The 71,516-nt window shown below is 40.7% G+C and overlaps 4 protein-coding genes across 7 annotated transcripts in view; 3 read left to right on the plus strand and 1 right to left on the minus strand.

The window, feature by feature from the left end:
• Positions 1-1,114: 1,114 nt before the first annotated feature.
• LOC121654065 lies at positions 1,115-47,426 on the plus strand. Its single transcript, XM_042007926.1, has 10 exons — positions 1,115-1,142; positions 5,386-5,676; positions 6,162-6,227; positions 26,607-26,629; positions 28,344-28,409; positions 31,671-31,706; positions 32,341-32,364; positions 32,451-32,876; positions 35,288-35,500; positions 46,395-47,426. The coding sequence occupies exons 2-10, from the start codon at positions 5,388-5,390 to the stop codon at positions 46,659-46,661; spliced, it is 1,410 nt and encodes a 469-aa protein (XP_041863860.1). The 5' UTR covers positions 1,115-1,142; positions 5,386-5,387; the 3' UTR covers positions 46,662-47,426.
• Positions 10,268-11,901, minus strand: LOC121654067 (putative nuclease HARBI1). The gene is made up of 4 exons (XM_042007929.1): positions 11,480-11,901; positions 11,005-11,399; positions 10,827-10,934; positions 10,268-10,688 (listed from the first exon to the last, which is right to left on the minus strand). The coding sequence occupies exons 1-4, from the start codon at positions 11,767-11,769 to the stop codon at positions 10,564-10,566; spliced, it is 918 nt and encodes a 305-aa protein (XP_041863863.1). The 5' UTR covers positions 11,770-11,901; the 3' UTR covers positions 10,268-10,563.
• Positions 12,094-23,831, plus strand: LOC121654064. Of its 3 annotated transcripts, none has more exons than XM_042007924.1 (5): positions 12,094-12,174; positions 17,064-18,100; positions 18,189-18,344; positions 19,504-19,596; positions 21,902-23,831. In XM_042007924.1, the coding sequence occupies exons 2-5, from the start codon at positions 17,075-17,077 to the stop codon at positions 22,223-22,225; spliced, it is 1,599 nt and encodes a 532-aa protein (XP_041863858.1). In that variant the 5' UTR covers positions 12,094-12,174; positions 17,064-17,074; the 3' UTR covers positions 22,226-23,831. The 3 variants fall into 3 exon arrangements, with proteins under 3 accessions (XP_041863858.1, XP_041863857.1, XP_041863859.1); XM_042007923.1 differs by lacking the exon at positions 12,094-12,174 and adding an exon at positions 12,796-13,127; XM_042007925.1 differs by lacking the exon at positions 12,094-12,174 and adding an exon at positions 13,811-14,178.
• Positions 47,427-58,323: 10,897 nt separating the features above from the next.
• Positions 58,324-71,516, plus strand: part of LOC121654066 — a 26,880-nt gene continuing 13,687 nt past the window's right edge. The window contains exons 1-2 of one of the 2 annotated variants that reach the window (XM_042007928.1): positions 58,324-58,458; positions 70,330-70,636. In XM_042007928.1, the coding sequence (XP_041863862.1) occupies positions 70,330-70,636 (307 nt within the window). In that variant the 5' untranslated portion in view covers positions 58,324-58,458. Of the gene's footprint in view, positions 58,459-70,037; positions 70,223-70,329; positions 70,637-71,516 lie in introns of those variants that run through there. The other variant, XM_042007927.1, reaches the window with a different exon arrangement.

Raw genomic sequence — 71,516 nt, forward strand, 5'->3', positions numbered from 1 at the left:
AAATTATTTAACCAGATGAGTGTGGTAAAAAGCAAACTTAGAAATGGGATGTCCTTGCAGACCCTTAACTCTGTCCTGTATGTCCGATATGGTCTCAGGTTGTCTGGTGAGAATTGCTATGAGCAACATCAGCTGCTTACTCAGTCAAGACCGCTGAACCTGGCATAGAAAGCCTCGACCAAAATGCAGATGACCTACTCTTTCTGTGAGCCAGCACAGCATGTGTGTGTGCAGGGGGTCTGAAAACAAAACAAAAACAATAAAAACAAAAAAACAAAAAACAAAGCGGAAAAAAAAAACAACAACCAAAGAGCCTGAATTACAGCCGACATGTTACCTTCCTTTTCTCACATTGCTACTGACAGTCATTCCTGTTGTTTCTGTTTGGTCTATTTAGATTTAGATTGTTAATCTTGTCAAGTTAAAACTATCTGTCCCAAAAAATAGTTAAAAATGTTATATTTCTGAAAAAAATGTTCATGTTTTACTGTGACTAGTTGTAGGCCTCTAAGTGGAGCAAAAGGTTTGAAACTAAACTAAAAGTAAGAAAACTAAAGACAAAAAAATTAATAAACTAAGTTACTCTGCTGAAGTGTCTCTTTTGTGTTACTTTGCTGGTCACAAGCCCGGATAAAGGAGGAGGGTGGACATAGAGCTAGCAGTTCCACGCAACATAACAGTCCTTTGGTTAAATTTGATACTCTAACATTTAACAATAAAGGACTAAACTGATTTATGTAACCAAAGGACAAAGGTTTTTAAAAGTGATGGCCTATTTCAATGGCAAAAATATAAAACAAACCAAGAATCAACAGAAAAGAAATCATTTGTAGGTCTAAACATATTTAGGCTGTTTTTGACTCACCTTTTGTCTCTCCTTTCTCCTACGCCCATTACGTTACAGGTAAATTTTATTCAATTTGCTTACGTTGCATGCAAATTAGGCGATGACGTCATTTAACGACTTCTAGCGATTTTCAAGACAGCCAATGGCGACCTTCCTTACTGAGGAGTGAGCAGAAGCGCTCGAGGGTCTCGTTTGGAAAAGCGGCGCGAACAGTCAGAAGAAGAGAAAGTGAAGCGAAATCCGCTTTAAAGTCGCTCCGAGCAAAGTACCATCGACCTGAAAACATCTAACAACAGAAGGTAAGTACCTGGACGCTCGTGCTGCTGTTACTTTAAGTAAACTAAAGCCTTACAGAAGCGTTTTACTTTGACTTAGAAAAGCTGTTTTTACTCGGTGGTCAGAAGATGCCGGAAGTCTCCGCAGAGCAGCTGGAACAGACTTCAGTTTTAGACCACCAACAAATGACAGGCTTTCCGTAAAACGGAATTTCTCATAAAAACACATTTTGTCCTGTCTGCAAAGAAAAGTAGAATTGTAACGCAAACAGAGAAATAACACGTACTTTCCCGTTTTTATACAAGGTGCCAAATCTTTTGGATCGCTTCATGTCTTTAAGGAAATTTAATAATTTCTTTTGGGGAAAATAAAATATATTTTCCAATAACACATGAACCAAGGACCCAGCCACTTCAAACCAAAGCTGAATTGAAGCAGATGACCATCTCAACACGACATAAATCTTCCTCTAACTTTTCCCAAGTCTTGTAATATTTTATATAAATATTTCATATCAAATTAATCAGCTGAACTGTTTAAAAATAATGTATAAGCTTTACATTTACTCAGGCACACACAGGACATTTCCAGCTTTCTTTTGCCATTTTATCCATCAACACACACTCTGTGTGAAACCATCGTGCAGTCATCACATTTTATCTGTAAATATAAAACTTATAATTTATTTACATTATTGTGTTAGAAGACTGTTCTTCATGCCTGTAGTGTTCATGTTGTAAGAACTTTTTACATGTCACCATTTTCTGATGGTGCTTAATAGCAACTCACCCAGTCTGTAAGCTGGGGGCCCAAAGTCGGTCCTCCAGGGACTCGGTCCTCCAGGGCCGCTGTCCTGCAGATTTTCAATGTTTCCTGCTTCAACACACCTGACTCAAATTAAATAGATCCAACAGCCTATTAAGTTTTTCACAATGACTCATCAGTTTGAGTCAGGTGGTTTTGGAGCAGAGACACACAAAAACCTGCAGGATTGTGGCCCTTAAGGACTGGAGCTGGACACCCCTGCTGTAATGGAAAGCCCAGATCCAGGAGGCCTTAGAGCTGGGCACATTACCCATGATGATCCATGATGTCTGCGGTTTTTTTTTAGACCTGCAGCTGATCCAGAACTCTGCTGCTCGAGTCCTCACTAAGACCAAGAAAGTGGACCACATCAGTCCAGCTCTGAGGTCTTTACACTGGCTGCCGGTCTGTCAGAGGATAGACTTTAAAGTTCTGCTGCTGGTCTAGAAAGCTCTGAATGGTTTAGGACCAACATACATCAGAGACCTCTTGACCCAGTATGAACCTACCAGAACCCTCAGGTCATCTGGATCCAGTTTCTTATCAGTTCCAGAGTCAGAACCAGACATGGAGAAGCTGCATTCAGCTTCTATGCTCCACATGTCTGGAACAAACTCCCAGAAAGCCTCAGATCAGCCAGCAGAGAAAAGTCTTACCTGAGCTGGTGAGACTACGTTTGAACTGTTTTGTGTGACGACTTCTTGTGCTCATCACAGGTTATGAAGACAATCCGTGTTCTTCAGTAGCAACTCTCACCTCTGACTAACAGTTTCTTCTAATCGAAACGCCTGTGGCTTGTTGTGAAAACAGTTCTACAAGCTAAATATGTATAAATTTCATAAATAAAGAGGTGTGTTTTTAACATGGGAGTTGCATTGTTGTCACAGTTGCTTTAATTTTTGTTTTCTGTTGAGTGTTGACATGCTGTCAGATTTCATTTTGAGTAAAGGAAAAATGAAGTTGAATTATCTGTCATTGCATTGTATCTGATTTCTTCTTTAATTACACATTTATTTTCAGAAACAAAAATGACTCACTGCGTTCTAGTAGCAGCTTTATTCGAGTCCTCAAGCTGATTTTGGTGCTGGATCCATAAGAAATACTGTGCTGGTCTTACTGTGACAGAATAAAAGAGATCACTGTTAGCCAGAAATATTTGTTTTACTGCCTGTGAAGTTGTTTGTATGAAGAACAAATGATAGAAAATCAATAAAGAAATAAAGAACAGATTGTTGTCAAAGTTGACCTGAAAGATTCAAATTTAAAGACCACTAACAGTTCATTTAACTACCAAACGTAAAAAGTTTAAATTAGCTTCTGACGTTGATGCACTTCATGGTGTTTTAGAGACAGTTCAGGTGTATAACACAATAATTCAAGATAATTTTTTAGTGTTGGATTTACCAATAAAAAAACAGTAATGTCAGTTATGGTTTCAGCACTAAATGGACTTTTGTTCATTTTCAGACAATTTTCTTATTTATGTGCAAACAGTGACGAGGTTCTGTCAACACCAGCTGTTTAATGGTTCGTCGGGTAAATGTTTTCACTGACGACGTATGAAACTGGAAACAGACCTTCTAATCTGTAAAACAAAAATGGCATGAGGTGGATAAGGCAGCTGTTAAAGACTGTGTATTTCAGCATCTAAGAATTTCTTCACATAAAACCACAGAAAAAGCAGCGGGTACGGTAAAACATAGAATCATGCTTAAGTACATTACTATTCTTCTATTCTATTCTATTCTATTCTATTCTACAGTCATTTAGCAGATGCTTTTATCCAAAGCGACTTACATTTGAGAGGAAGAACAGCACAAGCAAGAATTCAAACAAGATGGACGTCATCATGAAGTGGTAGTCAGACTGCTGGAGTCCAGGTGGACCAGGTGCTGCATGTAGTGCTGGAGGCGGTGCATATAAATTTTTTATATGTATAATTTTTTGTAAGTCATTTTGTTTAAACACAAGATCACAAATTCACCATCTTGGACATAAGTGCACACAGCTTCTTCAGTACTTGGTTGAGCCAAAGAGCTGGACAAATCTTTCTAACTCATTCTGAGTAGAAGAGTTAAGCTAAGTGTGGAAATGCTCCTTAAACAACTGAGTCTTTAGCTTGCTTTTAAAAGTGGATAAGGACTCTGCGGATCGGACGGAGTTTGGTAGATGGTTCCACCACCGGGGAACAACAGAGGAGAAGAGTCTAGATACTGATGTGACGCCACCTTGTGGTGGGAGCACTAGGCGTCTTTCGCTGGCAGATCGTAACTGTGGAGAGGGAGTGTAGCTCTGGATTAAGGAGTGGAGGTAGACCGGAGCCGTTTGGGTTATTGTTTTGTGAGCCAGAAGCAGAGCTTTGAATTTGATGAGCTGAAACTGGAAGCCAGTGGAGAGCAATAGCAGCGGAGTGACATGAGCTCTTTTGGGCTGGTTGAAGACCAGACGTGCTGCTGCGTTCTGGATCATCTGCAGAGGTTTAACTGAGCATGCAGGCAGGCCAGCCAGTAAGGAGTTGCAGTAGTTAATGAGTGAAATGACCAGAGCCTGGACCAGGAGCTGGGCCGTGTGTTCAGGGAGGGTCTGATCCTCCTGATGTTGTAGAGAACAAAAATTACAAGTCTCTTATGTACCTCTCCTGTCAGCCATTGATGAGGTCGAAGAGATCGTAGTTCTGAGTGGTGGAAGTTGAAGTTGCGACCCTTCATTTGTGAGGGCGGCAACAATTCTTCACTAAAATCAGACATTAAAACGGTTAAAAAACTGTTCAGTTCATTAGAGAGCACCAGGTCAGACCTTGTATTCAGGGAGACATGACATCTCTTTGGTTGCATCCCCATCATGGAGCTCACCCCCTCCCACACGGGGCGAGAGCACTGAGCATGCTCTCCACCTTCTCCTTGTACCTTTGCTCAGGAAGCTTTCTGGCTGACTTTTTTTCTGTTTAAGATTTAAACCCCAGACACGCTGACAGCTGATTATTGTTGCTTTGGTTTGTTTAATCATGAATCCACCAGACAGCAAGAAGTAACGGAATAAATCTGGTTTACAGGGTTTGGTTCGTGCCTGAAGTCGTGTAAATAAGAAGCCCATCAGATGGCGGCGGTAGTCGGGTCCGCTCTAAGTTCAGATGGAAACTTGATATAAACGCTCTGTTTAAAACCTCCGCCACACAACTTATTTAATAAATTATATACACACATCATCAGAGCAGTTTTATTTTGACCCTTTGACACCTGCAGTTTATTATAAGCCCCGCCTACTCAGAAATGTTCATGCTGCAGACACTGAAACAAGACTGATTAAACGCTGATATTTCAGTCAGAATTTAAGCAGAAATGAACATTTCTGAGCCCACACCAACACTGAATGAACAGCTTCTGTCTGCAGATGGTTTTATGTACACAGTAAATAACTGTGGTGGTGACCCTCGTCCTGTTTCTGTCTTTATCTCTCAGAGATGCCGAAGGTTTCATTGAAGAAGTGGAAATCAGCTCTGACCTCCATCATCGAGGAACTGGATGAGTCCCAGTACAAAAAGATGCTGTTATTTCTGAAAAAAGTCCCTAAAGGTCAGAAGACCGGCAAAGTGTTAGAAGACATGGTGGAAAAAATCATTGAGTGCTACGGAGAAAGGAAATCCATCACTGTGATCAAACGTGTGATGGACAAGATTCCCAGGAAGGACGCTGCAGTGCAGGGCCGGCTGAAACCCTTTCTGGTCCTGGAAAAAGAGGAGAAAAAAAGAGGTGAATTAATCTGGTAATCTGGTTTCATGTTGTTGCTTTACTGGATTTTTAACGAATGTGTAGTAGTGATATAACCTGGAAGCAGAGTCTGCTGCTAGTGGAGAGGTTTCACTCTGTCTGCAACCCTGTTCTGTTCTGAGACTCTAATCTACTCTCTATTCTACTCTCATCTCGGCTGAATTATTGTCTCTAGGACTGGGATCAGTTCTAGTCTGGCTCTGGTTTATCAAAACCAGCATGTTTTAATTAAGAAAGAACTAGTAAATAGAACATATTTAATATTAGTTAAATATGAAACAATGGAGGAAACCCCGCCCCCCACTGGGACCCGGTCTGAGGTTGTAGGTGTTGCTCTGCAGGTTCAGGACACACTGGTCACTATACGTCCTGTAAAACCAGCTGATGAGGTAAAATAGGACTTTTAGTGGAAGAGGAGTGTTTTCTTTGGGTCATTGTAGTTTAACTTTATTAAATTGTGTTTGCAGGGTCGAGGAAGAAGAGCAGAGCGAGTTGGTCACCTTTAAGTAACCTGGAACTGAATGCTGCAGCAGGTCAGTTAAAGGAAACGAATGTCCACTCTTCTGTTATGATCCGTCTTGCAGCATAATCTGAGCCTCTGAGAAAACTTTCCCATCAAAGGTCCTTATCGTCAGGCTCTGGTGGGAGGAAGCTGAGGTCCAGACGAGGTAACTGTCCATGTACAGGTGCTCGTAATAAAATTACTATATCATGAAAAAGTTGTTTTATTTCAGTAATTCCATTCAAAAAGTGAAACTTGTATAATGTAGACATTCATTCCTCACAGACTGAAATATTTAAATGTTTAGTTCTTTTAATTTTGATGATTATAACTGACAACTAATGAAAACCCCAAATTCAATATTCCAGAAAATTAGAATATTACTTAAGACTGATGGAAAACAAGGATTTCTAGAAACATGGCCAACTGAAAAGTAGGAGCATGGAAAGTATGAACATGGAAAGTATGAACATAAAAAGTATGAACATGGAAAATATGAACATGGAAAGTATGAACATAAAAGTATGAACATAAAAGTATGAACATAAAAAGTATGAACATAAAAAGTATGAACATAAAAAGTATGAACATAAAAGTATGAACATGGAAAGTATGAACATAAAAGTATGAACATGGAAAGTATGAACATAAAAGTATGAACATGGAAAGTATGAACATAAAAAGTATGAACATGGAAAGTATGAACATAAAAAGTATGAACATGGAAAGTATGAACATAAAAGTATGAACATGGAAAGTATGAACATAAAAGTATGAACATGGAAAGTATGAACATAAAAAGTATGAACATGGAACATATGAACATGTAAAGTATGAACATAAAAAGTATGAACATGGAAAGTATGAACACAAAAAGTATGAACATGGAACATATGAACATGTAAAGTATGAACATAAAAAGTAGGAACATGGAACATATGAACATGAAAAGTATGAACATAAAAAGTATGAACATGGAAAGTATGAACATAAAAAGTATGAACATGGAACATATGAACATGTAAAGTATGAACATAAAAAGTATGAACATGGAACATATGAACATGTAAAGTATGAACATAAAAAGTATGAACATGGAACATATGAACATGTAAAGTATGAACATAAAAAGTATGAACATGTAAAGTATGAACATAAAAAGTATGAACATAAAAAGTATGAACATAAAAAGTATGAACATAAAAAGTATGAACATGGAACATATGAACATGTATGAACATAAAAAGTATGAACATGGAACATATGAACATGTAAAGTATGAACATAAAAAGTATGAACATGGAAAGTATGAACATAAAAAGTATGAACATGGAACATATGAACATGTAAAGTATGAACATAAAAAGTATGAACATGGAACATATGAACATGGAACATATGAACATGTAAAGTATGAACATAAAAAGTATGAACATAAAAAGTATGAACATAAAAAGTATGAACATGGAACATATGAACATGTAAAGTATGAACATAAAAAGTATGAACATGGAACATATGAACATGTAAAGTATGAACATAAAAAGTATGAACATGGAACATATGAACATGTAAAGTATGAACATAAAAAGTATGAACATGGAACATATGAACATGTAAAGTATGAACATAAAAAGTATGAACATGTAAAGTATGAACATAAAAAGTATGAACATAAAAAGTATGAACATAAAAAGTATGAACATGGAACATATGAACATGTATGAACATAAAAAGTATGAACATGGAACATATGAACATGTAAAGTATGAACATAAAAAGTATGAACATGGAACATATGAACATGTAAAGTATGAACATAAAAAGTATGAACATGGAACATATGAACATGTAAAGTATGAACATAAAAAGTATGAACATGTAAAGTATGAACATAAAAAGTATGAACATGTAAAGTATGAACATAAAAAGTATGAACATAAAAAGTATGAACATAAAAAGTATGAACATAAAAAGTATGAACATGGAAAGTATGAACATAAAAAGTATGAACATGGAACATATGAACATGTAAAGTATGAACATAAAAAGTATGAACATGGAACATATGAACATGTAAAGTATGAACATAAAAAGTATGAACATGGAACATATGAACATGTATGAACATAAAAAGTATGAACATAAAAAGTATGAACATAAAAAGTATGAACATGGAAAGTATGAACATAAAAAGTATGAACATAAAAAGTATGAACATAAAAAGTATGAACATAAAAAGTATGAACATGGAACATATGAACATGTAAAGTATGAACATAAAAAGTATGAACATGGAAAGTATGAACATAAAAAGTATGAACATGGAACATATGAACATGTAAAGTATGAACATAAAAAGTATGAACATGGAAAGTATGAACATAAAAAGTATGAACATGGAACATATGAACATGAAAAGTATGAACATAAAAAGTATGAACATGGAAAGTATGAACATGTAAAGTATGAACATAAAAAGTATGAACATGGAAAGTATGAACATAAAAAGTATGAACATGGAACATATGAACATGTAAAGTATGAACATAAAAAGTATGAACATGGAAAGTATGAACATAAAAAGTATGAACATGGAACATATGAACATGAAAAGTATGAACATAAAAAGTATGAACATGGAACATATGAACATGTAAAGTATGAACATAAAAAGTATGAACATGGAAAGTATGAACATAAAAAGTATGAACATGGAACATATGAACATGAAAAGTATGAACATAAAAAGTATGAACATGGAAAGTATGAACATGTAAAGTATGAACATAAAAAGTATGAACATGGAAAGTATGAACATGGAAAGTATGAACATAAAAAGTAGGAACATGGAAAGTATGAACATAAAAAGTATGAACATGGAACATATGAACATGTACAGCACTCAGTACTTAGTCGGGCTCCTTTTGGCTGAATTCCTGCAGCACGCGGCCTGGAGTCCATCAGTCTGTGGCTCTGCTCAGATGATATAAGAGCCCAGTTTGCTCTGATAGTGGCCTTCAGCTCTTCTGCACTGAAGCACCGACTCCAGCTGCAGTCCACTCTTTGTGAATCTACCCCACATTTTTGAATGGTTTTTGTTCCACAATCCTCTCCAGGGTGCGGTTATCCCTATTGCTTGTACACTTTTTTTCTACCACATCTTTTCCTTCTCTTCGCCTCTATTAATGTGCTGATGGAAAACGATGTTCTTCAAATCTGAATCAAGACTCGGATGTCACGCGACTGTTCTATATCGAGCTCAAATGGAACAATGTTTACCACATTTTCACAAAGTAAAAATTCTGTAATTTATTAAATAATTATTGTTTGCTGGGTTGGCAGAAGCTCTCCTAACGGCCGGTTATTTGCAGTCTTGCCTCATGTATGTGAGTGTGTTGTCTGGAAATGGAAGGAAGCAGATCAGCTGTCTGGGGTCACTCCAGCTTGTTGGCACGTTTTTCTTTTATAAACTTTTGTGCAAACGTAGCTCCAGTCGCTCGGCGTGACTCACCCCTCCCTCTCCTGTCGATCCTTGAATCATTACGTGACTGTCGGTGATCAGCTGATCGGCTTTTCTGTCCCAGCGTCTCTCTTGTAGTTTGTTTATCGTTCAGCTCATGTTGAGGAGGAGGAAACTAGCAAGATGTTTATGCAAAACTTTAGCCCATTTCAGTTACATAGCCTTTTATTTACTGATTGAGGTTTGCTGGTGACAGCCGTAAAATCTGCTGTCCATAACACAGCCACATGGACCAGGTTCAGATATCTAACGAGTGTCAAGATTAAACAAGAGGATGTCTTCTCTAAATTATTGGTGCTGTGCAGATGTTGGACAGGCAGGTTTATATATTAGGAGCCATGAATGTGGTGAGTGGAAATTATGAACAGGTTCTGAAATTCAAATCAGAGCAGGACCTTTCTCTAACCAGGTGGTGGACAGGTGATGGGACTTACTGTATATACAGGGACAGGGACAGAAAAGTTTTGATGAGAGGGCCAGGCAGGGGCACTAACCAGGAAAAGGATGGCACAAATGAGAATTTTTTAAGGCCTAAATTTTACCAAATAATGATCTGGGTGCTCATTTATAAAACTCTGCGTAGGATTCCTACTAAAAGTGGACGTCCGCCAAGAATCCAGAGTTTGCGTAAGCAACAAAATATTCTGATTTATAAAACCGTGCGTGCGCACAGGTGCAAGCAATTTTCCCTTTATAAATCACACTCTGCCTGAAAGCTTGCGCAAGTGAATTCTGCTGCTAGCCCGCCCCCTACACGCCCACATTCTACTATAAATGGTCAATGCAAAGCACCTCATGGACATTTCTGCATATAAATGAACCAGCTGATCTCTGCTATTTAAACCTAAATCATGGCAACCGAAAAGACGAGGAAGCGTAATTTTACGGAGACGGAGGTGGAGGTACTTGTTGGTGAGGTGGAGGCTCGCAAAAACATATTATTTGGCGGCCTCGGTAGTGGCATCAGCAACAAACGGAAAACAGAAGAGTGGCAACACGTTGTTGCAGCTGTCAATAGTGTGGGGGTGACGGAGAGGTCCGTGCCAGACATTAAAAAAAAGTGGTCGGATCTCAAGGTGGAAGCAAAGAGGCCGATGGCTCGCTCCACAACAGAGCGCGCACGAACGTGGACGGAATTGAAGCGCGCCTCCTCTGCGCTTTGCGGGTTCGCAAAAGGCGTGAGGAGCCAGCGTCTCAGGGGATAGCCACTGTCACCTGCAGGTTATGGAGATTAATTCAGAACAGAGACTTTGTTGAGATTTCCACAGTGTATGTTGATACTTACCGAGAAGCCACCCATCCCGCGAAGCACCTGCCTGCAGTCTATTCCCTACACTGCTGTGTGCCAGGATGAATGAATCATGGGTTGACCCAGGCCACCGTGCCACTAAATTTGTCAGAAGCAAGTTTGAGTCGGAAATGACTTGCACGTTAACTGAATGCACATTTTTTCGGTTAACGTAGACAAACTCATTCTGACTTGGAGCCCTTATAGCAACGTGAGTGCAGTCAATCGCGCCGATTACATTTGGGAAACAAGTTGATGCTGCAAATTGCCTTTTAATGTTGGCCTGTTCCCCTACAGTGTATGGAAACTTTATGTATCGACTGCTCATTTTTATAATGCCATCCAAAACGGCAGGCATTACATTACTCAGCGATGGCTGAGATATTCCAGACCTAAAATGGAATGTAACAACTTATTGAAACCCACTGAGTGTTGGGCTGGAACATGTCAGCTTAGATTAAATTAAAATTACCTGTCGGCTAATTCCCGCTGGAAAGAGCCGGTTGCCAGAATCCCGAGAGTTGTCAGCACCTGCATATGCGCGGGTATGGCATGGTTCCGGCGGGTTGATCGCTCCAACACTGGGCCCAACTCAGCACATAGATTTAAGAGCACTGCTCTAGGAAATCTAAATCGGCATATCAGCCAGTCATCATCGTTGGCCAGGAAATCTTGATGGTCTCTAAAAACTCTCTCCATCCTGATCCTGCCGTTTGCGTAATCTTCAAGGAGTGCCAGCGCATCCATTGTGAAGTTCTGCATTACGCACGGTCGTAATTCACCTATTTATGTTTACTCAGTAATTACACTCATTACTACACACCTTGTCACAATTAGGCTTCTGTGAACAAATGAGTGCATTTGCTTTACGATCAAAACAAGTAAGACCATACTGCACTCAAAAAATAGAAACAACCAGTTTGTCCAATTTTCTCAACTCTAACATGTAGTTTCTACTTAAATAAAATGTGATTGTAGATTTACACAATAACTTTGTGTAAATTTAACGTAAAACCTTAAAACTCACTATTTACTTGATTAATTCATGTTGAGCTAACATGAAGGATTCAAGTTCAGATACAGACACGGAAATTCCCGGACACTGTCGCGAGGGAAAAAGAGAACAGCAAGCAGCAGGCAAAACGAGGAGCATGTGGAAAGTTTAAGGTAAGCTGGAATCTAATGTCATCTGAAAAAATTTACACCATGCTTGAATGCATCTTGTATACATACATACATACATACATTTAATTATTATTTGATTGATTAATGTATTACTTGATCAAAGCCAAACAGTTGCTAGCTAGGTCACTGTATAGGTAGCACGATGCAAGGGGAGGACGGTTAGCCTAATTAGTTCAAAATGTTACTGGATGTCAGCCTTTTACAGTCTATGATGTCAGTTCATGTTTGTGATGTCATCTTCAGAAATTGTATTTTTATTAAATTTGCTAAGCCCAGTGGATGTTTTTCTTTGCTTCCTTGGGAACGTTTTAAAAGATAAATTCTTTTTTTTTGTTGTTTTTTTTTTTTTTTTTTTTTTAACCTAGGGCTATTTTCTAACATGAAATACGATCATTTAATCACCTAGACAGTTTTGGTGTAACTGTATCTCCTCGGGAGATATTTAGATCCACTCGCCACCAGCCTACATCAAATGGAATGGGAGTGGGTGGGGCAGGCTCTAAATACAGCCATTTCTGTAAACAAAAAAAAAACAAAACAAAAAAAAAACAACTCCTTCATTTCACCAATGTGTTCTTGTGAAATGCTGTTGTGATCCCTCTGTGAGCTCCATGTAGCTTGGAGTTGCGTTTTTGTGGTGATCCGTTCCTATTTACAGCCATTACAGGCACTGTGAAGCGGCCTGGAAGTGACGTCATCAAAGCCGCCACTTAAAGTTAATGGCTGTAAATAACGACTGAGCCGCATGGAGCTCACAGAGGGATCAGAGAAGCGATTCATAAAAACACATTGGTGAAATGAAGTTTTGTGGCAGAAATTGCCTTATTTATTGGCTGCGCGAACCTGCCCCGTTTACTCCCATTATGTATGTATGCTGATCGCAGGTGCATCTTAATTTCTCCCGAAGGAGTTCAAGTTAAACCAAAACTGTCTGGGTGAGTGAATGATGTATTTCATGCTAAAAAAATAGTTCCAGGTTGAAAAAAAAAATTACTTAACCTTAAATTGATTTGTCATTGCACTGTGTGTGGAGGGGTGAAGCTCACGTTTGTGCGCGCGCGCCGGTGTGTGGGGGTAGAGCTGCGCCGTTTACGGTACAGAAAAAGGAGGACATATGTTATTTAGAGACAAATTACATGTCGTCTTCAAATTAAAATATTTAGCCACTAACCGTTTACTTCTTTGGAGACACACATGTATGACATGTCTGCACACACCGCCACCAGAGTGCACATCAGAAAACAACTTAGAGCCAGAGAAGAAAGTCCGCGTTTTCAGAGGTGTGAGGATAGAAAAGTTTTCTTTGCTGGAGCAACAGCTGGGTCTGAAAAGTGTAAACAAGCAGAAACTTCCATTATAGTTATTTCTGAAGTGCAGTGTGTCTCAAACTGATGCATGATGTTTGCATGATGATGTTGGGAGGTTTTCTTAATGACGATACATTATCTGAGATATACACTATTTAAAGCTAATCTGTTAAGTCAAATGTTCTCTGCAGTTTTTGGCATTTTTTCTTTGTTTTTTTTTCTTTCCACACTTTTCTTCAGCATCTCAGTAACCTATGCTAAATCAGTCCATAGTGAGGTTTAAAAAATACCTAGTGACTTCACTGACCTATCAGATAATGCTTATATTATTTTAGCAATATTGTGCATTGATAATTAATATTGTATGTGTAAATTCACTGCAATGCTGCAATTGGGAGGCAACAGAAATAGACTAAATTGCATGGTAGTCAACACATTGTACTATAAGGTGTAACTAAGCTCAAGGAGTAGGGTATATACATCTCCACTTTAATTTACTGGTCATTGTTTTCTTTGCATTACAGGATCTTTGTGGCGGCAAGTTTATCCCTTGTTTTCCTGTCCAACCCCGCTGATTTTGCCCGATTCTGCCCTACCGCTGATTTCTGTTGAGAGAATTCCCTTCTTGCAAAGTAGAGGATTTCATCAGTTTTTGTGTGCAAAACTCCAGGCTCTAAAGGTCTTTTTTTTGTTATGAATGTAGATTTGTTTTTCTTTTTCTTGCTTAAAATGTTTAAATTAAGTTGTGCTTAGGTCCAACAAACTTAAATCAGCACAATTCTTTTAAAACTACAAATTTTGAAAAATGTGGAGGTGTAAGGAATGTGGTATGTCCATGTCTGGTAGACCTGAACTTCTAAAACATTTTAGAATACAGCACTATCTGAGACAACGCTATCCATGCCCTCATACCACTTGCCCATGTACTTTTAAGACATGGAATGCTTTGCGTATTCATTTGAGTAGAGTACATCCAAAACCAAGCTCTACAGACATTCAGGAGTTGTCCACATTCAGATGTCATTTGTGTGCATGTAGCAGCCTTCCTACAGAGAGAGAGTACTTTGTACACATTGGAACTCATTTGAAGAACAATGAAACTGTTGGATGCATGTTTAAAGATTGCACTTTTCAAACCAACATTTATGGAACATTCCACTCACATAAGAATAGGAAGCACAACCCACACACACTGAAACATTTTAAGCTAGGTATAGTTGAAAATACCCAAGTTCTACAAGAAGACTCTGACAGTATTGGAGAGGTTGCAGAAAATCAAGACAACCCTGAAGTTCGGGTACCTATATCTTCAGGCTGCAATGCAGACATAACTAAGAACTTGCTTGATGTGTTTGAGCAAAATTTTGCGGCAGCGTTGCTCAAGTTGGAGCATTTTTCCCATGTTCCAGGATCAAAACTTGATGAATTTCTGGAAGAACTTAACTACTTGTTAAGATCAGCCACATTTCCATTCTCCGTTAAGATTCTTGAGGGTTTATTTAAAAAACATAGTATAACAGTGGATGAATCTTTTATAGCAGAAGTAGCATCTGCTGTCTATGAATCTAATCCTTTGCTCAAAGCTATCGAGGTGAGTGGTGCTTTAAGCACTTCTTTTCTTCGCAATCGATTTTACAGAAACAAGTTCAATGTAATACAACCTATTGAGTACACACTTGATGCCAAAGCAAGGAAAAGTTTTCAGTATGTTCCCATACTGAAATCGCTACAGCAGCTCTTCGAAAGAAAAGATGTTGTGGACAAAGTAGTAGAAAATCACAGTGTACAACAAAGTAAAGTGTCTTTTGCGCATCATGTTTACAGATCTTCTCAAGATGGTTCACACTTTAAAAATAATAAATTTTTGGCAGGAGGTGAGTTGAGAATTTTGTTAAAACTATACATAGATGAATTTGAAATTTGTAATCCACTGGGAACGTCTCGCAGGAAGCACAAACTTTGTGGCATTTACTGGACTTTAAATAATTTACCTGCAAGCTGTCACTCCTCACTATACTCAATTTATCTGGCAATCCTGTGCAAAAGTGATGATTTAAAGAAGTACCGTTATGAACAGATTTTGCATCCTCTTCTTCACGATTTAAAAACTTTAGAGCAAGATGGACTTTACATTCCATTGCTTGGCAAAGATTTGAAAGGAACAGTCCAGTTTGTTGTGGCCGATAACCTGGGAGCTCACAGTCTAGCAGGTTTCAATGAGAGCTTCTCCAGTGGTTATATCTGCAGATTTTGCACTGCAACAAAAGCAGACATTCAGACAAGAGATGTGAGGTCAGGTGCGTTCAGTCTCAGGAGAGAAGAGCTCCATGCCTTTCATGTGAAAACAGCTTCAGAGAGTGGTGCAAGTTGTTTTGGGGTGAAAAATCATTGCATTATCACTAAAACACTCACCCACTTTAGCATTCACACAGGCTATCCTCCGGATGTGATGCATGATGTTTTCGAAGGCGTTGTACCAGTAGAGCTTGCTCATTGTTTGGGTGTCCTTGTGAACAAGAAATATTTTAACCTTGAAACACTCAACGAAGCCATCTTGCATTTCCCTTACAAGTGGGGAGACAAAAAAAACAAGCCACATGCAATCCCACTGACATTTTCAGTTAGAAAAACAATCGGTGGGAATGCCCACGAAAACTGGTCCCTTTTAAGACTACTCCCATTTATTATTGGGCCTTTGGTTTCTGAAGGTGAACCAGCTTGGGAAGTTCTGTTGGACTTAAAAGACATTATGGAGCTTGTGGTTGCTCCAGTACATACAGATGAGTCTATAGCCTATCTTGAGGGGAAAATTTCAGGTCACAGGCAAAAGTTCCAAGAACTTTTCCCTGATGTGCACTTAATTCCAAAACATCACTTTGTGGAGCACTACCCTCAACTTATAAGGATGTTTGGTCCTCTTGTGGAGCTATGGACAATGCGCTTTGAGGCAAAGCACAGTTTTTTCAAGCAAGTTGTGCGACATGTCAACTGCTTCAAAAATGTGCCCCTCACTCTGGCCACTAAGCATCAACTCATGATGGGATATCACATGAAAATGAGTTTTCAGAAATCAGCTGCTGAGGTCACAAATGTCTCTACCCTTCCAGTGGATGTTTTAAAACAAGAAATAGCTCAGGCCATTAACCAGAACTTTCCTGGAACAACAGAAATTCATCTGGTTAACAGTGTGACAAGCAATGGTGTGAATTTCAGAAAAGGGATGATACTTGTTCATAGCTCTACAAGTGGACTGCCCGACTTTGGAGAAATTCTTCAGGTCTACATTGTGAATGACAAACCATATTTTATTCTGAAGAGACTTTATGGGTGGTATAGAGAACATTTTAGAGCTTTTGAGCTCACAAGTTCAGCCTCTGAAACTCTCATGATTAGGCTTGATGAACTGGCTGATGACTACCCTTTGGCAGATTATTTTGTTGGACCCACACGAATGGTGACACTGAAACGATTTATCAACTTGTAAGATGTGTTGAAACACAAATGTTTTTTTTTTTTTTTTTAATATTGAAACCTATTCTTGTTGTCCTTATTTTACATATTTAGATTGTTGAAAGATGTCGACACCAGCAAAGCTGCGAGTAATCTTGGGAGAAAACAACTCACACAAATTGATTTTCCCAGATGGCATTCCAGGATCTGTCAGTGAACTTACAGAGAATATAAAAAAACAATGTGGAATACAAGGAAGTTTCAGACTTCAATATATGGATGTTGACTTTGGCAATGAGTTCACCAACTTGGAATCAATGTCAGATGTCATGGATAAAGGTACTCTTAGAGTAATCTTGGATGCAGAAACGCCTCGCCTATCTGATGGATCTCCACCACCTTCGTACTCGGCGGCTGCAGCTTCCCAGTCAACGGATGACCGCTCTTCATTTGCATCTGGTAACTCATTTGACACAGATATCCTGTCTTCTTCTGAATCAACCTCTTCTCGGTCATCCAGTTGGCCCCTTGTTTTCAGCATTCCTAAGTTTTCTTATGAAAGTGAACTGCAGCTTGAAAAAGCCAACACAGCTTTCAGAGAAACTGGATCCTTGTTGAATCCTGATGTAAAACTTAAGTCAGCAATCATGGATGGTTTGATGGAAACTATTGTCAAGCACAAAGTGTACCTCTCTGATGCAGAGTTCAGTGAGGTAGCAGCAGCTCTTATAACGGCACATCCTTGCTTGAAAGAGCCAGGTTCCATAAGTGGATTTGGTGGTTGGAAGACAAGTTTAAAATATAAACTTGGGAACTACAGATCAAAGCTCAGGAGACTTGGATGTCCAGAAGTGACTGTGAATTCTCTGAAACAGAAACCTGATGATCGTTGCAGTCCTGCCTATGGTGTTAAGAAACCTAAAAAGGCTGAAGTGAATTACTGCCCACCATATCCAGCCGGTGAAACAGCTGAAACTTTGGAGCAGATAAGAGTAAAACTCCTGTCTGAAGTAATGATCCGAAATAATGAAGACAAAGTAGCTGCCATGATGGACAAAACGTTTGCACTAAGACGTCTTGAGGTAGTCCAAGATGCACCCATGGTAGCGGATTTCAAAGCAAGGTGGCCAGGTCTCTTTAATGTGAGGGAGGTAAGTAAATATAATGACAATGCTTTCTTTTTTCTTTCTTAAAATGCACGATGATCATTATTTTTTTTTTTTTCTGTTTAATTTTTAGGTGAAAGCAGAATTCAAGAGGATAACCACAGTTGAGCTGCAGTCCAAGTTCTTCTTGCAACTTGATGCACATTCTGAAAACTTGATGAAAGTGTTTGCCAGAAAAGGAGGAGTCCTCGGGAAAAAGATAAAGGCAGTGATGCTTCCAATGACTCGGGTAAGATAAGAGGTCAGGAAATTATGTTCAAATATTTAAGTCAAGAAGCTTATCAAAAGTTATGATAATGTGACTAAGTATCAGAGGTATCTAAGCAAAGAGAAAAAAAGGCCTCAACTGTAAGTTATTGAAAGCGCTCCACATTGTTATCTCACCATGTTGTTAAAGGAATACTTTACCCTCAGAATGATGTCTTCATTCCACATCTTCGGCTGCACGATAAATATCAAGAAAGTGTCCAGAGTGTTAATCAGCATGAGGGTGAAGTATTCCTTTAACTCCATTGCACATGGGGCATTTAAAAAACTGGTATCCAATATATTGTCTGATATATATTGGATGTACGCTGATCGCTAGTGGATCTTAATATCTCCCGAAGGAGTTCAAGTTACACAAAAACTGTCTGGGTGAGTAAATGATAGTATTTAATGCTAGAAAATAAGTCCAGGTTGCAAAATACCAAACTTTCCCTTGAAGCTGCTCCGAGTGTTTTTAATTTCACCGCCAATAACCTCACCTCTACTGACCAACCAACACACTAACAGTGGGTCTGCGGCATCAATCCGCCTTAAAGAACGGAGGAGTGACAGGTAAAGTTAAGTGGGAACATGGTTTGATGACTTAGTACCTTCCCACTTAACTTTACCTGTCACTCCTCCGTTTTCTTGGCACGTTTTTGTGCTCGTTCTTTATGGCGGATTGATGCCGCAAACCCACTGTTAGTGTGTTGGTTAAGGAGTCAATCTAGTAAATAAAGTTAACTTGGTTGTCTGCTTTATTTCCACTTTAAAGATGTGAAATTAATATAAAAGTAGAGAATACTTGGTAGAATTCAAATGATTGTTCCAGTATTTTTTCAGAACTGCTCATTTAGCTACCCCTGCATCTCTTTTGTTTTGGTTTCTGGATTCCAGTGGATGACATACAGGGTGCACCCATGACAGGTTGTAAGTCTCTTCATAGGCCAACAGAGACCACAGACTTGAACTGCCTAATGGATATAAAGTTGAGAGCATTTTATTAAAATGTAATTATTTTTAAAGCTGCCTTCTTAAAGTTGCATCTAGTTTTTTTTTTTCTTTTTTTTTTTAGAAATTTTGCATACCAGTTGGTATTGATCTTAATGGGTGTGAACGTCCTTTCTAAATGTCATTTTTAGGCTGACAGCATTGATGTCAAAAGAGAATGCATCCTCAGAGGCTTGACAGTGTACTTAAATGAGGATCCACAAAAATTTGTGAAGGACTACACGGTATGTTGAACAGCCATCACACATCTCTCACACGCATTCATCTTTCATCCCAACTTTGTGGTTTTATTTTGTCAGGCACAGTGAAAATTTACCTAGGGCAATATAAAACGACCTTACTTTAGAAAATTGCACAATATTCCACATTTTATAATGATCCCTAAATATGTGATTCTCATGTTGTTCTTTTGTTGTACCGGATGACTAAAAAAATTTGTCGCACTTGGCACACTTTTGGTTGCTCTCTAGAGGCCTGCTACTCATCTCCTTACTGTACAGCATCTGTGTTGACCTTCCTGTCCAATTTGCTGTCCAAGTCCTCAACTTCCTTTCTCAGGGTCCTGATGCGCAGTGTACAGGTTTCCTCCTCTGAAGTCATTAACCATCTCCCTTTTCTCAGAATTGTATCAGAAGGATATTGTTCCTGTTGCTCCAGTCCACAAAGTTGCTGACCAGCTTTCTGTATTCCTCCCCATGTCTGTCTGATTTATCTGACCACATAAGATTAAAAGTTTTAGCTCTGGTACCAGGTGTAAGGTTTTCCAGAATACCGGCACCCTCTCCTGCTTCAGTGTCTAATTCTAACTTATCCCATCAGAACAAGAAGCCTTGTGCAGGTGGATGGTGGTATCTTGACAGAATTTAGTATAATCAGTGATGCAGGCAATGATCTGATTAATGTCCTCTCTATGACCCTCATTTATCAAACGATCGTAAGAATAAGCGCACATTTGTTAGTTAAAATGATCATACGGTTGGACCCACGTGTGATTTATTAAACGTTTTGTATCAGACCAGTCTCTTCGTACGATTAGACGCTGTTTGATAAATGCCACGGCTGATTTTCATTGTCATTTAAATGTTACGCCCATGGATAAATATTCATGGTTCAGAGACCTCACCCAATGAGGTGAAACCATGGAGAAGAGAAGTACTGCGAAGAAAATAAATTTTTCAGAGGTAGAAACCCTCATCTGTGAGGTTACATATAATAAAGATGTGTTGTTTGGCCACCTGAAAAGCGGAGTAAAAGTTGTTCACAAATCTGCAGTGTGGAAAAAGATCACGGAGGCAGTTAACAGCCACGAGTTGTGGAACGGACTCCAGCTGAGGTATTAATAAAATTCAAGTAGCATAATATATATATCCACAACTCCGCGGCTGTTAACTGCCTTCGTGATCACGTATGTATACGTGTCTTCATCTCGACAGTAAATTCTTTACCTACACTGCCAGGTAAAGAAGAAGTGATCAGACTTAAAACTCACCACCAAAAAACATGTTGCTGAGGCTCAGCAGCAGACTGGAGGAGGCAGCCAGATCCCAGCCCGACTCTGACCGTTACAGAGGAGATGATAGTGATAGAGAGATGATAATCAGGTCCGACTCCCTCTCCGGATTTGCAGGCAGTGGAGACACAGATCCGGCGGATCCGGAGGGTTGTAATTAGTAACTGTCACAAAGCTGACATGTTACATGGGTTCACATTTTTATTCAGATTTAATGTTTCAGAGTCAGGCACCAGCAACATGGCATCATAGTCCTAGAGTGGCCCGCTGAGCCAGACCACCAGAACCAGGACACAGGAGCCGAGGGTGCACGTCCGTCCCTCGTTCTGCACCTCAAAGACCAGCGGCTGTTATCACTGCCTTTTTGGAATTATTATTATTATTATAATTATTATTATTTCGAGAGCTGTTTACATGCTTGAATGACAGTTTGAATTTTTTTTTTTCCAATAAACACTTTTAAGGTTCTGCTGAGCTGCACCGCAAACCCACACTGACTCAGATTTGCGTACACAAACTCAGAGCTGTCGTGAGATTTGATCGTATCCTACGCTCATGTCAATATTGAAAAATGCCGAGTCTTGCGTGGAAATGATTGTACGTACAGATTTTGGTCGTACAATCGTTTAATAAATCAGGGCCCATGTGTTTGACAAAGAGCACCACGTGTTGTGGTGTAAAAACTGTCCTGCAAGGCTTCACAGGCTTTCTGACTCCACCTCCTTACAGACCTTGCGTAGACAGGGAATCTTTGAACTTGCTGGCTCAGGCATGTTAAAAAACTCTTCGATTATTGAGGACTATAGAAAGCACTCACATATTAGTCAATTTCAAAATATTCCGTGTTATGAAGGAGGCTTCCATAATTTTTGCCATTTTAGAATTTGTAATTTACAAGTCATATCTTTTAGATCACATTTTCCATGTCATTTTTAGAGTAAGGTCTGTACAAGAATGATGCATGATGAAATCCTACTGAGAAAATCTGTGTTTATACCTTCCTTATTGTTCTCCCACAGACTGATGATCAGTGTATCGAAAGAGACCTGGCAGAAACGGTCTTTGGGATCTATGTGATTCGACACAATGGTGCAGACCCTGATGACGATCCTGAGGACATTGGAATCGTTTTGGAGGGGGTAGAGGTACTGAGTGGTTTGAGAAGTGTCCCATTCGCAATGGCAATGTTTCTCGGACTTGTGTATTCTCTGAACATTAGTTACCCTCCAGAATTAAAATATACATTTGAAGCTGTGCAGAAAATCATAATGGAGATGGAAGGAAACAAGCTGTCAGCCAAAGTGCAAACTCTCAAAACACTGCTGGCACGTTCATCATTCTAAAAACGACATTTTAGTGGCTGCCCATACTATTTCTTACTTACAAAGATTGTTAGTTTCATTTGCACTTTAAAGCAGTTTGTAAGATGTATTTGATGTCTTAACTTTATAACAATTTTGAAAGCAAAAAGCTTTTAGTGGGCTGAGGAGATTTAAGAGAAATATGGGAACAACAATGTGACATACTGAAGATTGGATATCCAAGGACACCTTTTCTTTATATTTCAGGAGTTAAAATATATGTTTGAAGCTGTTCAGGATCTGCAAGGAAACGGGTGGTCAGCCAAACTTTCAAAACACAGCTGGTGTGGACATTACTTAAAAAAAGGGAGAGCACACAATTCACAGGCTGCCCAACTTACTGTTATTTGTCTATGAATGTTAAAGATTCATGTTGCACTTTTAAAAGTCTGGATTTTGGAAAATTGTTGTCTTGCCAGTTTGTAAAATATTTCAAATCATCTTTTTCAACTTTTTTACACTTTTATGTCAGTCAAAAGCTTTTAGCGTGCCAAGTATATTTGAAAAAAAGAAATATGTGAAGACTGGATATAAACACACTGTCTTTATTTCCAGAATTAAAATAGATATCTGAAGCTGTTCAGAAAATCATTTTGTATCTGCAAGGAAACGAGTGGTCAAAACACAGCTGGTGTGGACATTACTTAAAAAAAAAAAAAAAGGGGGAGAGCACACAATTCACAGGCTGACCTACTTACTGATCTGTATTTATGAATGCTAAAGTTTCATGTTGCACTTAAAAGCGGTAGCTAAGTCTGGATTTGGGAGAATTCTAGCCTCATCAGTTTATTAAAGATTTCATATTACATTTTTCAACTTTTTCACTGTTTCATCACGTCAGTCAAAAGCTTTTAGTGTGCCAAGCAGATTTAAAAGAAATATGTGAACAGCAATGTAAAAAACTGAAGACTGCATATATCTTGTTGCATCTTTTTCCTCGTTCTGTGAACTGTAAGGAGCGATGACATATTGAGTAAAGTTGCACTTTAGTATTTTTTTTTTTTTTTACTCATAAAAACACATGGTTTTCATTTTTTTTTTTTTTTTTTGTATTTAGTTGTATCCACTTAGATCTATGTAAATGTGCTGTAAGAATGTTGACCTCCTTGGCAGGAGAACCATTAAGGGTATTGTTTTTTGTTTCATTATAACCTTAGTTAACCTCATTTTGTCTTTCATAAAGTAAGCACTACAAATTCATGTTTTTAGAAACTGTGTGCTGTTGTTTTATGTTTTATTAATGTAATTACTGAGTTTTGGTAAACCATTGTCAACATGTAAGACTAAACGGTCTTTACACAAATAAGAGTTTGATTGAAAGCAAATAAGCTGTGTTTTTATTCCAACTTTTGGCACCACACATAAGAAGTAAATAGTACATGGACAGTGCTTTTATCCAAAGCACTTTAATACGCGTCAGATTCAGCCATTCACACCAGGGCTGAACGATATGGACAAAATATTCATTCCAGATGTCTCCATATCGATACAATATAAATATGGGTTGGTGGAAAGCAAGCATTTTTCAGAAAATATAAACGTAACACAGAAGAACATTGAAAGTGCATTTTATTTGTGACTTCCAGAGCTGTACATCCAGGAAGAGCGCAGGATAAATCTACATTGTTTATATTTTTGCTTTTTCAATTTGAATATCTTGAATGTGTATATCCCAATATGACAATGATCCCGATGGGCTATCGAGAGGCCACCTCAGGTTCAGTGTCTAGCCCAAGGACACTTAGGCATGTAGTCTGGGGGAAGCTGGATTCGAATCCACCGACTCTCTGCTCTTCCACCTGAGCTACAGCCATCCGGAAGTTATTTTCCTTTTGTTTTGTTGAATGAACTTGAAGAAATCATGGAAATCATTTCCACCTAATTAATTAATTTATTTTCAACATTTAAGCATTTTAGTTTTTTAAACCAGATATCCTTGATTTGGGTCAGCCAAATATATCAGGGTTAATCAAACTTATTTACTATTTTTTAGTCTGATTCTATTGATTTAAGTTGTTGAAACTTGTTTCTGATGAGTTTAGATTGTATAACATCTGAAGTTAATTTTACCCATGCAAATTAAGTTGACTTAACCTAAAGTATTTGTTTAAATCAAAACTAATACTTAAAAGTTGAACATACACATTTAAAATGGGTTAAACTAGAAAGAAAGATTAAGTAGAACAAACGCAAAATAATCAAGTTGACCCAAATTAAGTATATCGGATTGAATAAACTAATTGTTTAATTTTGAAAAAGAGTAATTTAATTGTGTGGAAATGATTTCCATGATTTTTTTAAGTTCATTCAACAAATTATTTTTTTGAGTGTGCACTGACAACATTAAATTCCTATGGGGTGCCTATAAGTCGGCTACAGGTATGATTTCAGGAACGCATCTATATTTCAGGCTTCTGTGTTTATGATTCTATGGCACTAGTGTCGGATATGATGGCATGATGGCATGCATGAATGAAGGTGAAGTTCATCACCTCACCAGCAGCACCGCCAGTTTCCCGTCTCCAAAATGTTCGTAAGCAAGTTTCAGAGTTTACGTACCGGTACGCACATTTTCCCGCCACGTTAGTTTTTATAAATCAGAAACTTTCCGTAGAAAGTCACTTACGCCGCTTTTTGTGCGTAAGCAAGCTTTATAAATGAGCACCCTGCTTATTAAAACTTCAGGGGTCATCAAATGTGAAATGTGGAAACAGTCTATATTTGTCAGTGCTGAACTAATTAATAATAATAACTAAACCACATCCCCCACATGTTTGATAAGCTTGTTACACCTCTGTGTACAGGAGCAGCTCCTACCAATACTGACTGGTTAAAAGAACACATCCTTACATACAAATATCACTATGAACCAGCACAAGAAGTTACAGACTAAACCACCAAAGACACGTGAAAACATTTCAGTTTATGGAGATCAGTATTTTGAAATCACTTTTCATGGCCACCAGATGTCACCGTGGTAACGAGTTCCAAGCGTTCCACAAGATCGATTTTTTTCTGGAATAATTGTTCCAAACGATTTGATCTCCCAAACGTTCCATTTCTGCCATCACTTGTGATGTTACGTCGGACACAAAAGCCCCAAAGCCTGCATCGAGTAAAGGGGGCGTGTCCAAATGAAGCCTGAAGCGAAGTCCGTTTTATTTTCCTGAACATCACGTGACCAAAGACAAACGAGGCCCCGTCTCTCCTGATCCACGCGAGTGTCTCGTGTGATTCGGGCTGATGGAAAAGCTGCGGAAACTGCAAGAAATGCTCTGCGTAAATCCAGGTAACAGTCAGGTGAAACAACACATGCAGCACCGACGAAAGCAAAAGACATCAGCTGTTTGGGAATATTTGATACATTCCAATAAGATAAGATTTAACTTTAAACTGCTGAAATAAAAGATGGATGGATGATGGATGGATAGATACATAGGTAGACAGACAGATAACTTTATTCATATATTTGATTATATTTATAGATTTACAATACAGTTGCATCATTGTGTTTACGTTTCCACCGATATGTAGTTTACATATGGACAGGTAAGCTGCTGGACATCAAATGACCAACAGGTGTCAGTTCTACAAATGAGCTGTTAAATGGAGTAATGAGACTTTTGGAGATGCAGTTGGCCAGAAAGACATTCATGTGGCTTCATTAAACCATCACTACTTATTAGCAATGACCTTTGTGTCTTCCCTCCTTGTTCAAGGTGTCCATGCTCGTCTTTTGGACAACTGTCAGGCCAGCAGTCTTTGCCATGAATGTGTAGCCAACAGAACTAGACTAAGACCATTTAAAGGCCTTTGTAGGTGTTTGGAGTTAATTATCTGATTAGAGTGTGGCACGAGGTGTCTTCAATATTCAACCTTTCCACAGTATTAAAATTTCCTGAGATACTCAGTTTGGGCTTTTCATTAGTTGTCAGTAATAATCAAAATGAAAAGAAATGAACATTTAAATATGTCAGTCTGTGAGGAATGAATGTCTACATTATACAAGTTTCACTTTTTAAATGGAATTACTGAAATAAATCAACTTTTTCATGATATTCTAATTTTAAGACGAGCACCTGTAGAAGCAGCGGGGCAGCAGGCTGCTTTCCTCGGAGACAGTGTTGTGCTAATATTTAGTGTTGTGTAACATCTTAAACTGTGTTTTCACATTTCTGCACCTCAAACCGGAGCTCTGCTTAAATCAGCTTTAACTCTTTCATTTTCACTGAATGAAAAGCTAGTCAGATTCAAGTTAAACTTTGATATTTATTTTTTATATAAAATGTATTTTCCAGGTGAACTGTGGTGAACTAAACTAGATCAGCGGTTAAACTAATGAACTATCTTGTTTCCTTTTCAGAGAGGAGCTGCCCACCTGAGCAGGTGAGGGTTGTGAAGGCTCGTCGTGTTTCTTGTCAGTGTTTTTCACCTGGAATTTATTTACTGCTAAAGGTTAGGATGATGACTGATGTTAGTGTGGAGATGATGGGTAAAGAGTTAACAGGGGAAGTATCCAGGAAGCCAGAATCCAGCACTAGATCCAGGTCTTTCATCCATAAACAGCCAGAGCAGACAAACAGTTTGATCCAGATCCAGATAGGAGTACTCACAGACTGACAGCAAATCCAGGGTCAGAGCTGGGTCATCAGTCCTAGGTTCAGAACGTTCAGATACCAGAAAACTAACTATACCAGTAGGGTCAGAGGCAAAGATCAGGGTTGGGTCCAGAACGGATGAGCAGGCCTGTCGCCATAAGCAACAAGTCAATTAATTGCTCGGTAAGAAAAATGAGCGTGATAAGTTTGCCAGCTGCGATCTTTTTTTCTTTTTTTTTTTTTTTAATTTAACTTTACCATAGGCTGTGTATGACAGCAGGTTTCATATGGAGCATCTCGGCTGAACGCTCTGGTTTCTTGCGGAGTGACCTCTCTCAGCATGTTGCGGCACCGTGGTGAAGCACTAACCTGTACGAGCCGGTACGCCACATTTGTTTTACAGGGCTGCCAACGCTCACGCATCGGCCGTGAGACTCACATTTGAGTGGCTTCTCACGCTAAACCTTCGATTTCTCAGGCTGAAATACACATCAAGAGCGATGCCGGCTAATCGAGAGGTTCGGGAGGATTCCCAGTGGGCCGGTGTCCCGGCGTGTGTGGAAAAGCACAGCGTCACGTCGCAGTGGTTCATCACTGCTCGTAGATCAGTCCGACACGCAGTGATGAGGGAGATATTTCAGCAACGATGCAGTTTCTTTTTTTTTCCTAGTTTTTTTTTAATAAAATGGTACTAACTGGCAGTTTTACCGGGTTTCCCTGTCTGAGCCCCATGTTTAATATTTTTAATATATTTTTTAAGAGCAATTTTGTTTCCAGAACAGAGACTGGAACAGAACAGAGATTTTCTATCATACTTATTGTTTTTGGTTGTGTTTGGTTTTCATTCATTGTCAATATGACTGAGGGTCTGTTCTATTTATTGTTTTGTTTTGTTATTTAAAAGTTCTTCCAGTTCCAGTGTAAAATGTTCTTTAGAAATGAAAGTTTATTGACCTTTGAAAGGGTGTACTTGCGTTATTATGGCATTGTCATTATATTAGATGAAAATGGTCTTAAAATGACAACATTGTCGTTTTGCGCAATATTCTTAAAATTTATCGCACAGTAAAATTTGTTATCATGACAGGCCTACGGATCGGATCAACATTCAAGGTCAGGAAGGTGGGAAAGTTGTAAGCTGTGATCGGGTTTGTAGACAGTTAGGCGACAGACTGGGGTTGCCACACCTGCTTAAGAAGAAAGAGGACAGGTGAAACTGGTTTGGTTAATTAGTATCTCTACACAACAGCACCTAGGTCCACCTGGACTCCCAGCAGTCCGACTACCACTTGTTTTGTTCTCGCCCTCAGATGTAAGTCGCTTTGGAGAAAAGTGTCTGCCAAATGACTATAGAATAGAATAGAATAGAATAGAATAGAAGAAGTGACAGGAAATATGATCAAATAAGGCAAAGGCCAGGGTCCCAGGCTGGAAGCTGTGACAGCAGGTGATGACACTGCTTGTGTCTCAATACTTCATTGATACTTTCATCTCTTCATCAGGACTCAGCTGAAGCATCAGAAGCTAGAAACAACTCAGAGCCTATTTCCAGTTCATCCGTTAGCCAGGTAAGTATCATCTTCATTAATATTAATCATATATTGATAAGTTCTTCATGAGAAAGTAGTCAAGTCAGAAGGAAAAAAACAGCTCAGGGAGACGTCAGCTGCACACAGGCTGTTACTCTCAGGCAGGCTTGTTGATCTTTGTCGCTGAAGCTCCTTTCATTCCCATATTTTCAGAGGTTGTGTGCTCAAATGGAGTGATGCTGTACTTTTTTACCTTTTTATTTATAGATGCATTGTAGGAGCCATTATTTCTCTTTATTGTTTGGTCCGGGTTTATTGTGGTGGTGGTGTTTGTTTATGTTTGGGATGGCACAGGTGACCTATATTCCCCTCCACCATTGGTGGTGGTGTTGAGGGGAAGTGCATATAGGCACAGAGGTGACAGTGCGCAGGGTGCTTGGGTAACGGGAGGTTGCACGGTTTTAAAAGCTTCTAAACACTTTATTGTCTTGACGTTTCTTACCGTTTTTCCACCGTCTTTCGCTGTACCTCCATCCGTTTCATAACCACAGGGTCGTCTATCCATCCTGTTGCTGTATACCGCCATCCTGGACTTCAAGTTGTTTTTCATTCATTCAATGAATGGGAACACACCCAAACACACCCTTTCAGTTTGGACATTGGTTTAATGAAGCGTGTTATCACCAGGATCCCCTGCATCCAGAGCAACTAAAAAGGATAGGACCAGATAGTCGCTACATGCATTAAACAAGACAAATGAATGAAAGGGGAGAAAAATGAAAGACCCTACTATTGTAAAATATAAACCTGCTTTTCAGTAAACATTTTAGAAACTTCAAACAGCCAAATTTTCAAGGAACTAGTTTCTCTGTTTTAAGAACAAAACTTTGACCCCTGTTTTCCTTGAGTTAGGTGGTGTGAACTAGGTTTATACGCGGTCATGGAGTCTTTACCACACCCCAGGTTTGACCATAGTTTGGCTTTACGTTAAGTCTTGCATACAAGTTAACCACCATCTTTTAAAGGTTTGACACATAAAGCGCAGGCCACACATATTGGACTACTAAGGCCAGCTTTAGACCGGGAGCATGGCATGTCTGTTGCATGTTTCTTTGCAAAAAAAAACATGCACACACACAATTCTGGTAAGTAGGTTGTACCATGCTCACAGGACATGCAAATAAACCAGGGAGGCTGAGGTGGAGTGGGATCCTCTTGTAGCCGAACACCCTCCACTCCCCCTTCTTGAAGAGCGAGATTACCGCCCCAGTCTTCCAGTCTAACACTATCCCCGATGTCCATACAAAGTCACAGAGGCATTTCAACCAGTACAGTCCCCACAGCATCCAGAGCCTTAAGGGACTCTGGACAGATGTTATCTACTGTCATCTACTCGTCCACCGAAGAGCTGTCTAACCATTTTGGTAGCCTCAGCCCTAGAAATAGGACAGCCAACCCCTGAGTCTACAGACTGTGCTTCCTTACTGGAAGGTGTTTTGTTGGGATTGAGGAGGTCTCTTGAAGTATTCCCTCCACCAACCCACGTCTTGAGTTGAGGTAGGTTCTGTACACTGTTGATGGTGCGCAGCTTCCTCCTCTGGAGCCATGGGATGGTGGACCACGCCATCGAACCCACCCAGAAGTCTTTTTCCATGGCCTCACCGAAGTCCTCCCACATCAGTTTTTATCTCAATGACTGGAGAAGCTGCTCTCCGATTGGCTTGTCGGTACCTATCAGCTGCCTCCAGCATTCCTCCAACCAAAAATGACTCCTCCTTCAGCTTGACGGCATCCCTCACTGTAGGTGTCACATCCCCTGGTGGTAATCCACTGGAGGTGTAGGGGATTACCACCATGACAGGCACTAAGCGCCTTACGGCCACAAACCTAATTCAAGGTGTTCCTCCCAATCACGCCCCTCAAGTCCTCACTGACATTAACCATTTGAGCCTTGGAGCCCTCTTCAGCACCACCTTCTAGGAGACCTAAAAGGGTGGGTACTCTAAACTGTCATTTAGCACATAGGAACAAACTGTCAGGACCCGTCCTCTGTGCGTCTCATCGGGAGAAACTCCAGAGTGGAGCAGAATACAACCCTTCTTGAGGAAACTGGTTCCAGAGTCCTAGCTGTGTGTTGGTGTGTCCGACTATCTATCTGGAACCTCCCAACTTTGTGTACCAGCTCAGGCTTTTCCCTGCCAGAGAGATGATGTTCAGCATCCTTATAACCAGCCTCTGTGACTGAGAATCAATCTGCCAAAGTTTCTGCCTTTGGCCACCTCCCAGTTTCCAGTGCATCCGACCTCAAATTTCCTTCCCACAGGTGGTGAGCCCACATGGAGGTGCCAACCTTTTCAGGCTTGGCTTGCCCACAGTTAATCACCAAGCATTCACCTGCAAGCTTCCCTCCCATACCTTACTCCAGTATTGTGCACCTGTTTATCTCTTCCAGGCAAGGTGTCTGTCCATCAATGCCTTTGAGTCAGTCTTAGTCTGACCCCTCACCTGAGACCACTTTGCCGCGGGAGACCCCGCCAGGGGTTAATGCCCCAGACAATACAGTCCTCAGGTTCATGGAGGCGTTCAAACACCTCCACCATGTTAAGGTGGGGATTAACAGAGGGGTTATCTATTAATATGGGTGCCAAAAATGAACACCATGACATTTTGGACATTCTATGCTCCTGGTGTGAAGCTGTTTTTTACGCACCCCCCAAAACAAATCTGAAAAATCTGATATTTTGGAGTGCCCCGGAAACGAGAGCGCCACCTATTTTTCAGCTGCACTACTGCACCTCATTAATCTTTATGAAATTTATTACAGATATTCTACATGCTCAGGCGAATAGGAAAGCCTCTTGAAACAATACCCTAAACCCAACAGTACGTCGGCCATTTTGTGTCAAAGTTGCACTTTTGCCGTTTTACTGACCTTGCATTTGAATGAACTCCTCATAGAGATTTCATTGTACTGCCACCAAAATTGATCAGGATGTTCAGAAGGCATGTGTCTTTAAAAGTTATCAATAGTTTTCTAATAGGAGAAAGGGCGTGGGGGGGCGGGGCCTCAAAGTTTGATGTCTTGCCATTAAAAACTAAATTGATATAATACCCACATAAAACAATATATCTGAACCAAAATGGTCATGTATGATGCCAGTCCCAGCCTGAACACATCTACATGTCAATAATTGGATTATGAATTGGCCACGCCCCCTAGCTACAGGAATTGAACTTTAAATTAAAGGATGAATTCAAAGTCTAGCTTCTCACAATGTCGTTTGCTCTGTTCTACCACAGGCGTCAACACAAACATTTGTGGAGGCTGCAGAGAGGGTAAATATTACTAGCATGCACCTGACGTGCACATGCTCACGCTCACGTTTATTGACTATGGACACTTCGTAGATAAAATGAATTCCCCAACCCTAAATCCCAACTTTAAACCTAATATCCTAACTCAAGAACCTGTTGCACCCATTGTGACAAAGTTCCCTACAAGCTGGTCTGCAGTCGGCCTGTCCCCGCCCTGCAGGAGAAAGAAGTGTTCAGTTCAACACAGCTTTATTTGTGCGGTGCTAATTCACAACAAAATCAAATAAGTGGAGGAAGGCAGTTCTAGAAACCTGTTTTATGTGAGCCAAAGGACAAATCCTGGTCCAGAAAAAGTCCAAGGCTCCTCACTGTAGTCCTGGAAGCCAAGGTAGTACCATCCAGAGTATTTCCATAGCTAGACAGTCTTACTAAGGTTTTCAGGTCCGAAGACAACATCAGTCTGTCTGAATTTAGAAGGAGAAAATTCAGTCATCCAGGTCTTTGTCTTTAAGACACACAGGCATCTTCAATCTGCATAGAAAATGAAATGTATGGCATGCTGTCAAATATTAGGGAAAATAGACCCACCTCTGCACTAGTAAATATGTTTCTGACATTACTGAGAGCTGACCTTTAATAAATGTTTATTTTCCAGGAGGGAGGCACCCGTGGTGGATGGGTAAGCCTTTCTGGTTTGTCTTTCCAAAGGTTGAACATGCTTGTATGTGTTTTATGTTGATGGGGATATTTTGTCTTTATATGCAGAGGAAAACCATCATGGGTCTGATATCCAGTGGAAACATTGAGGAAAATGAAGCTGTTGTTGGCAAAGTTGTTCAGATGAGCAAATTGCTCTCATATAAGACCAGAGATGGGAAGGAAAGGATGTACTTTAACCTGTCCATCGCTGATGAGACGGGCTGCATCAGAGTGATGGTGTATGGAGAAAAGCACCACTCCCAGATCAAGATCGACAGCTCCTATTTGTTCCGGAAGCTCAAAATAGAGGAAAAGGTTTTAAAGGTTTTCTTTCAGAGCAAAGTGTTGGACACGAAAGCAGTCGAAGTGCCTGAGGAGGTTGAAATGGAGGCTAAGACTCTGCTGCATGAAGAGGTCCCGGTTTGCTCCATCGCAGAAGTAAAAAAGTCTTCTGAGAATGCTTCAGTGAGCATCCAGGGAGTCGTGACCGAGGTGAGGCTGAAGGAAAGAAAATAACTTTAGTCTGTGTTTTGGTTCCTTCCCCATTTTCCCCACCTAAATACACAGCAGCCTCTCGTACTGGTAGTTTTGTTGAACCCGATTAGTGTTTATTTTACTCTGATCTTCTCCAGCTACCGCTCAAACACGTCTGATGGAGTCTGCTCTAGTTCTGGCCGGATTTATCCACCAGCACGTTCTCAATCTGATGCTTCACCACAAACGGATGCTGCTCTTTCTGCATTTCTTTCTGGATTTCTTTGTTTTTTATAACCTCTGAGCCACAGCTGAACTTCTGGGTGGACTTGATCCCAGTTCGTTCAGACAGACTGGGGCTCAGCGGTAAAGTCTGTTCAGGGGTGCTGGAGAGGAGGGTCCGTCGGATAGTTGAACCTCGGATTGAGGAGGAGCAGTGTGGTTTTTGTCCCGGTCGTGGAACAGTGGACCAGCTCTACACTCTCTACACTCTCTTCAGGGTCTTTGAGGGGGCATGGGAGTTTGCTTGACCAATCTACATGTGCTTTGTGGACTTGGAGAAGGCATTCGACCGTGTCCCCCGGGGACTCTTGTGGGGGGGTACTCCGGGAGTATGGAGTGCCGGACCCCCATGTACAACCGATACCAGAGCTTGGTCCGCATTGCTGGCAGTAAATCAGAATCCTTTCCAGTGCGGGTTGGACTCTGCCAAGGCTGCCCTTTGTCACTGATTCTATTCATAACCTTCATGGACAGAATTTCTAGGTGCAGCCGATGTGTTGAGGGGATCCGGTTTGGTGCCCTCAGGGTTGGGTCTTTGCTCTTTGCGGATGATGTGGTTCTATTGGCTTCATTGGGCCGTGATCTTCACCTCTCACTGGAGCGATTCGCAGCCGAGTGTGAAGCAGCTGGGATGAGAATCAGCACCTCCAAGTCTGAGCCCGGAAAAGGGTGGAGTGCTCTCTCTGGGTCTGCGATAGGGTCCTGCCCCAAGTGGAGGAGTTCACGTATCTCGGGGTCTTGTTCACGAGTGAGGGAAGGATGGAGCAGTAGATCGACAGGCGGATCGGTGCAGTGTCTGCAGTGATACAGACTCTGCATCAGTCTGTCGTGGTGAAGAAGGAGCTAAGCCAAAAGGCAAAGCTCTCGATTTACCGGTCGATCTACGTTCCTACCATCACCTATGGTCACGAGCTGTGGGTGGTGACCGAAAGAACAAGATCACGAATACAAGCGGCCGAAATGAGTTTCCTCCGCAGGGTGTCCGGGCTCTCCCTTAAAGATAGGGTGAGAAGCTTGGTGATCCGGGAGGGACTCATAGTAGAGTAGCTGCTCCTCCACATCGCGAGGGGCCAGATGAGGTGGCTCGGGCATCTGGTCAGGATGCCTCCAGGTGAGATGTTCCGGGCACGTCCCACCGGAAAGAGGCCCCGAGGAAGACCTAAGACACGCTGGACGGACTACATCTCTTGGCTGGCCTGGGAATGCCTCGGGATCCGTCCGGATGAGCTGGTGAATGTGGCAGGGGAGAGGGAAGTCTGGGTTTCCCTACTTAGGCAGCTGCCCCCGCGACCCGACTCTGGATAAGAGGCAGAAAGTAGATGGATGGGTTTAGGAAACAAAAACAGAAAAACGTTTCCAAGACAAAAACCCAACACTAAAAGTAAAAGAGACAAATGCTTACAAATTGTTTTATAATCTATATTTACAGTAAAAACAATATTATACCAAAGCAAATATGGAATATGTCCACATATCAATTTAATTATGAACATGTACAAATACTTTCTAAAGCCAGTGCACTGGTATATGAATATGAATTTGATTTCCTTTGTATTTCTGTTACATCAAAGGTCACACTTCATTCATCACACATCACTTCTGCTGGTGTGAGTGTTACCACAACATCACCACAAAGCTTTGGTCCCTTTATAAACGAGTTTCTGAGAAGTTCCGGAGACTCAGTATGTTGAGTTCTGGTAAAGGATGAGCTCGGACTGGTGACAGGTCGCCATGGAGATCTAATCCTTCACACATGCTGAGGCCCGTTTGTCAGATGTGACAAGCATCAGTATGCTGAAAAATAAAGACTAAAACAACGTGGGCATTTGTCTGCACACCAGAAAAACAAGTGGTTTGTTTTCTGATGGTACAAGATGCTAAACTGGGACTTTATTTATTGTTTAGTGTCACATTTATTTAAAATACTTCCAAAATGGGGAAAGCATCAGTAACTATTGTTTAATGTGTCTAATTTTTTAGAGAATATGTTTAGCTATCTCATGTTTATTTTGTGTTGGATAAAATAATTTTATTTCATAACTTTACATTGTTTAGGAATTTTGTAAATCATTACATCTGATCAGCAAACATGATACATTTAGTTAATAGTGAAGCTAATTAAATGAGTGGGTTTTTGTCTGTTTCAGATTAATCCAGTCATCAGGAAGAATAAGACCAGACGGCAAATATTCGATCTAAAAGATGAAACTGGTTCCATCAGCATCTGCATGTGGGGCAAAGAAACCCTGCAGTGCAGCAGAATGTCAACCGGAGACACAGTGAAGGTGACCGGCCTGAAAATCCACTGCTACTACGGCCAAAAGTCCCTGAAGTCAACTGGATACACCACACTTCAACAGGTAGATGCTGCGCACTCCTCAGCTGGTTGTCATTTATTGTTATTTGCACGTATATACATAAAACTGTAAAAAGAAAAAAAAAAAGTAGTAAAAGAACCGTGTTAAAATTTAACATGTTCATACGTCTGGACTATAGCTGTGTTAAAAATGATTAAATAGATTAAACTTTAATTAATCCATATCGTCACATGTTTGTTTTTTATATGTTTCGCTTTCCGGTGACAACAGTGTCGCGTGACTTACCGATGCTCGGCGAGATCTCAACTTACTCAGTTCGGGCCTATGAGGCCTGCAATCCAGCAGGTTTTCCATGTTTCCCTGCTTCAACACACCTGAATCAAATTAAATGGATCTAACAGTTCTTCACAATGCATCATTAATTTAAGTGAGCGATACAGGGATAACCTGCTGGATTGAGGGCCTCGTAGGAACTAATTGAGCAGCCCTGATCCGGGCCAACAGAAGTAGATCATCACTGAGGTGGCATTTCTGTTCATGTCAGAGCAGAACAGATGAGAATCGTACTATTTCCTTAAAGGTCCCATATTATACATTATTTCAACAAGTGTGGGTGTCAGAGGGTCAGCAACATTGCATTCAAAGTTTATTACCCCAAATTCAGCCTTGGTCCTTAATTTCAGCCGTTCCAGAAGTGGCTCCATTGAGCTTTATGGAGAACGGGCTGTTTCTGTGTCTGAACCTTTAAATGTTCATGAGTGGTGCCTGGCCACGCCCCTCTCTGGGAGAGTGCTCTTAGAGGGCAGGCTCAGCTAGCCGGGGGGGGTCAATGGCAGTAACCACTATTAGCCTACTATATGGGCCTCTGTTATGTCCCGATTCAGGGGTATGACTGGGCGCAACACAAAGGTACGTTGTCGACAGATGTATACGTAAAACACAGCACGTTTTATTGTCGGAAGCATAAATAAAGAATAATACAAACATAAACAAGTGTTGGGGTTAGTGAAACTGCTGAAAGAAATACAAAAGGTTAAATCTAAAATCATACACAAAACCCACCGAATAAACCATACAAAGATTATACAAACAAAAGAGTGCACATAACTCGGCGTGTTAGCTAACCTACAAAAGGTGCAGCAGTCCCAATAAGCTATATGACCACAGTCACAAACGAATAGCCTATGCTAGCCCAACACATGTGACGAAGGTTTGAACACAAAGGTTAACGAAATGGCAGAACACATACTAATATGAAGCACAACTGTGCAATACAAAGGTAAAGCCAAAACTAACAAGCTTCTCACATTAGGAGCTAATGCTAAGTTCGTAGCCTCTCACATCAGGAGCTACTGCTAAGACCGTAGCCTCTCACATCAGCAGCTAACGCTAAGTTCGTAGCCTCTTACATCAGCAGCAAACGCTAAGTTCGTAGCCTCTCACATCAGCAGCTAACGCTAAGTTCTTAGCCTCTCACATTAGGAGCTAATGCTAAGTTCGTAGCCACTCACATCAGGAGCTACTGCTAAGACCGTAGCCTCTCACATCAGCAGCTAACGCTAAGTTCGTAGCCTCTTATATCAGGAGCTAACGCTAAGTTCGTAGCCTCTTACATCAGCAGCTAACGTTAAATTAGTAGCCTCTGACATCAGCAGCAAAAGCTAAGTTCGTAGCCTCTCACATGAGCAGCTAACGCTAAGACCGTAGCCTCTCACATCAGCAGCTAACGCTAAGTTCATAGCCTCTTACGTCAGCAGCTAATGCTAAGACCGTAGCCTCTCACATCAGCAGCAAACGCTAAGTTCGTAGCCTCTTACATCAGGAGCTAACGCTAAGTTCGTAGCCTCTTACATCAGCAGCTAACGTTAAATTAGTAGCCTCTCGCATCTGCAGCAAACACCAAGTCCGTAGCCTCTCACATCAGCAGCTAACGCTAAGACCGTAGCCTCTCACGTAAGCAGCTAACGCTAAGACCGTAGCCTCTCACATCAGCAGCTAACGCTAAGTTCGTAGCCTCTCACATTAGGAGCTAACGCTAAGTTCGTAGCCTCTCACATCAGGAGCTAACGTTAAATTAGTAGCCTCTCACATCAGCAGCAAACGCTTAGTCTGTAGCCTCTCACATCAGCAGCTAACGCTAAGTTTGTAGCCTCTTACATAAGGAGCTAACGCTAAGTTCGTAGCCTCTCACATCAGGAGCAAACGCTAAGACCGTAGCCTCTCACATCAGCAGCTAACGCTAACTTTCTGAGCTTCTCACATCAGGAGCTACTGCTAAGACCATAGCCCCTCATTGTAGCAGCTAACGCAAAGTTCATAGCCTCTTACATCAGCAGCAAACGCTAAATTCGTAGCCTCTCACATCAGCAGCTGACGCTAAGTTCGTAGCCTCTTATATCAGGAGCTAACGCTAAGTTTGTAGCCTCTCACATTAGGAGCTAACGCTAAGTTCGTAGCCTCTCACATCAGGAGCTACTGCTAAGTTTGTAGCCTCTCACATCAGGAGCTACTGCTAAGACCGTAGCCTCTCACATCAGCAGCTAATGCTAAGTTCGTAGCCTCTCACATTAGGAGCTAACGCTAAGACCGTAGCCTCTCACATCAGCAGCTAACGCTAAGTTCGTAGTCTCTCACATTAGGAGCTAATGCTAAGTTCGTAGCTTCTCACATCAGGAGCTACTGCTAAGACCGTAGCCTTTCACATCAGGAGCTACTGCTAAGACCGTAGCCTCTCACATCAGCAGCTAACGCTAAGTTTGTAGCCTCTTACATCAGGAGCTAACGCTAAGTTCGTAGCCTCTCACATTAGGAGCTAACACTAAGTTCGTAGCTTCTCACATCAGGAGCTACTGCTAAGACCGTAGCCTCTCACATCAGCAGCTAACGCTGAGTTTGTAGCCTCTTACATCAGGAGCTAACGCTAAGTTTGTAGCCTCTTACATAAGGAGCTGACGCTAAGTTCGTAGCCTCTCACATCAGGAGCAAACGCTAAGACCGTAGCCTCTCACATCAGCAGCTAACGCTAAGTTTCTGAGCTTCTCACATCAGGAGCTACTGCTAAGACCATAGCCCCTCATTGCAGCAGCTAACGCAAAGTTCATAGCCTCTTACATCAGCAGCAAACGCTAAGTTTGTAGCCTCTCACATTAGGAGCTACTGCTAAGACCGTAGCCTCTCACATCAGCAGCTAACGCTAAGTTCGTAGCCTCTCACATTAGGAGCTAACGCTAAGTTCGTAGCCACTCACATCAGGAGCAAACGCTAAGACCGTAGCCTCTTACGTCAGCAGCTAATGCTAAGACCGTAGCCTCTCACATCAGCAGCAAACGCTAAGTTCGTAGCCTCTTACATCAGGAGCTAATGCTAAGTTCGTAGCCTCTTAGATCAGCAGCTAACGTTAAATTAGTAGCCTCTCGCATCAGCAGCAAACACCAAGTCCGTAGCCTCTCACATCAGCAGCTAACGCTAAGACCGTAGCCTCTCACGTAAGCAGCTAACGCTAAGACCGTAGCCTCTCACATCAGCAGCTAACGCTAAGTTCGTAGCCTCTCACATTAGGAGCTAACGCTAAGTTCGTAGCCTCTCACATCAGCAGCTAACGTTAAATTAGTAGCCTCTCACATCAGCAGCAAACGCTTAGTCTGTAGCCTCTCACATCAGCAGCTAACGCTAAGTTTGTAGCCTCTTACATAAGGAGCTAACGCTAAGTTCGTAGCCTCTCACATCAGGAGCAAACGCTAAGACCGTAGCCTCTCACATCAGCAGCTAACGCTAACTTTCTGAGCTTCTCACATCAGGAGCTACTGCTAAGACCATAGCCCCTCATTGCAGCAGCTAACGCAAAGTTCATAGCCTTTTACATCAGCAGCAAACGCTAAGTTCGTAGCCTCTCACATCAGCAGCTGACGCTAAGTTCGTAGCCTCTCACATCAGCAGCTAACGTTAAGTTTGTAGCCTCTCACATTAGGAGCTAACGCTAAGTTCGTAGCCTCTTACATAAGGAGCTGACGCTAAGTTCGTAGCCTCTCACATCAGGAGCAAACGCTAAGACCGTAGCCTCTCACATCAGCAGCTAACGCTAAGTTTCTGAGCTTCTCACATCAGGAGCTACTGCTAAGACCATAGCCCCTCATTGCAGCAGCTAACGCAAAGTTCATAGCCTCTTACATCAGCAGCAAACGCTAAGTTTGTAGCCTCTCACATTAGGAGCTACTGCTAAGACCGTAGCCTCTCACATCAGCAGCTAACGCTAAGTTCGTAGCCTCTCACATTAGGAGCTAACGCTAAGTTCGTAGCCACTCACATCAGGAGCAAACGCTAAGACCGTAGCCTCTCACATCAGCAGCTAATGCTAAGACCGTAGCCTCTCACATCAGCAGCAAACGCTAAGTTCGTAGCCTCTTACATCAGGAGCTAATGCTAAGTTCGTAGCCTCTTAGATCAGCAGCTAACGTTAAATTAGTAGCCTCTCGCATCAGCAGCAAACAGCAAGTCCGTAGCCTCTCACATCAGCAGCTAACGCTAAGACCGTAGCCTCTCACGTAAGCAGCTAACGCTAAGACCGTAGCCTCTCACATCAGCAGCTAACGCTAAGTTCGTAGCCTCTCACATTAGGAGCTAACGCTAAGTTCGTAGCCTCTCACATCAGCAGCTAACGTTAAATTAGTAGCCTCTCACATCAGCAGCAAACGCTTAGTCTGTAGCCTCTCACATCAGCAGCTAACGCTAAGTTTGTAGCCTCTTACATAAGGAGCTAACGCTAAGTTCGTAGCCTCTCACATCAGGAGCAAACGCTAAGACCGTAGCCTCTCACATCAGCAGCTAACGCTAACTTTCTGAGCTTCTCACATCAGGAGCTACTGCTAAGACCATAGCCCCTCATTGCAGCAGCTAACGCAAAGTTCATAGCCTTTTACATCAGCAGCAAACGCTAAGTTCGTAGCCTCTCACATCAGCAGCTGACGCTAAGTTCGTAGCCTCTCACATCAGCAGCTAACGTTAAGTTTGTAGCCTCTCACATTAGGAGCTAACGCTAAGTTCGTAGCTTCTCACATCAGGAGCTACTGCTAAGACCGTAGCCTCTCACATCAGCAGCTAACGCTAAGTTCGTAGCCTCTCACATTAGGAGCTAACGCTAAGACCGTAGCCTCTCACATCAGCAGCTAACGCTAAGTTCGTAGTCTCTCACATTAGGAGCTAATGCTAAGTTCGTAGCTTCTCACATCAGGAGCTACTGCTAAGACCGTAGCCTTTCACATCAGCAGCTAACGCTAAGTTCGTAGCCTCTTATATCAGGAGCTAACACTAAGTTTGTAGCCTCTCACATTAGGAGCTAACGCTAAGTTCGTAGCATCTCACATCAGGAGCTACTGCTCAGTTTGTAGCCTCTCACATCAGGAGCTACTGCTAAGACCGTAGCCTCTCACATCAGCAGCTAACGCTAAGTTTGTAGCCTCTTACATGAGGAGCTAACGCTAAGTTCGTAGCCTCTCACATTAGCAGCTAACACTAAGTTCGTAGCTTCTCACATCAGGAGCTACTGCTAAGACCGTAGCCTCTCACATCAGCAGCTAACGCTGAGTTCGTAGCCTCTTACATCAGGAGCTAACGCTAAGTTCGTAGCCTCTTACATCAGCAGCTAACGTTAAATTAGTAGCCTCTCGCATCAGCAGCAAACACCAAGTCCGTAGCCTCTCACATCAGCAGCTAACGCTAAGACCGTAGCCTCTCACGTAAGCAGCTAACGCTAAGACCGTAGCCTCTCACATCAGCAGCTAACGCTAAGTTCGTAGCCTCTCACATTAGGAGCTAACGCTAAGTTCGTAGCCACTCACATCAGGAGCAAACGCTAAGACCGTAGCCTCTCACATCAGCAGCTAACGCTAAGTTCGTAGTCTCTCACATTAGGAGCTAATGCTAAGTTCGTAGCTTCTCACATCAGGAGCTACTACTAAGACCGTAGCCTTTCACATCAGCAGCTAACGCTAAGTTCGTAGCCTCTTATATCAGGAGCTAACACTAAGTTTGTAGCCTCTCACATCAGGAGCTAACGCTAAGTTCGTAGCCTCTCACATCAGGAGCTACTGCTAAGTTTGTAGCCTCTCACATCAGGAGCTACTGCTAAGACCGTAGCCTCTCACATCAGCAGCTAACGCTAAGTTCGTAGCCTCTTACATCAGGAGCTAACGCTAAGTTCGTAGCCTCTCACATTAGGAGCTAACACTAAGTTCGTAGCTTCTCACATCAGGAGCTACTGCTAAGACCGTAGCCTCTCACATCAGCAGCTAACGCTGAGTTCGTAGCCTCTTAGATCAGGAGCAAACGCTAAGTTCGTAGCCTCTCACATTACGAGCCATCGCTAAGTTCGTAGCCTCTCACATTAGAAGCTAATGCTAAGTTTGTAGCTTCTCACATCAGTAGCTAACGCTAAGACTGTAGCCTCTCACATCAGCAGCTAACGCTAAGTTCGTAGCCTTTCACATTAGAAGCTAATGCTAAGTTTGTAGCTTCTCACATCAGTAGCTAACGCTAAGACTGTAGCCTCTCACATCAGCAGCTAACGCTAAGTTCATAGCCTCTTACATGAGCAGCTAACATTAAATTAGTAGCCTCTCACATCAGCAGCAAACGCTAAGTCTGTAGCCTCTCACATCAGCAGCTAACGTTAAATTAGTAGCCTCTGACATCAGCAGCAAACGCTAATTTCGTAGCCTCTCACATGAGCAGCTAACGCTAAGACCGTAGCCTCTCACATCAGCAGCTAACGCTAAGTTCGTAGCCTCTCACATTAGGAGCTAATGCTAAGTTCGTAGCCTCTCACATCAGCAGCTAACGTTAAATTAGTAGCCTCTTACATAAGGAGCTAACGCTAAGTTCGTAGCCTCTCACATCAGGAGCAAACGCTAAGACCGTAGCCTCTCACATCAGCAGCTAACGCTAAGACTGTAGCCTCTCACATCAGCAGCTAACGCTAAGTTCGTAGCCTCTCACATTAGGAGCTAACGCTAAGTTTCTGAGCTTCTCACATCAGGAGCTACTGCTAAGACCATAGCCCCTCATGACAGCAGCTAACGCTAAGTTCATAGCCTCTTACATCAGCAGCAAACGCTAAGTTCGTAGCCTCTTATATCAGGGGCTAACGCTAAGTTCGTAGCTTCTCACATCAGGAGCTACTGCTGAGACCGTAGCCTTTCACATCAGCAGCTAACGCTAAGTTCATAGTCTCTCACATTAGGAGCTAACGCTAAGTTCGTAGTCTCTCACATTAGGAGCTAACGCTAAGTTTCTGAGCTTCTCACATCAGGAGCTACTGCTAAGGCCATAGCCCCTCACTATAGCAGCTAACGCTAAGTTCGTAGCCTCTTACATAAGGAGCTAACGCAAAGTTCATAGCCTCTTACATCAGCAGCAAACGCTAAGACCGTAGCCTTTCACATCAGCAGCTAACGCTAAGTTCGTAGCCTCTTATATCAGGAGCCAACGCTATGTTCGTAGTCTCTCACATTAGGAGCTAACGCTAAGTTCGTAGCTTCTCACATCAGGAGCTACTGCTAAGACCGTAGCCTTTCACATCAGCAGCTAACGCTAAGTTCGTAGCCTCTTATATCAGGAGCTAACGCTAAGTTTGTACCCTCTCACATTAGGAGCTAACGCTAAGTTCATAGCCTCTCACATCAGGAGCTACTGCTACGTTTGTAGCCTCTCACATCAGGAGCTACTGCTAAGACCATAGCCTCTCACATCAGCAGCTAACGCTAAGTTCGTAGCCTCTTACATCAGGAGCTAACGCTAAGTTCGTAGCCTCTCACATTAGGAGCTAACACTAAGTTCGTAGCTTCTCACATCAGGAGCTACTGCTAAGACCGTCGCCTCTCACATCAGCAGCTAACGCTGAGTTCGTAGCCTCTTACATCAGGAGCTAACGCTAAGCTTGTAGCCTCTCACATTAGGAGCCAACGCTAAGTTCGTAGCCTCTCACATTAGAAGCTAATGCTTAGTTCGTAGCCTCTCACATCAGTAGCTAACGCTAAGACTGTAGCCTCTCACATCAGCAGCTAACGCTAAGTTCGTAGCCTCTTACATCAGGAGCTAACGCTAAGTTCATAGCCTCTTACATCAGCAGCTAACATTAAATTAGTAGCCTCTCACATCAGCAGCTAACGCTAAGTACATAGCCTCTTACATAAGGAGCTAACACTAAGTTCGTAGCCTCTCACATCAGGAGCAAACGCTAAGACTGTAGCCTCTCACATCAGCAGCTAACGCTAAGACTGTAGCCTCTCACATCAGCAGCTAACGCTAAGTTCGTAGCCTCTCACATTAGGAGCTAACGCTAAGTTTCTGAGCTTCTCACATCAGGAGCTACTGCTAAGACCATAGCCCCTCATTACAGCAGCAAACGCTAAGTTCGTAGCCTCTCACATCAGCAGCTAACGCTAAGACTGTAGCCTCTTACATCAGCAGCTAACGCTAAGTTCGTAGCCTCTTACATCAGGAGCAAAAGCTAAGTTCATAGCCTCTTACATCAGCAGCTAACGTTTAATTTGTAGCCTCTCACATCAGCAGCTAACGCTAAGTCCGTAGCTTCTCACATCAGCAGCTAACGCTAAGACCGTAGCCTCTCACGTCAGCAGCTAACGCTAAGTTCATAGCCTCTTACATCAGCAGCAAACGCTAAGTTCGTAGCCTCTTATATCAGGAGCTAACGCTAAGTTCGTAGTCTCTCACATTAAGAGCTAACGCTAAGTTCGTAGCTTCTCACATCAGGAGCTACTGCTAAGACCATAGCCTTTGACATCAGCAGCTACCGCTAAGTTCGTAGCCTCTTATATCAGGAGCTAACGCTAAGTTTGTAGCCTCTCACGTTAGGAGCTAACGCTAAGTTTGTAGCCTCTGACATCAGGAGCTACTGCTAAGTTCGTAGCCTCTCACATCAGCAGCTAACGCTAAGTCTGTAGCCTCTCACATCAGCAGCTAACGCTAAGACCGTAGCCTCTCACGTCAGCAGCTAACGCTAAGTTCGTAGCCTCTTACATCAGGAGCTAACGCTAAGTTCGTAGCCTCTCACATTAGGAGCTAACGCTAAGTTCGTAGCCTCTCACATTAGGAGCTAACGCTAAGTTCGTAGCTTCTCACATCAAGAGCTACTGCTAAGACCGTAGCCTCTCACATCAGCAAGCTAACGCTAAGTTCGTAGCCTCTTACATCAGGAGCTAACGCTAAGTTCGTAGCCTCTCACATCAGGAGCTAATGCTATGTTCGTAGCCTCTCACATCAGCAGCTAACGCTAAGTTCGTAGCCTCTTACATCAGGAGCTAACGCTAAGTTCATAGCCTCTTACATCAGCAGCTAACGTTAAATTAGTAGCCTCTCACATCAACAGCAAACGCTTAGTCTGTAGCCTCTTACATCAGCAGCTAACGTTAAATTAGTAGCCTCTCACATCAGCAGCAAACGCTAAGACCATAGCCTCTCACATTAGGAGCTAATGCTAAGGCCGTGGGCTCTCACAGGCAAGGCAAATTTATTTGTACAGCTCATTTCATGTACAAGACAATTCAAAGTGCTTTACATAAAACATTCCAGCAGGCTGCAGAAAGCAATACAAGTGCATTAAAAAACAAAGATTAAAAGAAATGCAATTAATGAAATAAAAATAGAAGGAGGATGCTAAAATAAAATAGATAAAATGCAAGAAATAAAGTTCCAGTGTGGATAAAGACAATATTAAAACATGATGTTTAAAGATTCCAGCTTAAAGAACCAGATGCAGATTTTGATTTTTAAATAAAAACTAGTTCATGCAGCAGAGAACAGGTGGGTCTTTAACCTGGATTTAATAAACCGAGTGTTTCAGCTGATCTGAGGCTTTCTGGGAGTTTGTTCCAGACATGTGGAGCATAGAAGCTGAATGCAGCTTCTCCGTGTCTGGTTCTGACTCTGGGAACTGATAAGAAACTGGATCCAGATGACCTGAGGGTTCTGGTAGGTTCATACTGGGTCAAGAGGTCTCTGATGTATGTTGGTCCTAAACCATTCAGAGCTTTCTAGACCAGCAGCAGAACTTTAAAGTCCATCCTCTGACGGACTGGCAGCCAGTGTAAAGACCTCAGAGCTGGACTGATGTGGTCCACTTTCTTGGTCTTAGTGAGGACTGGAGCAGCAGAGTTCTGGATCAGCTGCAGGTGTCTGACTGATATTTTAGGTAGAACCTGTAAAAACTCTGTTACAATAATCAAGCCGACTAAAGATGGAAGCTGGACTAGTTTTTCCAGGTCCTGCTGACACATCAGATCTTTTACCCTTCATATGTTCTTACGCTGATAGTAGGCTGATTTTGTGGTTCCCTTCATGTAGTTTTCAAAGTTAAGGTCTGAGTCCATCAACACACCCAGATTTCTGGCATGGTTGGTGGTTTTTAGGTGTATAGACTGAAGTTCTGTGGTGACCTTTAATCATTTTTCTTTGGCTCCAAAAATCATCACCTCAGTTTAGTTTTTGTTTAACTGAAGAAAGTTCATTAAAGGTCATTAATCTCCTCAATGCATTTACCAAGAGCTATTAGCAGCTAACGCTAAGACCGTAGGATCTGACAGGTTCAACAAGCACCAAATGTTTAGAAAATAAGACGTGACGTGACTAAACGTATGTATTGTGAAATAAATACATTAATGGACCGGTAAATGTAGACAACAATCTTTCGATTATCATATTTCAGAAGTGTACATAGACGCGTCAGATCAGATTTGTACAGTAATGTGTACAGTACAGTAATCTAATTACTCTCAGATACCTGGTTTTCATGCTCATGTAAAGGGGTTAGTGTTTTATAAAAGTAGTTGTGTGAGAATGTCTATAATGTCAATATTGAAGAATAATTGTTGTTTGCTTGTGTATCTGTAAATAAATCGATCTGGACATGTTACATTACCTTTAGCTGGTCTTCCTGCAGATTTGCTGCACCAACATCCAGACTGTCAGGATTAAGATCCAAGCCATCACCAAAGCCAATAAGACCAGCACTCATGTGGAGGCCGAGTCCAACCAGCAGCTTCAAACACTCATTGTGCCTTCTCGACTCCTGGCGGAAGCTTTTAGATTGCCACCGGATGCTGATCTTAAAGCCAACCTCCTGGAGCACCTGCCAATCTCTGCTGAAGCAGAAATACAAGGACATAAAGTTAAAAAATTAATGAGAGTTTAACAAAACAAACCTGTTATGTGCGTCTCTGTCAGCATGGCCGTTTTCTTTATGTGGATGATTATAAGCACCGCGGCCTCAAAGCAAAAAGGTCGCTGATTCGAGCCTCGGCTGGGGGTTTGAACAGCGGCCTTTCTGTGTGGAGTTTGCATGTTCTTCCCATGTATGCGTGGGTTCTCTCCGGGTTCTCCAGCTTCTTCCCACCGTCCAAAGACATGATGTTAGGTTAGCTGGTCACTCTAAATTCTCCCTAGGAGTGAGTATAAGCGGTTGTTTGTGTTGGCCCTGCGATGGACTGAAAACCTGTCCAGGTCCACCTGTCCAGTGTGGAAGTAATTTTAATGCATATGGTAATAGATCATATTTACTCATATAACAATCACAAGTGGAATCATTCTTTTATTCATATGATACATTTATTCATTTATTATCCTCAATTACATTTCATAATGTGTATTTTCCTTATATAGAACATTGAAGTTATTATTCTCCTGGTGGGTTCTTGTGTGAGGTCAAGCTGACCACTTTCCTTCCAGACTCGTGATATGGGGAAAGGTTGAGACTGACGGGGCAGCGGCTTGATACGAACAGTTGTTTAGAAAATATCAGCCTGTTTGGGCGAGACAATAAGGGAACGGCGCCTCACAGTCTCTCCTTCCCTTTATCAGTTCAGAGACTGGCCTTCAGCTTGGATCAGGTTGAATAAAACTGATTCCTAAAATGTAACAAATCAGAGTCCTTTTGTTTGCACCCGGAGTTAACAAGACAGCTCTCACAAATTTGCAAGTATGGACTGTATTTTCCTTATACTTCTCCTGTAATAAACCTTATTTACTTTTACTCATTCCGGGCTCTTGGTAATTCTTCTACAACACCAGGTATACCTGCCTCTCACCTGCTAACTGACAGACTCCAGCTTCCTCCCACCGTCCAAAGACATGATGTTAGGTTAACTGGTCACTCTAAATTCTGCCTAGGAGTGAGTATAAGCGGTTGTTTGTGTTGGCCCTGCGATGGACTGGAGACCTGTCCAGGTCCACCTATCCAGGTCCACCTGTCCAGGTGTACCTGCCTCTCACCTGCTAACTGACAGACTCCAGCTTCCCCGCGACCCTAAATTGGACTAAGCGGTACAGAAAACCAATGAATGAATGATGATCTCGGGCTGAAGTGAGTTTTTCCAGCTGCTTTCTCAGCGTGTCCACGGATACGAATATCTCCACTTTACTCACCTGCTAGACTCGTAATATGAAGCCAGTTCTGGTCTTCTGTGGGTTCAGTCTGCTGGAACATTACAGTAAATGTGGAGGCAATGTTTGTTTTGATGCACTGTACATAATCTGGGCCTTTATGAAGTCAACCAGTCTTAAATGTTTTGGTGTGATTAAAAGTTGCTTCTGTGTTGGAGCGCTTGTTTGTGGTTCTTATTGCTCTTCCTGGTGGTTTACATGGTGGATGGATGTTACAACACAGCATATTTGGGCTGTAGTTGGTCTAAAGTACTTTTTCTTTCATATATAAATCCCAAAATAATGAAACCAGTGAATTAATCACAAATCAAATGGAAATTAACACTTTTACACAATATCATAGCAAGTTATACAAATCAGAACGATAACTTTCCATTATTTCACCATTTTTTGATGACCTTGCCCTACCCTCTGTACCATCACAACAAAACAACTTATTGGGAGGTGAGATCTCCGACTCGGCGATTTTACAGACTATTAAATCCTTAAAAAGTCGCCTGGGCCAGATGGACGTTCCTCCGAATTCTTTAAGAAATTTCATCAGAATGAACTCAACATGTTAACTGAGTTTAGGTCATATTTATTTCCCACCAACTTTACGTCAGACCGGCAACACTCCTACCTAAAGGAGAACAAGATCCACTCAACTGTGCTTCCTATCCTCCATTTTCTTTATTAAACATAGACTACATAATTTTGTCTATGATTTTGGATACAAGATTGGAGACTATTCCACTACTAATTTCATTTCAAAGCAGCACTGGTTTAAATCTCAGAGGACTTTTTAATGTTTACTCATCTCATCCCAGTCCAGAAACGGTTATATTACTCGATGATGAAGAAACGTTTGATCAAGTCGAGTAGCAATATTTACTTTTTACCTGAAAAGCTTTCGGATTTGCAGACTTTTATTTCTTGGATAAACTCTATGCCCACCCTTTAAACAGTAAGAACCAATCTGAATATTTCTCGCTCAGCAGAGGAGGGATGCAGCCTTTCCTCCATACTTTCCACTACTGCCATTAAACCTCAAGCTACCACTTTCAATCAGCTGACTTTCTAGGCATAGAGCGGGTGGGGGGGTTAGTTCCTGCCATTGGCAGCATCCTGACTCTCTTTGGAAAACTCTCAGGATACAAAATCAATGCTGAAAAAAGTTAAATGTTTCCACTAAATCAGATCATTTCCAAACTTCCAGTTTCACATTTTACCGTCAGAATTGTTGGGAAGGGCTTCAGATACCTCGAATTGAGATCACATCTGGCTTCTCGTTTCTTTTTACAAAAACTTTGCCGTCTTATCTGAAAAATGCAAAACGGCATGAGTAGACGCGCTAAACTTCCCTTATCCATAGCTGGCCTTAACTGGTCTTAATTTAATTAAGATGATTGAACTACAGAAATTCATTCATTGCTAAATATCCCAATTCTGATTAAATAAAAATCCTCCTTCAGTTTATTATAGACCAGCATATTATCATTTATCTGGAAAGATAAACCACATGATAAAAAAACTGCCCTTAATAGACCAAAAAGGTTTTCGGGTCTGGCTCTTCCTGAGTTTCATCTCATACCCTTGAAGTCAGTGTAGTGATAAGATTTACGTCCTAAATAGCAAGAGGTCTCATCCTCCTGGAAAACACACCTGAAGCTCCCTCAAGCTGGATCCAAGACATTTTATAAAAGCTGAGGAGATTAGATTTATTCTGTGGCAGGGACCCCTTCAATTTCTTTCTTTTTACCATTTTATTATTTTTATTAGCTTCTGTTTCCTGTTACCTTGCTTGGGTAACCTTATTTCTCAAACCAAATTCTTAGACCTATCGAGAATACATTAAATAAAGTCAGTACGACAGCCTTTATCCTCTCTTCTTTCTTCCTGTCCTACAAACATATCCACCTCCAGATTGCTAAGAAATGTGAGGATTTCTTTCTGGTAAATTAATCTATAAAATTAGTTGAGATGAATAAATATTTAATTCCTTCGGCTGGTGAGAACAACCAGACTTTCATTGCTTCAGCTGGCCTGAACCAACTTTAATAAATTCCTTCCATTTATAAAAACTGGGACAAGAATTTAGTTTGATTACTTCAACCTGGTGATCAGAACCTAATCATTTAGTATCATTTACAGATTGATCCAAATATTGATATTAATACTAACGTTGCTAATGATTGATCAATACCTTCTCCTCGTTATGTCCCGGTAGACCCCGACCCAGAGGTCGTTCAACATGGCAGGGAATCAGTAGATGAATAAAAGTGGTGAAAATATCTTCAGCATTAATTCATTCATTTGACTGATTTTCGAAGTGCAAACGGTCGTTTGATGAGTAAACCAGGTGGAAAATGTAAATAATTCTAAAACCTCCACATGATGCGTTTATCTCACTGCCGTGTTATTTAATACATTTAGTGGAATTTAAACTAATATACTTTCTTGCATTAATAGTAAAATAAATAATTAGTTTTTTATTCTTATTCTATTTCTATTTACTTTGCCCAAATTCTATCTGGTGTTGTAACTAATAAATAATCCAAAAGAAAAAAAACTTCAAGGTTATAAAATGAATTCAGATTTAGTGGTTTGATGAAGAATCCACCAGTTATTAAAGTATCGCTGTTGGTATCGGTGATACTGATCGATACCAAATAAAGTATCGCACTGAACTAGAACCGAGTGTGCAAAGGCTGCAAAGGCTCATGGGAAATGTATACAGCAGGAAACCTTTTGTGATCGCTAGCCTACAAATTAGTTACGTGTTCTACTTCCTGCGTTTACACCACGTTGTTGTTGGGATGTTTGGTTCTGCAGCAGCAGAGCGAAGGACCATAGAGGCTTGAATGATACCAGCAGAAATAAAAACGTCGGCTGACATCTGATGTTACGTCACCGCTTTTACGAAGAAGAAACGAAGTGAAGCATTGGCGCGTGGCGTCTGGACAACTGATGGATGCGTGTTCGGAGTGAGGAATGATGGGAGGAAGTGGTGCTCAAAGATTTCCCAGAAAGAATCTTAAGTTCTGCTCAGAAATAGTGTTTGAGTCGGTATTTTAGGTACGTTTGCTAGAAGCAGACTGAAAATAAGTTGAGAAAAAGATTTCTAATCAAACAAGGCTTCAAGGAGAACAAAAATCTGGCAGTGGACAAAGTTCGTGGACACAGGGTTTGCCCGTTTTGCTGGTTATTTTTCACTTATAACTACTGTAGGTGGTTACGGAGCAGATTTCTTAACACAAACTTTCAGATTTGTGAAACTTTTATTCTACTTTAAGAAAATGCAAAATAGGAAGGTTTCTGTGGTTTGTTTAGCACCCAGATCCAGTTATAACAGGTAATCATGTGATAACAATCCCAAAAATGATAAACCGCTAATGATAGTTTTATCATTATGGACGTCAGGGTTGGCTCTAATGAAGCCAGTTTATACAGATCTCTATAGAGCTTTGTGTTATAAACAGTAGGGTCATAGTACACAGACTTATTATTAGTGTTATCTATTATTTGTGTTATTATGATCACCGATATGTAATCACTATCATTGTTACTGCCTCCGCTAGTCTGGTTATATCTTTCTGTTATTGCTACTGTACATATGAAAAACCGAGGAACAAGCACTCAACATCTTTCCACTGTTACACTTCGTCTTTTTCTCTTCTGTGTTAGTGTTTCTGAATAAAGTTGAAAAAAATTACATGCTGAAGCATTAACTTTGATGTTTTCTGTAGATTTAATGTTTTACAATGAAAAGGAAAAATCAGTTATGAATGCACAAACAAAAAACTTGTGAATTATTTGATGGGCATTAAAAAAGCGTTTCATAAAACAGCTGCACATCTATACTGATCACATCTGGGATCTTTGTCATCATATAGGGTCACTGGAAAAATAAAGCTGATAAATTCCAGCCGTGAATGATGGTTGTATCTGTTTCTCTGTGCTTTATGGTGCTTTCAGACATTGTTCTGGTTACATTCTGGAGTCTCAGAACTTTGTGTTTTCAGGCAAACAGGCCTGCGTTTACACAGGAAGCTTGTAGATTCAGTCCCGAAAGAGGATGGTTAAGTCGTCAGGCTGTCATTATAACCTACGGTTTCCCTGAATAAAGCAGCCTTCGGAGAGAATGTGGACCACAGTCATTTCTCCCTCCCTATGCTGAAATAAACCGTTTGCTCTGCATCTAGAAACACCCTCTGAACCAATTTATCAACGAGTCCTTGCTTGTTCCGAGTCTGACCTGGTAAAACTGAAGCATCACATATAAATACCAGACCATTTTTATTTATATAGCACTTAAAAACAAAAACAAAGAACAGAAAACACAAAAGACTCCACAACTAATATAAAGGCTGAGAACAGAGAGGATAGTCTGGCTAGACGGTGAGAGCAATGTGACTCTCACACTGGGTTAAAAGCCAAACAATGAAAATGAGAGTCAAAAGCTTCAGCTGACGGAGCTGGTCTTCAGAAATACTTTATTAATCCCTTGCAGGGAAATTCATGTTTTCAGTACAACCCATCCAAGACTAGACAAAACAACATATAACACAAACAAGAACAGGCAGACTGACGGAGCAGCCGTTTCTACAGCGCTCCTTGTCTTAGATATAGGTGAAAGGTAACATTAGGGGATTAAGATGTAGCTGGAGAGGATAAAAAAAAGGCATCTCCACACTGGGCCTAAGGGCCCATTATTGAGATACAAAAAACACTCCTCAGTACATAAAGAACATAACTCAGACAATCACAACATCAGAAACACGTGGCGGGGGAGGAGAGGGGTCTCCCATCGCAGCAAGTGCAGACGCAGCTGCATTCTCTGAGAGCGTCCAATCAACCCACTGCCCGGGAGTGGAGGGAGGTGGGAAGGACAGCCCAGGCAGTGAATAACGGGGAGGTGTATCTGTAGTGGTGTACTTGAGTGTGGTGCGTGTGTGTGCGTAGAAGTGAGCATATGAACTTTGCCCCAGTTCTCCCTCACAGTCTCTGCCACCTGATGATAGTGGGGCATCCTTGAGGGCTGATCCAGGTTGAAGTCCATCGCCCGTGAAGAGGGTGAGGGGAGGGTGGGGGACTGAGCGTCCATCAACAAAACATTCCAGGGAGCTTTCAACCAGCCATCAAGGCCAGCACAGGGAGCCAAATTTGATAACAGCATTTGTTTTGGTTCAGGCCAGAGCTGTTTCGTCTGCCTTAAGTCTCTCAGTGGTCCCACTGGCGACTCCAATCATCCGAATTTTGGGTCAATTTCCATCCAGCCGAGCTGACAACTTCTCCAAGTTGGTGACCACCTCACGTACAAGCCCAGAAATCGCAACCAGTTTGCCATCCAGAACTGGAATAGCCTCCAGTTTACGATTCAGCTCCTGTTCCGCCACAGCCTGATTGTTCGTAGCTCGACACACACCAGCACAGAAATCCGGCAGCTTGCCAGTGACTGCCGACAGTGTCCGAATTTTGCGATATGCCAGGAAACCGCCCGCTCCAAACAGCAGAAACCCAGTTATCATGAATCCGAATGTATAGATATCTTCAGCGTCCTCAACAGAAAGGATCGACAGACACATGACTTTCCACACTCCCCAGGAATCCATCACATATCCAGCCGAAAACGTTCCGCCAGGGCAAGCAGGCTCCCCTACGCCTGTTTTCCGGTTCGAATAAATTTGGTCGATTGCATTTAGGGACCAACTGATCAGATCCATATCTCAAGATTTAGTTTTGGAAGGAAATGCAGAGAGAGGCTCAGAGAGATGACAGGACAGTAGCAGCAGGGCAGAGTGGGAGAGGGAGGGAGAAGAAAAAGCGTCTGCCTCGGTTGAGAGCCGGAAGAGAAGTCTTGCAGAAAAAGCCCCAACATTTGGGAATCAGCAGCAACATCTGGTCAGCTGATCGGAGGGAAGGAGGAGGTGCCTTGGGAGGTGGCAAGTTAACTATTAACAGACCTAAAACTAAATAAAAGGACTTTAATATGGACCCTAAATTAAACAGGAAGCCAGGGCAATGAGGCTAAAACCAGAGTTTCCTTCTACCTGACGACACGGTGGATCTTTAGGAACAAGCTCCTCCTGCTCAATGCTGGCTTTAGTTTTGTGTGTGTGTCTCTGGAGATAGGTGGTTTAACTACGGTGGCCCAAGGAGAACATTTGCAGTGCAGATTAAAGGGGTAAAATTCCAGGTTATAACAAAGATAAATCATCATAGACAGCAAATTTGGTTGAATTGATTAGTTGGCTGTATGGTGTGAAGGCCGTGCTCTTCAGTGGTGGCGTGAACACTGCTCTAGGCCAGAGAGCCGTTGCTAAGGCAACGGACAGGGAGCAGAGGCCCTTATCTCGACAGATAACTCCTGCTGGAAACCCCTGCTTTTCTGCTCTCAGTGAGTGAAGAGGGAGAGAAGTTTCATTAAAGTTTGAATCTATGACTGTTATGGCACACATGATGTGAGATGATGTTTTTAATCAAAAAACTGAGTTTATGGACTGCCTGATCAATACTCAGTTATGTTTTCTATGTGTTATGTATTACCTATTCACATTTCATATATTCCTGTTTGCTTGCTTATTTACATTATTATCTTTAGATTTAGTGATGTTCATTAGGTTTTGGTTTTTGATTAATAAGAGCTACAGCTTAGTTGTTATTATTTTGTAGCTTACAGAGAGTGCATTCACAAATAAGATACAAATAAGAGTCAGAGTTTTTACACTGTTAAGGAAGTGAAGAAGAGGCCCAGAAGGGAGTAACCTGTTATCTGCTCGCTCAGAAGCAGAGCGGAATTTCCCAACAAAACTCAGAAGATATTAACAAGCAGCCTTTGTGTAGAAAAACCGTAAGGATAGATAGATAACGGGGCAGGGAAAAGTTTCTTCTTTCCTTCAGCCCTGATGCAACCCAGAAGGAGGGACCAACTTGTAGGATGCTCACGTATGCTTTTCTGCTGATGGAAAAATACTAAGTGGGTTGGTTCTAAGTTGTTTCTTTCGATGGAAAATCACTGAGTGGGTTGGTTTTTAGTGTTTTTTCTGCTAGTGGGAAGGTACCAGATGGGATGGTTTTTAAGTTATGTATATATACTGGTGATTTTGTGAAAAGAGAGGATTGTCCGGAGATTTTGAAGAGCTGCTGCGGAGATTTTTGCCGAGACTTCTACAGATTTTCTACGGAGACTTAGAGAAAACTTAGTTAGATTTTTACAGAACTTCATCCCTCTTACTGGGATAGATTTTGCCCGTTTGCCAAGGGAAATTTACTTATTATTGAAGAAAACTTAGACCGCGATAGCGGAAAGCACTCCTTGTGAGAAAACCTTTTACTTTATACTTATTTCTTTTATTTTGCTTTTTAGCCCTCACTGAAAGGGAAGCCCTAAAAGGGAATTTTATTCTTTTTTCTTTCTTTTTATTTTATTCTTTCTGTATTTTACCATTAAAAGAAAACTTGAATAAAAGGGTTATAGTTAACTTCGGTTAACTTCCCAACCAAACTTATTTCTCTTATATTTGTCCACATCCACTGAGGACAGGAGAGGACAACACAACGAGCAGGTGAGCCCCAGATTCCCCAATGCCCGAAGAGACATAAGAATTCGCTAGATTATTATTTCGATACCAGGTAGTTATCCTGTTAGGACGATAGTACGGTAGCTTCATACTCCTAGACCCAAAGGCTGGCTTATCTACCAGAATAACTCCTCAGGTCTATCTCCGCATGAGCGGACGATAATAATCAGGAATTCTAAAGGGGTAAAATTGCTTATTCTCGCGCCACAAGAATCGAGGTGGAAAGGTTCGCCCATCACTTCGCGACTGGAGTCTCACCGGTCGTTAAAGATCCAAGAGAGGAAACAACAGGACGTGAGCCTGAAAGGTTGGTCAAAGAACTGGCAATAGGGTAAATATTCGTCACCGGTTTCAACAATGGACTGTTGGACTGCATTTCTCTCTATTTCAATAGATTGGAGAAAAGCTCTGACTTCCATCATCGAGGAGTTGGTGCAAAAAGATGATGCAACTTCTGGAGAAAATTCCCAAAGGTCAGAAGACTCCCAGGTCCAAAGAACTGATCCCTCAAATAATAATTGAGCACTACGGAGAAGAGGAGTCTATCATCCCAATCCAACACATGATGGATCAGATACCCAGGAGGGACTCTGTAGACCAGGACCTGCTGGGCCCCTTTCTGATCAACCTGGAAGAAAAGAAAAAAGGGGAGTCCACATATTCACCTACAGCCAGGTGACAAAAGAATCTCAAAATTAGACTGAGATTAAATTTATGCTGGTCTTGGTGATAAATGAGGGACAGAAGTTCTACCTGGTAATAAAGGCGATTAAAGGGGAGAAATAAGACCCCAAACATATTTCTTTTTAGTCGGAAACTCTGGGTTAACTAAGGCTAAGTTCACACTGCAGGTCTTAATGTTCAATTAGCCGATTTTTTTTGTTGTTGTTGTTTTGAAAGTCCATTCACATTTCCATCTCTCTGGCAGCGCCCCTGGCAGGGAGAGACAGGAAAACGTTTTATTGGTGGGTTTATCAGACTCTGAAAGTGTCTAATTTGACTTCAACATTAATTCTTTAAACTTTGTGTGTGATGTCAAATTATGTAAGTGTCACACCTATGATGTTATTGCCCCTGTTAGAACTGATGTACCATAGATGGATAAAATAGGGACAATTGGTGAAATGTTGACATGCTCTGTTAAAAGTTCACTAGGGGGGTAAGATGAGCTTTATCTGGTCCTTCCTCAGACCCTTAGACTGGTTCTGGTGGAGACACAACTATGTGAGGTTGTTTTGACGCCAGCTCTTGGAGTTGTGTGTCCACCCAAGGTCTTCAGGAAGGACGATTCTTTCTACAGAAATGTACAACTATTGTTTTTCTTCTTGCCTCCCCAGAGTCTCTCTCAACTTCAAGCGAGTCGAGACGACCACTCTCATTATTTGCAAGTAATTCTGTATTTAGTAATTCTCCTATAATAAACTTTTTTGTACTTTTACTCATTCCAGACTCTTGGTCATTTTTTTCTACAACACGCTGCTGTGAGGAAACAATGTTTTAGGAATCTGATAACACCAGGAGCCAGCCCATCCTTGTGCACAGAGGCCGTCACTGCAACCACCCAGATCAGGGAAGGCCAGAGTCCACACCACAGCCGTAGGGCTGCAGTGCAGGACCCCCGGCCATCCAGTCAAGGACAATCAACCTGGCAACAACCCCCAAACCAAGCAGGCAAAGCTCCCGGTGCAAAGGATCCCCACTGGAGTTAAAAAAAAAGAGTTAAAACAAAGATCAGATAGCCCTATAAGAACAGATAAGAGCAGTGATTTAAAAATAAATAAATATGCATAAAGGACTTCATGTGCTAAACAAGTAATAAAATAGAAAATAAAAAATAAAACATGACTTTGATAATGATCAACACAGACAGGATTAGTTGCAGGGGGCAGCCATGATGGAGTTTAACATGTAGCATAAATGTGTTGTGTGGAGAATGTGGACGCAGCTCTTGCTGTGAACGCTGTCAGGTCTTTATCCTTACTTTGCAACCCTGATCCTGCCGTTTGCTTCTGCTGTTATAGAACATTTTAAGCCTTTAACTATCTCGGATTTCTGAAATGGTTCAACATCCGAAGCCTTCATACTGTCCTGGTGACAGTTTGCCCTCCTGACTGTTGAAAGAGGATTTTAGTACTGTAGGTCCCTGGTAATCTGTTTTGTTAATGCCTCCCTTCTCCTGGGTTGTGTTCCAGCTGCCTTTAAACATGCTGCTGTGCAACCTCTTCTTAAAAAGAACAACAATCTCCAACTGCCTTTTCTTTCTAAAATCTTAGAGAAGGTGGTTTACAGGATCATCTAGGGTGAAATGGCATTTATGAGAAGTTTCAGCCTGGGTTTAAGTCACATCACAGCACCTAAACAGCCTTCTCAGGTTATGCAATATTTCACTTTTAACTTTAATGATTCTGGAGCTTCTGCTGTTTTAATTCTCTTGATCTCACAACTGCTTTTAGCACAGTGGATCATGGTATTTTATTATCACGATTGGATCGGTCTGTTGGTGTGAAGGACACAGCACTTAAATGGTTTGAGTCCTATTTATGTAATAGGAATTTTTTGGTACATCTTAAACACTCCACTTAAACATGGGTTACCTCAAGGCTCCATTTTAGGTCCTATTTTATTTTCACTCTACTGGTTTCCTCTGAGGTCCATCTTTGAAAACTATAATGTGTCATTTGATTGTTATGCAGATGACATTCAGATTTATTTACCTGTAAAACCTGCTGGAGCACATTTTTGCAGAAGTGTTTACAGGACGTGAAAACATGGTTGGAACTTCCTTTGTCTAAATGAAAATAAAACAGAGGTCATTGTTTTGGGGAATGTGCCAAACACATTCAGACTGCAGGAAATACACTCAAAACGTTTGGATGGTTTGGAAAATTTAGCTCATCAACTTAAACTTGTTTGTAAATATGCATCAGTTTTTCCCAAACCAAAGCCTTAGGTTGAAGGTACTATGGACTTCCAGAGAAGTAAAGAAATGTAAGTTCCAACAGCTGATGGTTTCCTGGGTTCTGATATTATGGGGCTGGATCCGGGTTCAGATGGTGTGGGGTTGGATCAGGGTCCTGTGATGGTATGGTACTGGATCAGGGTTCTGTGATAGTATGGGGCTGGATCCGGGTTAAGATGGCTTGGGGTTGAATCAGGGTCTTGTGATGATATGGGACTGGATCAGGGTTCTGTGATGGTGTGGGGTTGGATCAGGGTTCTGTGATGGTGTGGGGTTGGATCAGGGTTCTGTGCATGCTGTTCTCAGCTTAATACATGAGCCCTGTGCTCATGCTGTGTTGCTGTGTTGTTAATCATGAGTGGAGAGCGGTGGGCGTGGGCTCTTCATGAACTTAATGAGTTCTTCTGTTTATTTGACATTATGGTTGATACTGGATCAACTTTTTCTAGAATGTTTCAGGTCTGAAATGTAGAACTTGATGAATATTAACAAATGAAATTAAGCTGAAAGTGAAAGTGTTTTTCTGTTCATCAGCTTGTAAGGTGCTGAATCCTAATCAAATCAAACTCCACACCTTCACTTCTTTCCACGCAAGTGACACTTGAGAACATTCAGGTTCCTGAACTTGTTTTTATCATATACATAAAAAAGGTCTACTGCTTTATAGAGGGTGACACAGGAGTGCATTATTACTCCTGTCCCATCCCACTCCCACAGAAATAAATCCAGTCCCGTCCCATTCCTGATAAAATTACTCCTAATCCCATCCCGCGCCCATTTAGAATGAGTCCCGCTCTCATTTTTAAAAATGTATTTAGTCTTTAGGCAATACATTGAATTTGATTAAATGTTCTCACCCTTCTTTTTTAGACCAGCTGCTAAGTGTTTCTAGCTTCTTTTTTTTTTTAGAGGTCAATTACAATTGCAAAAAACAAAGGAAAAAAAAAAAAAAAAAAAAAAAACTAAAACAAGGGGGAGCAACAATAAAACAGTACATGGTTCACAGCATATCTACCAAAGTTAAATAAACCCAAACAGAACATATAAAGTTGTATTTCACTCATTTCTAAATGTCATTAACTAAACATGTTTTACAGGCGGCACACAGTGTGTTAGAAACCGTCGCACTCGGCTCTCGTGAAGTTCTTTAATATGTCCGCCTTTTCTAACCAGTTCTACCAACCTAATAGAGACGTCATTACTTCTAACTTTGCGTTGTAAATCATTTTTTGCCATATCGGTTTCTCCGCAGGTGTTTGCTAACTAATTCCTTTTCTTATTTCAATTCCGGCAGGGAAGCAGCGGCCGGAAAGCAGTGTTGGCTTCTGGGTAGTGTAGCTCTTTTTATACTTGGTTACAGTGTAGGTTTATTGAGCAAAAACTACAAAATGGCGGCAGCGTTTTTTTCTTTTTTTTTGTTTGTTTGGTTCCCGCTCCTGTCTACTCCTGTTAACTTTTTATCCTCTACCGTCCCAATGATGTGATTAATAGTAACATTGATCCCATCCCATGGGAATCCTGCGGGAATCCTGTGACCCATGGGATTTCTGAAAATATGTCAGCCTCTACTGCTTACCGGGTCTCTCCAGCCACATTCAGCCTTGGTATCTGTAAGCACTCACCCCAGTAACATGCAGGAAGCTTCATGCTAGTTTGAACGAAGACTACCTTCACCTCTGCACCGCCCCAGCTGCTTCGCACACATGGTCATGGACAGCATAGTTTCCTTCTAGTTATTTCCAAAACTTTTTTTGAATATTTTCTAGATAAGATATGAATATAAACCCTGTTTATCTCATGACGTTACTGACATATTCCCAGCTTTTCAGCTCATTCTGATCCTAACTATTAATGTCTCTGTGCAGATTCAACATGCTGCTGTCTAGAATGTCCTCATTCAGATCATTGGGATCATAAAGGCTGGGAAGATCAAGACTAAGCTGGGTGTACTGATCGCTCAGCTTCTGTATGACTGACCTTTTCATGCATACTTTCATGTTTTTACTAAATCTTTAGTCTGGTTTTTACGTAAGTAAATATTTAGAAAAAATACAGAAAATATACATTTTTTATTGTTTAGCTTCTTTTTTAATTTTTTGACCACAAACATGCGCTGCCTGGTCTGGACTCTGTGGTTGCCAGTCTATGTGTGGAAATGATGTCTCCTGTTGCCTGAACCACTCTTTCACAGTCTGAGCCACCTGAATCCCGGCTGTGGGTGCAGCAGGGCTGACTCACTAGCGTTTCAAAATAAAAATGTCCAAATAAAAAAGAACATTTACACAAAAAAGGACTGAAATATAGACTTTTCTGTTAAACTGACTGAAATGAGGTGTAGGTCAAAAGACTGTGTTGCTCCAAGGTCCAGTGACTTCTAATCTATGTGGTGATGTTTTTTCAGTCTAACATCAGTGTTGGGAGTACCGCATTACAGTAATGATATTACTTTTTTGGGTAACGAAGTAAAGTAGTGCATTAGACTTAAAATATTGGTAACGAAATAAGTAACGTGTCACTCGAGCAGTGTTTGTCTGTGTGTAAAGTTCATGCTGCTGCTGCCTGTGTGTGTGCTTGTCTGGACACGTTGCCATAGAGATCCATTTGTGTGATGTAGCTGATTGTGCGCCAACCTAGAAAAAAGAAAAATGGAGCTGTAGATGGAGACAGGGGCTTTTGGTCAGTGGCGATATTCTTATTATTTTCAGTTCAGTCCAGTTTCAGTCCAAACTTGTGGTGAAAGATCCTGCTCACCGGTCAGTGGAAGGAGTCCTTGAGCAGCCGACCTGCCTAAACAAACAGCCGACCCACCTAAACAAGCAGCCTACCCGCCTTAACAAGCAGCTGACCCGCCTTAACAAGTAACCGACCTGCCTAAACAAGCAGCTGACCCACCTTAACAAGTAGCCAACCCGCCTAATGAGTAACTAGTAACTAGTTACTTTTTTTAGAGTAACTACCCCAACACTGTCTAACAGCCAATCAAAATTCACTAATATACAAGTCATTAGTCACTGGTCAAAATTCTCATTTCTACTGCAATACAGAACTATATTGGCGTAGAAAACAAATCACATTGCTGAACTAGAATAATTAAAATTAAATTTTAATCATAGAACACTGGCTACAACACTGGCACTGTGCCATCAGGGAAGATGGAATAACCTGCTCATTCTGTATATTTAGGTAGTCAGGTAGTCTTTCCACATGGTTGTGTAAAACATGGTTAATGACCCTGTACTTATACAGCACTTTTCCAGTCAGCTTGACCACTCAAAGCTCTGTATGTCACATTCACACACACACACACACACACACACACACACACACACACACACACACACACACACACACACACACATACCCTGATAGACACATCAGCCTGGAAGCCTGGAATCGATCCACCGACCACAAATCATTGTGTGGGGTGGGGATACATAACCTGTTAATCACCCTGCAGTGATGATCCAGTAGGAGGCTCTGACCTGTTGGCTTAGTTACGTGCAGGTGGGACTTTTCTTGTTGGCCAGGTGTGTAATTGTCTTTTGTTTGTGTGCTTATTGTAACATGTTTTCATCTTTTGCTTACAGTGAGTTTATTTTTAGATTGTTGAGGTCATGCTTGTAAATGAGAACTGGTTCTCAAACGTCTTACCTGGAAAACAAAGGTTAAAAAGTCTTTCTGAACCTTTGGGGCCCAGTGATTTACTAAATGAATGCTTCCTGTAAGTTGGTAACCTGGCGATCTGGAGTCATTATAACTTCATTAAATTCTTTCTTTGTTGGAAAATGAAGCTGAGACGTTTGGATTTGGACAAATTAAAATATTTTATGGAGAAAAATCTCCATTTATAAAGATAACAGATTATTGAAGAGGATTTCTGCCTCACCTGGATAGTTTCACCTGTATCGCTTAAATTTTCCTAGTCTCCTGACAAAGGATATAATATGTAGATCCAGAAACCAGGGTCTTTCTTTCTTTCTTTCTTTCTTTCTTTCTTTCTTTGTAAAAGATGTAACAAAGTTTATCTATATTTGAACTTGTGTCCTGGCAGTGTATTTGAATATGGCTGGAGATGTAAGCACACAAGCAGACCACAGGGTTACTGGGACAATGCAGACAATCCTTCAGCAGAGATCAGTGATGAACTGGAGGGTCTGCTCTTATTCTTTACTGTACAAAAAAGTTAGTGAAGTTTACTTCTAAACTTTCAGTCACTCTGTGGTCAATATTTTGGTTGGAAAGTGACTAAATGAGTCCAACAACTTCAACATATTCTCTGCTTTCCTCGCTACATGCTCTGGTTAGCCCCGCCCACTGAGTTTGATGGGCTAGGCTGACAGATAAAATAAATTCATGATGCACTGCAAACGGACCATGAAATAATTAATTAAATAGTGAAATAATTAATTAAATAGTGAAATAATTAATTAAATAGATAAATAATTATTCAAATAGTGAAATAATTAAATAGATAAATAATTAATTAAATAGTGAAATAATTAATTAAATAGATAATTAATTAATTAATTAAATTGCGAAATAATTATATGTGTTTTTACATATATTAATTTGTATTTTAATTAATTAATGATACATTTAATAACACATTTATGTATTTCATTATCATTTTAAATATTTAATGACACATTTAAGTAATTATTGAATGAAATATTTAATTAATTCATTGTGTCACTTTACGTCCTCCATAAAAACGGGGCTGGGATAATTATAATACAACAAAAACGGCACTTTTTACGCACGTTTTAGTTGCGCAAAACGCCGTTTTAAACGAGCGTTAAAGTGCGACAAAACGGCGCTTTTTACGAGCGTTCAAAGACACCAGGAAACGGGAGTGCACGCTTTTTACGCGCGCTATTTTTATTTTTTTTTTTTATGTCCAAATAAACTTTATTTACCAATAATAGCATTAACAAGTATACAACACAAGAGCGTATGAGGTATACAACATTATGAACAAAATTACATTAAGATTACCCGGGGTGAAGAGAAAATGTAAAAAAAAAAAAAAAAGAAAAAAATTATAAAGGCAAATGAAGAGATTTACATATATAAATGGTTTTCAAAGCCTTCTTGTTATTTGAGTCTGATATTGACTGTATATACTTTTTTATGTCTTCAAAATAATAAGTGAAAAATGGCACTTTACAGGTAAATTTACATTTATGTATGAAAAATTTTGCTAACAGAATTAAAAGGTTTATCAAAAAGAAATATTTGTCATCCTTTTTGGGAATATTATAAAAACAGAGCAACACATTTTCCCATCGCAATGAAAAGTTTTTAAAAAGATGGTCAATGATGAATTCTTTCCAGAATCTCTGTGTGAAAGGGCAGTACCAAAAACGATGTCTTACAGTTTCAGGATTGTTTCCACAGAAGCTGCAACTACTATTTATGTTCCTTTTGAACTTTATCATGTAATGGCTGGCTGGACAGCATTTATGAAGAATTTTGAAAGACACTTCCTTTACCTTATTTATGATTAAATATTTATTAGGGATCATCCAAACTTTTTTCCAATTAATTTCCAAGACATACTGGTTCCAATAGGATATTACATGTGGGGGTGAGACGACATCTTTCTGGAACAGGTTGCAAATTTTTTTATTGCTGTTACCTGGTTGCTGTGAAAAACAGATTTTCCCTACTGGTGAGTCAGTTGGATCAAGGAGAGAGACTGAGGCTGATGGAAAACTGCCTGTGTTTTTAAATAACATTAATATACCTGAAGGTGTGGCATTAAGTACAAATGAGAATTCTTTGGGGCTGAATGTAAAGTTATAAAGTGACAGGAACTCGTTGTACGTGAGAAGTCGTCCGTCGTTGTTAATCTACTGACCCACCAGTATAATCCCCTTCTTAACCCAGTTTTCAATAAAAAGTGATGTATTTCTAAATAAGATGTCGCTGTTGTTCCAGATGAGGTATTTATGAGGTGAAAAATTATGCTTATAAATCAGGGACCATGCTAAAAGGACCTGCTTATGGAAGTAAGAAAGCTTCACAGGAAGTTTGTCAACATTATAACTATAACTATAACAAAATAAAGTTAAAGCCACCAAAATGAGAGAAAATGAAATGTGGTATAAAGTTCCAGATAGAAAAAGGATTTTTAGAAAATGTTTGGCCCAATTAATTTTAAATGTGTTATTTAAAGTGGTGAAGTCTAGAAAGTTAAGCCCACCTGACTCATAATTGTTCAATACAAGAGCTTTCCTTATGTAATGAGCTCGGTTTTTCCATATAAAGTTAAATAGCATATGGTCAATGTCTTTATTAATTTTTTTATCAACATGTAGGGAGAGAGCAGCATATGTTAGACGGGATATCCCTTCAGCCTTAGTAATTAAAACTCTACCTTTCAGACATAAATCCCTTTGCAGCCGTTGGTTGAGCTTCTTTTGAGTTTTTTGTATAAATGGAGTGAAATTTAGAGAACATCTTAATTTTTGGTCTTTGTGGATCACAAGTTCTAAGTAAGTGACCTCCTCCTTAACAGGAACGTTGCTAATGAAATATGCATTGTAATCTTTAATTGCTAGTAATTGACATTTTTTTAAATTTAGGTATAAGCCAGATGCTTCGGAAAAATCCTTAATCATATCAGGAGCAACAGAAATTTAATTTGCATTCTTTAGAAAAACTGTGGTGTCGTCAGCCAGCTGGCTGATGATTACCTCCTTATCAACAATAGTAATTCCTTCTACTGCACTGTTAGAAATGTGAGTTGCAGGGATTTGTGTGCAAAGCAGAAATAAATATGGAGAAATAGGACATCCTTGACGGATACCACGTTTTAGATCAAATCTGGGAGTGGTACTAAATCTCATTTTAATAGAACTATTACCATTAGTGTATAGGGTTTTAATAGCATCACAGAAAAAGTCTCCAAAGCCAAATTTTTTTAATGATTGAAAAATAAATTGATGTTCAACTGTGTCGAAGGCCTTATAAAAATCCAGGAAGAGGATGAAGCTATCATCTTGAATCAAGTCAGAGTAAGTAAATCCAAGACCAATCTAATATTGTTAGAAATGTGTCTATTTGTTTGTCTACTGTGTTTCGTCGATGATTGTGTCCAGAACCTCTTTAATTCTATTCACAAATATTATGGCCATAATCTTGTAATCATTGTTAAGAAGAGAGATGGGTCTCCAATTATCAAGAGATAATAAGTCTTTGTTTGGTTTTGGAATAAGTGTTATCAGACTCTGAGTAAGAGTAGGAGGGAGCATGTTATTCTTTATACTTTCAATAAAGACTTGTAGTAAAAATGGAGCTATTCGACTGGAAAAGGATTTATAAAATTCTGCGGTTAGGCCGTTTGTGCCGGGAGATTTATTGAGTTTAAGTGTAGTAATTGCATTAGAGACTTCCTCTAATGTAAGAGGACTATCACACTAACTTTCATCTTCTAGATGAATGGTTTTGAGATTTTTTATGGTGTTGAGAAATAATTTTGACACCTCCTCGTTATATTTTGAGCTGTATAAGTTCGTGTAAAATGCGGTGCAAAAATTTGAGATTTGTTTAGAATTATCAGAGATCAAACCGTTGATGTTTAACTGAAGAATGGAGTTCATTTTTGATCTGTACTTTTCAAGTCTAAAAAAGTAAGCAGAGTTTTGTTCCCCCTCCTCCAGCTATCTCTTCCTGGATCTTATGAAGGCACCCTCCGCCTTACATTGGTATAAACTGTCCAATTTATTTTGAAGATCTAATAAAGCTGTTTTATCATCTTCTGAAATTTCCTCCGGGGACTTCTGGTGAAAGGAGGTAATTCTACTTATTATTCCTCTTCAGCTTTTCTTAATTTTATTCATTTGACTTCCATGTTTCCTTAAAAATTTACCTGCTTCAAATTTTAGGAGTTCCCAGTTAGTGCAAAAAGATTTCTCTTTGTTGGCCTTGTTCCAATAAAATTTGATCAGTTTATTAAGATTAATCTTAACTATTTCATGTTTTAACAGAGAATTTTTTAGTTTCCAGTGAGAATATTTATGTGGAGAGCTGTCAGCTGTTAGCAGTCGAATATTAATATAAATTGCTATATGATCAGTAAGAGGAGTGGCAAGTATATTAACAGTGACGTCATTTTTATTGATACAGTTAGAGACAAGCCAAAGGTCAATGCAAGACTGTCGGGATCCTGTCTTATTTCTCCAAGTGTAAACTCTGTCATCTGCATATTTTTCTCTCCAAATATCAACAATATCAAATTTCTCCATAAAATTTCTTAACTTTGTACTGGATGACGAATGATGCCCTGGAGGCCATCTATCAAACATATTGTGTAAGGCGATGTTAAAGTCTCCGCCAATTAAAAGGACTGAATTAATAATAATAATAATAATACATTTTATTTGTTGGCGCCTTTCTAGACACTCAAGGTCACCTTCCAGGATAAAACACAAGAATAAAACAAATCAATAAATACATTAATAAATTAAAAAGGATTCATAAAACAATAATAAAAGCAGTGTGAAATATTACAGTGAGGATGCCAGTTTAAACAGATGTGTTTTGAGTTTGGATTTGAACAGTTGTATAGAATCAGAGTTACGGAGGTCTGGGGGGAGGGAGTTCCAGAGATGAGGAGCAGAGCAGCTGAAAGCTCTGCTCCCCATGGTAACAAGGCGGGCTGGGGGGACGATGAGGTGGATGGAGGAGGAGGATCTGAGGGAACGGACTGGTATGGAGACATGGAGGAGATCGGAAAGGTAGGGAGGAGCGAGGTGATGGATGGCCTTGTAAGTGAACAGCAGGATTTTGTAGTGGATGCGGTAGGTGACGGGGAGCCAGTGGAGCTGCTGCAGAACAGGAGTAATGTGATGGGTGGAGGCGGTTCTTGTGATGACCCGGGCTGCTGCATTCTGAACCAGTTGAAGTTTATGAAGAGTTTTTTGGGGAAGACCGAACAGAAGGGAGTTACAGTAGTCGAGACGGGAGGTGACGAGACTGTGAACGAGTATGGCGGCGGTGTGAGGGGTGAGGGAGGGGCGGAAGCGGTTGATATTGCGAAGGTGAAAATATGCTGACCGGGTTATGTTATTGATATGTGATGTGAAAGACAGAGTGCTGTCAAGGATGACACCCAGACTCTTTACCTGAGGGGAGGGGGAAATGGAAGAATCATCAATGGGAATGCAGAAACTGTCAGATTTAGAGAGAGTGGATTTGGTGCCTACTAGTAAAATTTCTGTTTTGCTGCTGTTTAGTTTAAGAAAATTTGAGGTGAACCAGGATTTAATCTCTTGAAGACAATCTGTGAGGGAAGATGGTGGGAGGGCAGAGTTCGGCTTGGTGGAGAGGTAGAGCTGGGTGTCATCCGCATAGCAATGAAAATGTATGCGGTGTTTTCTAAAAATATAACCGAGGGGGAGGAGGTAGATGAGGAACAAAAGGACTTAATTAGGATATTTGGAGAGCCAAAAAAGGATTCTCTCCTCTAAGGTATCAAGTAATTTGTCATTCTCAGTTTTGTTGTTATAACCGTGTATGTTGGCTGTAATTAAGGTGATATTACTGTGTCTAACAACCAAACAAATGTAGTGCCCTAAACTGTCACAGTCAGAATGTAATATATCTCCAGAAAAGTTATTTTTGAAGGTGGCGACTCCAGCAGAACGCTCAGAGCCATGGGATAACCAGACAACATTACCCCATTGTGATTTTCAAAAATTGATATCATCAGATATAGAATGACTTTCCTGAAAAAAACAGAAATCTGTTTTAAACTGTTTGGCAAACAAAAACAAGGCTTTGCGCTTACATGTTTGTCTTAACCCCCTGGTATGAAGAGAAACTAAAGAAAAAGACAAGGAAACTAATGTAACTTTTAAGAGATGAAAAGGTTATGAACTTCTTGATAAATTTGAAGATAAATCTATAGAAGTTACTGAGTACTGGACCATTTACGTAATAAACAGCAAAAAACATGACTGAATCGTCATAAAAATAGGATTTGACTGTTTGCTTTAACTTAAAACCACCCTGTTATAGAGTAGCAGAACAAAAATAGCTGCTTTTAAAGCAGGGTAACTCCTTTGTTGAGTATGAAAATATCTTATTAGTGAGCAACAAAAGTTGTAATCTAGATATAGAGCAGATATGTCATGCAGAACAGACTTACAAAAGTATTATTTATCGGGTCTGAATGAACATCTTTATGAGGGAGGAAATACTTCTGATCCACTGATGAATCCACGACCTCCCACAAAGTAAGCTGGCTTCCCCTCCTTACAGGCTTTGTCTATGAGTGGCCACAGTTTGTCACGAGATTCTCTGTCCTCTTTGGACAGATCTTCAGCGAATCTCAGATGATTGTCCTGCAGGTAGGATGATGTTTTGGCCGCTTTCCATAGAGCATCTCTGTAGATTTGTGCTTTGAACTGAATAATTGCTGATGCTTAGTCGTTTGGCTCCAAGACGGTGTACAGTGTCAATGGCATCAGGTAGCTTGTTTTTTTGTTCTGGCATAACATGTTCACATATTTCTACCACCTTTTTCCGTATATCCTCTTTCTCCGTCTCCTTGACACCATGTAGCCTGAGATTCCATCTCCTAGAATATCTTTCCAACTCGGATAATTTTTGCTGGCAGACACACTTTACCTTTGACATCCTTCATTTCCGCACACACAAAGTCTATTGTTTTTTTGAGACCTTCGATCTTGAGTGTGTTCTCTTTCACCATGCTCTCGATATTATCCGATCTTGCGTTTATCAATGCAGACAAACTGGTTATGATTTCGTTTTGACTAGCTGGTTCAGTATTGCTGCGCGCATACATCATCTTCTTTGGGGCAGGCAACGTAGCAGGTGTGACGGGAAGAGGAGGAAACTCGTCCATTTCTTCTTCAGTTAGAACCAGTGTAGAGGCAACATAATCATGGCAGTTGTCAAATAGCACATTGCCGGGTGTAACATTAACATTGTTAGCTCTCTCTGTTGTTAGCTTAGCTTTGGAACTTGCCAGTTCTCTTTTTCCTCCTTTCTGGTTCGGCATTCTTTCTGCTTTCTGTTTGTGTTTTCATCTGCTGTATTATATGTTCATTAGAGCGTCGTTAGTGTCAGCAGGCATAAAGTCACATTTTTACCGTGTTCTAAAACTTTTCGTGCAGAGCTCGGCAGAGAGCTTCCACTCACTCGGCCAGCACACCCCTCTATACGCACGCTTTTCCCAAACAAACGCGCGTTTTTTACATGCTATCGCGCGGAAATTAGGACGTTTTTTTAACCTTTTGGCTTGCCACAAGTTTGTACGGGATCGCTTGCATTCTGAATGTCGGGGTTTCTGTCTGTCTTTGACCAGGAAATGCAGTAATTCAGCCATGAAAAAATGATTGGAGTCACACAGAAAACACGTTTATAACAAATCAGTGGACAGACATTTAAACGATGTGATCATTATTAGTTTTTATTGTGGTCATGACAGGTGTGCATCACCTGTCATGACCACATGTAACCGCTGCAGCTCCAGGAGCTCTGCTCTCGGCCTCTGCTGTGTTGTTAATCATCATCAGCAGCGTGTTTTCTTCCTGGACTTAACAATGACTTCTTCTGTTTGTAGAAGCAGCGCAGGCAGCAGAACAGCTGTCCCACACAGATAAGAAAACATGTGATCTGCTTCAGTATGCAGCAGTGGGTCGTTTTAAGGTGTGGTTTATTTGTTTAATGTGCAGGCTTTGCTGCTGGAAGGGTTGATTTAGTCCCACAGAAAGCATAAACAGAGCTGCAAACACCACCACCCAGCCAGGAAACTACTGCAAAGTCAGTACTGAAGGCTCTGATTATTGTTTAGTCTGATTAGTAATTAGTCTAACAGGAGCATTTACTGCTGCGTTGATGAACTGCTTCTAACATTTATTTTCCTCTAGATGTCAGACATCTCAGAGAACAAGTGGAGAGACGCTATGACCAAAATCTTTGACATGCTGGACGAGGACCAGTACAAGAAGATGGTGGGAATCCTTCAGAAGTTTGAGTTTTCATCACCACAGAAGAAAACCGCCAAGTTCAGAAAGGATTTGCCCCGGAAGATCATTGAGAAGTACGGATTAGAGGAGTCCATCTCCATCATCAACGAAGCCATGAAGCAGATTCCCAGGAACGATCCTTCAGTCCAGGACCTGCTGCGTCCCTTCGTGGACAAACTGGGGAAGAACCAGGAAGAAGAGCCAGAAGGTGAGTCCAGGTGTTAGTGTGTGGTACATGGCAGTAAATGAAAATAATGTCATAATGTTGGCACATCCGGTGGTTTAATGGCTTTTACGTCCTCATCATAAAATATTATCACCACGGTGCTTGTTTTACTTCACACAGTGGCACCAAACTAGTTAACTTTTTTTTTTATTATTATTATAATCATTTTATGCTATTCCACATTACTTTTAAAGTAGACACTTATTTGTCAGTAATATAACTCATTGGGCCTCTAGTAGAGCTATGTGATGAAACATGAAAGCACATAAAGCAGTGCTTGGTAACTGGAGGCCTGCAGGCTGCCAATAGTATCTAGCCCACCGGATTACATTGATTAAATAAAATAAATAAATAATAAATAAATAAAAAAGTTAACTTACCTGCACTCTAAGTTTAGTTAAGCTTACTAGAAATTTTCGTAAACCATTCTAGTTTTTCAAAGCAAGAGGGACTTTCTGAATGTCAGATCTGAGTTTTGAGAGAAAGCAAGATGATATTTGAGCATGAAAACCAGGAATCTTGCTCTCAAAGCAAACAATTACGTTCTTGATTAAAGGCAGGAAAATACTCCCATACAAAGTAAAAAACAGACAAAACAAGAAGCAGGTCCAAAAATACAAGCAGTCGTGTAATCAGAGTATTGAAGTGTCAAATATTAAAGACAAAATAACACAAAAAAGAGATAAAAAAAATAAATAAGACAGAAAAAATTTCATGCATATACAAGTGAAACTTAAAAAATTAGAATATCACCCAAAACTTTATTTCAGTAATTCAGTGTAAAAGGAGAAACTAACATATTATAAAGACTCATTACATGCAAGGAGACACACTTTTACATTAATTTGTTTTAACTGTGGTG

Source organism: Melanotaenia boesemani, chromosome 15 (genome assembly GCF_017639745.1).
Source record: "Melanotaenia boesemani isolate fMelBoe1 chromosome 15, fMelBoe1.pri, whole genome shotgun sequence".
NCBI lineage: Eukaryota > Metazoa > Chordata > Actinopteri > Atheriniformes > Melanotaeniidae > Melanotaenia > Melanotaenia boesemani.

Excerpts from the sequence above, each read along its gene's own strand:
- LOC121654065 (XM_042007926.1), top strand. The coding sequence starts at position 5,388 with ATGCCGAAGGTTTCATTGAAGAAGTGGAAATCAGCTCTGACCTCCATC. Across the intron at positions 6,228-26,606 it reads GGAACTGAATGCTGCAGCAG|AGAGGAGCTGCCCACCTGAG; the intron begins GTCAGTTAAAGG and ends TTTCCTTTTCAG. Across the intron at positions 32,877-35,287 it reads TCCAGGGAGTCGTGACCGAG|ATTAATCCAGTCATCAGGAA; the intron begins GTGAGGCTGAAG and ends TGTCTGTTTCAG.
- LOC121654067 (XM_042007929.1), bottom strand. The coding sequence starts at position 11,769 with ATGCAGAACTTCACAATGGATGCGCTGGCACTCCTTGAAGATTACGCA. Across the intron at positions 11,400-11,479 it reads CAGCGGGAATTAGCCGACAG|GTCTGGAATATCTCAGCCAT; the intron begins GTAATTTTAATT and ends ATTCCATTTTAG. Across the intron at positions 10,689-10,826 it reads CGTTCGTGCGCGCTCTGTTG|TGCTGATGCCACTACCGAGG; the intron begins TGGAGCGAGCCA and ends TTTTCCGTTTGT.
- LOC121654064 (XM_042007924.1), top strand. The coding sequence starts at position 17,075 with ATGTCGACACCAGCAAAGCTGCGAGTAATCTTGGGAGAAAACAACTCA. Across the intron at positions 18,101-18,188 it reads GTCTCTTTAATGTGAGGGAG|GTGAAAGCAGAATTCAAGAG; the intron begins GTAAGTAAATAT and ends TTTAATTTTTAG. Across the intron at positions 18,345-19,503 it reads TGATGCTTCCAATGACTCGG|GCTGACAGCATTGATGTCAA; the intron begins GTAAGATAAGAG and ends TGTCATTTTTAG.